Genomic DNA, 51,996 nt, shown 5'->3' with positions numbered 1-51,996 from the left:
AAAGTTTGACAACTCGCCAAGAAAATATAAATTTTTATAGTTCTTACAAGGAAAGTCACAGAGACACAAAACCTTCTGGTATTTATCCACATCTGGCTCCGAACAATATTCAATGGTCAAATCCTGACATAATCTAAGCCCTGCCCCCTGAGAACAGGAAGTGTCATGTTTTACTGTGAAAGGTCCATATTTGCATGTCGAAGTGAGACCTCACGCCATGGCCTTACGTTTGCCTCTGATTCCCACATTTTTCAGTCGATCACCACCAAACTCAAGATGATTGATATTGGTCCAGCCCCCTACAGATATCTAGTGAAATAATTGGTGGGCGTGGCCTAATTGCTCCACAGAGTCCTCTAGAAGCAGTAAAACAACCATCCCCAAGGCATGCTTTGTCCAAGGTTTATGAAATTCGGTGCACATATGTAACTTCTCGGAATCTACAAAAAAGTCTGTTGGATCGATTGTCCAAACCCCACAGGAAGACGGTCATTTTGAATCAAAGAAGCCATTTTCTCTTGTTTCCACACGTCAAATCCGAGCGAACTCCTCCTACATTTTTCAACTTAGAGACCTCAAAATCAAAGAGTATAGTCTTAAGGCATTGGAAATTAAAAGTTATCAAAAGCTTTTTGCTACATGAAAGTATGTGGGTGTGGCCAAGCCCCGAAATATGACTTCTTGCCATGAAAAACGAAACTGTTATATATCCTTCAAGGAAAGTCACAGAGACACAAAACGTTCTTGGTTTGATCCATATGAAGCCCTGAACAATATTCAATGGTCAAATGCTGATATCATCAAAGCCCCGCCCCCTGAGAACAGGAAGTGTAATGTTTCACTTTATGTGGTCCATATTTGATCCCGTTCATGTAATCAACATGAAACTGTCCCCAGTGACATAACGTGATGGTCTAAGTTGGTCTCCAGTACTGACAGGTTTGGCTAGAGGGTGTGGCCGTTTTGGCGTGGCGAAATCTTATGTCACGCCATGGCCATCCGTTTGGCTCTAAATTACACATGCATGGTCCCATTTACTCCAAACTGAATATGGTTGATCTTTGTCAACCCCCAAACAGCTGTGTTAGATTACATTGGAATTTAGTTCAACGGCGCCCCCAGGACACTTCAAGTTCTCTATCTCCCTCATACATCATCGGATCCACTTGAAATGTAGTATACATGATCATGGGTCAATGCCGAACATGTTGACATAGTCAATTGATGACATCACTTTAGCCCCACCCACTAAGAAACAAGTGAGTGTAGCTTCAATCAGGAAGGTCCGATTTGATCCGAACTGAATATGGTTGATCTTTGTCAGCCCCTAAACAGCTCTATTGGATTACATTGAAATTTGGATCAACAGCACCCCCTTGCACAATTCAAGTGCTCTATGTCCCTCATACATCTTTGGATCCACCTTAAATTTAGTATGCATCATTGTGGATAAATGCCGAACATGTTCTCACAGTCAATTGATGACATCACTTTAGCCCCGCCCACTAACAAAGCGCAACTTTCGTCAGGAAGTTCAGATTTAATGCTTCTCGCCAGAGCACAACTCGGCTTGACCGAAGATTGTATGAAGGCCTGCTCACACTGCGCCCTAGTGGTGATGCGTGGAACTGAGCGGCAGGATCATCGGTGGCGTGGAGTAGGTGGTGAGGTTCCTGTAGTTGCTACATAGGCCGAGAGGCGCTGAGCTGCGTGGGCCGCCCATTGCTGCTTGCAGCTTTAATTTTAGTTGAAATTCAATTCACAAAACTTCATTAATCCTAAAGGAAAATTAAATGTTGTTGTAGCTCATATTTAGCGGTTTCTTTAAAGAGTTTTTGTAGATACTGATGGCGGTGGGCATGAAGGATCTCTTGTATTAGTCTTTATTACACAGTATTGGGCATGTTACTTTAAAAATTTAATTAGTTATAGTTACTAGTAACTTCTCCCAAAAAGTAATTGGGTTAGTAACTGAGTTACTCCACTATAAAACTAACTACTGTAGTTAACAGGGAAAGTAACTATTATGTTACTTTTTTAAGTTTAAATATGTCTATGAATTTAGATTTTTTTCTAAAGTTATAGAAGCCAGTGGCATAAAGTGGAATTACATAGACAAGTAGCCTTCTTACACCCAACGTTTAATATTTACTTCACATGTACGTTCTTGCCTTTTACCTCAAGGAGAAAAAAGTAGCGATCTCAACATCATGAACCCCCCCTGGTACAACATTGAAAACGCAAGCTTTCCCTCCAGACCCACCATTGTTGAAGCTTATATCTGCTAGTTTGCCTGAGCAGGGCTGGCATGTGCATTTGTGGTTTGTGTTTAAACTGAACACTGCCTCTGATAGCCTTACAATGAAAGCTTACTCTACCTTAGCCAATTATCATCACTTGTGCCATTGTCTTGCTCCTTGCTCCTCCATTCACCAAAGAAAAAAAAGCTTAGCTCCTGTGGTTATATGCCACGACAGATGACAAGAGCTTCAATGAGTAGCTTTAGTTTATAACGCGCCTCATTTAATTGTCGTAACGGTAACAGCATTGAAACGCTGAAAATAGTAATTTGTTTGATTACTCGTCACTGAAAAAAGGAACACAGTTAGTAATGGAATTTATTTTAACCCCATTATTCCCATCACTGGTATTACAACAGATCTAAAGTAGCGTCTGACTGTGGACACTCTGTTGTTGTATGACAGTGAAGAGGATGCTCAGGGTTGTTCGTTAAGTTCTTCTTTTTTGCTAAATCATCTCCAGTGATTCCAGAGGAGCCCCCAGAACAGAGCCAGCCACTGGCTTGATGGTGCTACAGCAACAGATGGTGACTTTTCTTGTAGACGGCTTCACAGTGGCTTTTCCAGTCCAATCTGTTATCCAGGTAAACAACGAGGTATTTATACTGCTCCAACACCTTTACTTCTTATCCCATGATGGATATACTGTTTGATCTATTCCTGTTTCTCCTGAAACCTACAACAATCTCTGTTGTTTTGTTTAAATTAAAATAAAAATGATTGCTTCCAGACCATGCCACAAAGTGGTCCACCAGCTTTTTGTACCTAGTTTCTTGTTTATCTCTGATACACGATGATTGAATCTGAGTAATGTTGCAGATGAGAGGACTCTGTCTTGTACTAGAAGTCTGAGGTGTACAGAGTGAAAAGAATGTCGAGAATGCAGTCCCCTGTGGTGCTCCTATGCTGCTGACTACCTGGTTACATACATGACCCTTCAGTCTAACAAACTGTGGTCTGTTTGTCAGGTAGTCTTTGATCCAGGCAATAGCTGAGGTCTCCACCTGAGTCTTCTGGAGTTTCTAACAAAGCAAACCAGGCTAAAATTTTGGTAAATACACTGGAGAAATCAAAGAACATGATCATCACAGTGCTGCTGGCTTTGTCCAGATGACAGTGGGTTTGTTAAAACAGGCGTATAATGGCATCTTTAACTCCAACTACACTGCAATAAGCTAATTGCAGTGGATCCCTGAATGTTTGTTTGCTTACTTAAGTGGGCCAACAGGAGTCTCTCTCAGACCTTTATGATGTGGGATGTCAGTGCAACAGGTCTATAGTCACTGAGAACTGATGGGTGAGTTTTCTTTGGTACCACAACCATAATACCTTCAACAACACTGGAACCTTTTCCCGTTGCCTCCCTGAAAACAGCACACAGTACAGTTTCTTAGGGAAGGTTTCATACCCTTTAAACTTTTTCACATTTTGTCACACTGCAAATCCAGACTTAAATGTATTTCATTAGGGTTTTATGTGATAGACTGATGTTGGAGACTCTATGTCTCCAACCTCGAGTTAGAGACATAGAGTCCATAGGGTTTGCTGAATATGGAGTATATTTGTATATCTGTTAACTGCTGAATCCAAACACATGTGGGTGTATTTGTGAGTGTGCTTGTGTATATAAGGTTTCTCCATTAGACAATATTCAATACTGGGTGTGAGGAATCACAGATCTGCCTCCTAGTACCCAAGACAGACATCTAGGATATCTGAGCCACAGACAACTAAAGTTCCCCCATAGCATGGGAACTCCAGGAGGAACACCGCACTACCGCAGCCCACAGAGATGAGTAGAGGAGAGCCCCAGGGTAACCACCCAGCAGCCACAGTGCAGAATCCCCGGGGGAGTTGCAGCGAAGAGCCCACAGGCCCTGATGGCAAAAGGCTATGCCAGAGCAGATCCAGCCATGGACCCAGAGATCCAAGAGCACACTACCCCTCAGCAGAGGCCCGACAGAGCAAGGGGGCCTAGGCCCTTCCACGCAGTCCACCGAGACTCCACCGGCGGGCAGAGACACCAACCAATGGCAGGAAGTGTGACAGGGAGGAAATAAGCCCCACATCTGATGGGGTGCCTAAGATGATCCAGGAGAGGGAGCAGCCAAGACCCAACCTGACACAAAAACAGACACTCACAGTCACAATGTAAAGACACACATAAATGGACAGCATACACTCACTCACACTCCCCATACACACTGTATACTCCTAGGTCCACACTGTATACTCCAGAGGGCAACCAGCCCCCCAGACCCAGGAGGTGATAACTTTCATTCCAGAATGGAGAAAGGCAGACCACCCTAGCCACCGGTCCAGACTAAGCCCCGCCCAAACTCGACCCCAGCCCAAAACCTGGGCCCCTGCCCCGCCCCCTACCACCCCCATCTCCATCCAGAGAGGGGGCCGCGAACAAAGTAGCAAAGAAAAAGAAAAGTCCACCCGGTCCAAATGAGCCCGTCAACCAGAGCCACCCCAGAACAAAACAGTCCCAACTCTCCAATAAATTCCGATCTCAACATCATGAACCCCCCTGGTACCTGGATCTGGGAGTATAGAGAGTGTACACAGTGTATGCCGTCCATTTTTGTGTGTCTTTACATTGTGACTATGAGTTTCTTTTTTTTTTGTCAGGTTGGGTCTTGGGCTGCTCCCTCTCCTGGATCATCTCAGCATTGGTAGAAGGCCACCACAGCGCGCCAAAGACCGAGACCGAGATTTAACCAATGAGTGGTTTCAGACAGGGGAGAGTCCAGCTGTTCATAGCCCCTCATTACTCTGATTGATTTTTTGATGGCTCAACTACTAGAAACTACTAGACAACAGGTTTCTTTCTCCACAGCAGAAATTAAACAGTGAATACTGTTTAATACAGTTTGTTATATTAATGAAATATGGAAAATAATAATCATAGAAATCCTCAAACCTCCAAATAATTTTAATTCTACAATATATTCATAAGATGTTATGTTACCCTATTTTAATTCATTGTGTTTCTGACACCAGTCTTGGCTTGTTGACTCTTAAATGTGAGATATGAGTACCTTTTCAGGCTGCACGGTAAACTGTCAGAAATAAAGCACTGTCTCTGACATCTGTTTTTCAGACTAGTTTACTTAGACAGAGACAAAACATTACACAGTGTTACACATTAATCAAAGCAACATTTGCTCCTCTCATTGGCCTTCTAATTAACGGAGAATTCGTAGATCCAGTCTGTAGTTGGACTTTAAAAAAGTCTAAAAACGCTTAAAAAATACTAATAGAAGCACATCTAAACAAACAAGCTAAACTAAACACTCAAACACATTCAAATTACACTGATAATCAAAAATCAGAAAGATGGGCGCGGCGTTGGAGGTGTAGGGGTTAAGCGTGCAACCATGTACAGGTCCTTCTCAAAATATTAGCATATTGTGATAAAGTTCATTATTTTCCATAATGTCATGATGAAAATTTAACATTCATATATTTTAGATTCATTGCACACTAACTGAAATATTTCAGGTCTTTTATTGTCTTAATATGGATGATTTTGGCATACAGCTCATAAAAACCCAAAATTCCTATCTCACAAAATTAGCATATTATTAAAAGGGTCTCTAAACGAGCTATGAACCTAATCATCTGAATCAACGAGTTAACTCTAAACACCTGCAAAAGATTCCTGAGGCCTTTAAAACTCCCAGCCTGGTTCATCACTCAAAACCCCAATCATGGGTAAGACTGCCGACCTGACTGCTGTCCAGAAGGCCACTATTGACACCCTCAAGCAAGAGGGTAAGACACAGAAAGAAATTTCTGAACGAATAGGCTGTTCCCAGAGTGCTGTATCAAGGCACCTCAGTGGGAAGTCTGTGGGAAGGAAAAAGTGTGGCAGAAAACGCTGCACAACGAGAAGAGGTGACCGGACCCTGAGGAAGATTGTGGAGAAGGGCCGATTCCAGACCTTGGGGGACCTGCAGAAGCAGTGGACTGAGTCTGGAGTAGAAACATCCAGAGCCACCGTGCACAGGCGTGTGCAGGAAATGGGCTACAGGTGCCGCATTCCCCAGACCTGGGCTACAGAGAAGCAGCACTGGACTGTTGCTCAGTGGTCCAAAGTACTTTTTTCGGATGAAAGCAAATTCTGCATGTCATTTGGAAATCAAGGTGCCAGAGTCTGGAGGAAGACTGGGGAGAAGGAAATGCCAAAATGCCAGAAGTCCAGTGTCAAGTACCCACAGTCAGTGATGGTCTGGGGTGCCGTGTCAGCTGCTGGTGTTGGTCCACTGTGTTTTATCAAGGGCAGGGTCAATGCAGCTAGCTATCAGGAGATTTTGGAGCACTTCATGCTTCCATCTGCTGAAAAGCTTTATGGAGATGAAGATTTCATTTTTCAGCACGACCTGGCACCTGCTCACGGTGCCAAAACCACTGGTAAATGGTTTACTGACCATGGTATCACTGTGCTCAATTGGCCTGCCAACTCTCCTGACCTGAACCCCATAGAGAATCTGTGGGATATTGTGAAGAGAACGTTGAGAGACTCAAGACCCAACATTCTGGATGAGCTAAAGGCCGCTATCGAAGCATCCTGGGCCTCCATAAGACCTCAGCAGTGCCACAGGCTGATTGCCTCCATGCCACGCCGCATTGAAGCAGTCATTTCTGCAAAAGGATTCCCGACCAAGTATTGAGTGCATAACTGTACATGATTATTTGAAGGTTGATGTTTTTTGTATTAAAAACACTTTTCTTTTATTGGTCGGATGAAATATGCTAATTTTGTGAGATAGGAATTTTGGGTTTTCATGAGCTGTATGCCAAAATCATCCGTATTAAGACAATAAAAGACCTGAAATATTTCAGTTAGTGTGCAATGAATCTAAAATATATGAATGTTAAATTTTCATCATGACATTATGGAAAATAATGAACTTTATCGCAATATGCTAATATTTTGTGAAGGACCTGTATATAGAGGCTATAGTCCTAAATGCAGCCGTCCTGGGTTTGAGTCCTGGACCTGGTGACCTTTGCCGAATGTTTGCCCTCTTTCCTGTCTGCTTACTGTTGGAAAATGAAAAATAAAGGCCTCTAGTGCTGAAAAATATATTTTTAAAAAATCGGAAAGATTAAAATTAAATTGCAGAACTGGAGGTAGCAGAGAGAGAGATGATAAGAGAAAGCATGGGTTGGACAAGTGCATGAATTGGTTGGCAGATAATTGTAGATATTTGTATTTATAATAGATAATTGTAGTACCAGAGATGAGGAAAAGTGAAAGACCACCAAGACGGTTCATGCATTGTATAGAGGAATGTACAGAGAGAATAGTGTGACAGGGAAGGATATTAGGAATAGGTTGAGAGCAGAGGTTGCACTAGACTCTTTTATTGTCGGTCATTTTGATTGACAGCGTCAAAGAAACCTTGTCATAATCAATTTTTACACATCACTTTATTTTTTTAAATGGTAATAATTAAACATTCAATTGCATTTTTTCCATTTTTTTTAATTGATATTTAGTCTGAACAAGCTGAACAAACACACCACATCAACCAGATGAATACATGTAACTATATATAAACAATGAAATTAAACATCCACTTAAAGGGGACATATGCTTTTAAATTCTTCCTTTTCACATTTAAGCCACTCAGTTGAGGTCTATCTAAAGAAGAACTGCATTGCTTTTGTTTGAACTCCTTGTTAGTGTAGCTCCATAGATGACTCTTTTATCACTCTTCTGAGGTGCGTCTGAGAGCAACTCGTTTTGGTGCGGTCTCTTTAAATGCTATTAAGGCACTTCACACCCAGCCCCCCCTCCAGGTCCAGCGTTCCACTTTAACCCCTTTTGTAGTTTGATAACAGAGATACAGTTTTATAGTGCTGCAGAAACAAGACAAAAACAGCAAAAACAATGCAAAACTGTTAATGTAATAATACTATTCAAAACACAGCGTATGGTTATGTCCTCAAGGAGTTAAAATCAGTACACAGCTCTAAGCAGAAGGCACGATGCTACTGCTATCAAAGCAATGGCCAGGACGTCATATCAGCACACAATAAATTTCTGTCTAAAATAAGGTTTGTTGTCATTTCAGCGTAATTTGAAGCATACCGCTTGCTGTGTCTGTTGTTTCCATAGACTGAAGAAACTGCCCGCTAAATCAGATGAAGTCTTTCAGCAAATCATTTTTGATACTGGCTGAGGTTGCGGAATATCTCATCCTTGAAACTGGGGAAATAGATATTTCCCCACTGATGTGCGGTCATTCCCCTTAAAAATAAAATGTAACCAGGCATTTTAAGAGGTTGTGATGCAGGGGGACGGTGTAATGAATTGTGTGGGTTAATAACACCCAACAACCGAACATTTAGACTTATCGACTCAGCATACTTGAGCTGGGACTACAAAATTGCAGCAAGAAATAAAAAAGGCAGATATGCAAATTAGTCAGCCGGAAGTCCATGACCTTGTTTAGTTGTTCTGCAGCAAATACTGTGACGTAACAGTTCAAAAAAACGTAATAGAGGATAGAGAAAACTGAATGGACTGAAAAATGACCCAAACAGAATATAAAGATATCTCCGCAACACTTGGAGAGACTAAATTCAATTTCACACTCCAGTGTCTGACCCACCTGGAGGAACTCTCTATCGTTGTCCAATTGTCCCTATAATTCATAATGTGTTTAAGGGCTAAAAAAGTGAATTTTGCATGGTATGTCTCCTTTAAAATATAAACAGATCACCTGCAGTGGTCTGAACGCAGTCTCACAACTTCCTCCTGGTCGGTATGGACCTGAATTACGCACCCGCACTTTGTTTTTCATCTTGCACTGCATCAGTTGCTCTTTTTGCAGTCTCTTTTATCAACACCTTCATCACTGTTAGACTTTTTGAAGAAACTTCGGACACTCAGCTGCCATGACATTTGTCCTAGTGAAATCAATGAGGTAATGCATCAAGTGAGAACAGCTTATTATTATGCCAGCTCATCACCAAGTGGTCAAGGGTTTGAATTGCAATCTGTCAAAATGACAGCTGGCCTTCAGATTTTCTGTCATTGTTAAAAAAAATGGCCTAAATTGGAAAATATTCAGCTAACGCGACCTCTGGTTGAGACTGAAGCAGATGGATTGTAAAGTAGGATGAAGTAAATGAGAAAATAAAAAAGTGTCCAAAAATGATTGGGATAAAAATGATTGTAAGGAAGGATGAGGAGGATGGAAGCAGAGAAAATATAATTAGGGTTGGGGTAATCATCAGTAGGTAATGTAAGGGAGCTTAAAGAACCTTAAAAAAACACTGTGTTTCTGCTTATTAATTAAACAAAACTAAAATAAATCCACTAATTACTTTATTCCTGTCAGTGCTGCGGTTTTGGATTGACGATGGAGATCAAACGATGTGAAGTAGTTTGTTTTGGTAGTTTACCACATGTAGTTCGTTTAAGCTCAAAATTATTTCGACCCATTCAGAAAAGGAAGGAAGATGGTGCAGACATTAGGCCCAGGAGCCTCAATACACAAAAAGTATGTACATACAAAAAACTTCCCTCCTTTTTCGCAAAAATCTCCAGATTTCTTAATAATCAACTGACCGTTGAAATGTACTGAACTCCATGACTTCCGTATGAACATTTCCAGAGTTGCTGGCTCTTTGGTGACACCTAGAGGGTCTACTGTGAAACAGTTGATCGTTTAATAACAATGGTTTGATTATTATTAATAATATTATTATCAACAGTAGTAGTAGCAGTAATAGTAGTAGGATTGGGTGGTATTTCATATCTGAACAGTCTGTTTTTAGAGAGTATTTTCTGGCCCAAGATGAAGATTTTTCACATCAGCTACTAGGTGCTCAGAGCTTCGGACCCTCTTGGAGAGCACAAGGAGCTGTTTGATCGCTTATCTATTCAGGTGTTAGCCCCATTCCATTTCCTAACTACAGAGACCTTTCAGAGGGATCTGGGAGATCAACCGGAACCAAGCCAGCAGAACAATGAACATTGCAAGAACGTAGGTGAAGATTTCAGCAATTAAATAAATTAGAATGGCCAGAATTACAGAGAAATGCCCCCGTTTCCCCTGGGAAAAGGAGACTTCGACAGCGAGCTGCTGTCACAACAACTGATAGGAGTGAGACAGCTGGAAATAATGGAGTTCCCCTCCAAAACAGATTTGCTCCACTACAGAATGAAAACCTGCAACCTTCATTCTAAACTGTCTTCTAATAAGCTGCCAGAGAAAAAGCACCCCACCAGACCAAGAACCCTAATAGTGGGCAACACAGCTGTGGATGGGATTAAAAACTTCTGCAACAAGAAAAACACAGAAATCATGATTGGTACCAGTAACGTGGTCTCCAATATCTCAGAGAATATTCTTGCAATCACAGAAAAGCGCCCGTCTCTAGAAAACCTTATTATACACTGTGGAGCCATGGATGATGTGGCTAAGAAAAAATCAGAAGGACTGAAGGAGGATTTCACTCATCTTCTGAATATTGTTGGAGGTCTCAATATCAAGGTGTTTCTCAGCGGACCCTTTGCACCGATTTTCTGTGGAGATGAGGTTTTTTCGAGACTTCTGATGATTCATAAGTGGTTGAAAAAAACACGTGCCACCACACCTGTGAACTTCATCGACAACTTCAAAATTTTTTGGGAAAAAAGACAACTCTTCAAGCAAGATGGTTTCTGTTTGAACAAGCCAGGGGCCAGACGACCTTCAGCAGAGAATATGGAGTATCAACACCAAAGATAACGCTGCCTCCAACAGCTCCAGCAGAGACAACCGGCCAGTTGGCTGAGAAAGAGAGGTCATCACAAAAGGTCTCCCCGTCGAAATCCACAGGAGAGGTGGACCGCCCCCCCATTATACCCCCGTCCCCCTCACCCCAGACCCCGACCCAGACCACACAGAACTCTCCCATTTCCCCACTGAGCCCCCTTTTTGCTTTACTGGTAAGATAATTGAAAAAGCTGTGTTTCAGCAGTTAAACAACTTCCTAACAACAACCAACCGCTTCGATGTCTTCCAGTCAGGCTTCCTGCTCACCACAGTACAGAGACTGCTCTTGTCAAGGTGTTCAATGACATCCGTATAAATGCAGACTGTGGAAGAACCACAGTGCTGGTATTATTGGACCTTAGTGCAGCATTCAACACTGTTGATCACTCCATTTTATTAGAGCGCCTGGAAAACTGGGTCAGCCTTTCTGGTAAAGCACTCAACTGGTTTAAATCCTACTTGAAGGACAGGGATTTTTTTGTGTCAGTAGGTAACTTTACATCAGAGAGCACAAATATCACATGTGGCGTTCCCCAAGGGTCCATCTTAATAAACAACAATGCAAGTTATCATAACTATGCAGACGACACACAGCTATACGTTACGATGTCACCAGGTGACTATGAACCCATTCAAGCGCTGGGTAAATGCTTAGAAGAAATCAATGCATGGATGTGCCAAACATTTCTTCAGCTGAATCAAAACAAAACTGAAGTAATAATCTTTGGACCAAAGGAAGAGCGTTTAAAAGTTAGCACACAGCTTCAGTTAATACAGCTAGAAACTACCAGTCAGGCTCGAAACCTGGGTGTAGTGATGGACTCAGACCTGAACCTTCAGAGGCACATAAAGGTAGTAACTAGGTCGGCCTTCTATCACCTAAAGAACATCTCCAGGATTAAAGGACTAATGTCTCAGCAGGACCTTGAAAAACTAAGTCATGCATTCATCTTTAGTAGAATTGATTACTGCAACGGTGTCTTCACAGGTCTGCCTAAAAAGTCGATCAGACAGCTGCAGTTGATCTAGAACGCTGCTGCCTCACTAGAACTAAGAAAGTGGAGCACATCACCCCGGTTCTAAAGTCTCTACACTGGCTCTCTGTAGCTCAGAGAATAGACTTTAAAATACTTCTGTTAGTCTACAAATCACTGAATGGCTTAGCACCAAAATACATTACAGATTTGTTGTCAGTGTATCAACCACCCAGACCTCTCAGGTCTTCTGGCTCAAATCTACTCTGCACACCCAGAACCAGAACCAAACATGGAGAAGCAGCTTTTAGTTCTTATGCTCCGCTAATCTGGAATAAACTCCCAGAAAACTGTAAAAGCACCAAAACCCTAAATTGCTTTAAATTAAGATTAAAAACTTATTTGTTTAGAGTGGCCTTTGACTGTGCCATCTAGGCATGATTAGTTACGTTTTCAGTCCAATTCTCCTTTCATTTTCTTATCCATCATTTTATTCTCTTTACTTATTTATTTTTAATTACCTCTGTTGTTTGATTTTATCATTTGATTTGTTTTTCTGTGTCTGTATCTGTGTTTATTTGCTTTGTGATTGTATTGTAATTGTATGTACAGCGCTTTGAGTGTCTCGTTGCTGAAAAGCGCTATATCAATAAACTTACCTTACCTTACCTTACCATAACAGAGAATTAAAAAATGTGTATCTGATGAAACTGACAAGGAGGTCAAAGGCACATGACAAGAGTTTACAATTCTTAGCAAAAAGACAAACAACAAGCAGAAAGAACACAATAACAATTACATGTATGTGTACTACTGCCTCTGTATTGCTTAAAGGTATTGTGAGAGCTTATCAAAAAAAAAAAGTAAAAAGATGATTGGAAATAGTGCCATATAAAAAAACTTCTGAGTTTGCATAATGTTATCAAGAGTTTCCATTGTTTTATCAAGACTTCTGTCTAAAACAATTTCCATTATTTAGACAGGAAACTGCACCTTATCTTTTTGTGAGCATTTTTTAAAAGTTAAATATCAAAACATAACCTCAGGGACCTTCAGTTCACTTGTCTCCAGAGGACCGTACTTACTGTAAATGCAATTTGTTAACTGTCGTTCACAGTTACAGGGCTACTTAGCCAACAACGTCCCCTATATATCTTCCAGCGCTTAGGATGCGATGGATAATCAATGACATATATAAACCCAGCAGTACAGCAGTGTTATTGGTCCCTGACTATTTTATGTTTCAAGGCAACATACACTGCTCAAAATAATAAAGGGGACACTCAAATAACACATCCTAGATCTAAATGAATGAAATATTCTCCTTGAATACTTTGTTCTGTACAAAGTTGAATGTGTTGACAACAAAATCACACAAAAATAATCAATGGAAATCAAATTTATTAACCAATGGAGGCCTGGATTTGGAGTCACACACAAAATTAAAGTGGAAAAACACACTACAGGCTGATCCAACTTTGATGTAATGTCCTTAAAACAAGTCAAAATGAGGCTCAGTATTGTGTGTGGCCTCCACGTGCCTGTATGACCTCCCTACAACGTCTGGGCATCCTGATGAGACGGAGGATGGTCTGTGCTGCAACGTGACGGTGGATGGAGCGAGACATGATGTCCCAGATTCAGGTCCGGGGAACGGGTGGGCCAGTCCATAGCTTCAATGTCTTCATCTTGCAGGAACTACTAACACACTCCAGCCACATGAGGTCTAGCAATGTCCTGCATTAGGAGGAACCCAGAGCCAACCGCACCAGCATATGGTCTCACAAGGGGTCTGAGGATCTCATCTCGGTACCTAATGGCAGTCAGGCTATCTCTGGGGAGCACATAGAGGGCTGTGTATGAAATACCACCCCACACCATTACTGACCCACTGCCAAACCAGTCATGCTGAAGGATGTTGCAGGCAGCAGATCGCTGTCCACGGTGTCTCCAGTCTCTGTCTGTTATGATTCTGGTCCGTCTGCCTGCTCTGCCCTGCTCTGTCATCATGCAATCATCTCATCTGCATCGCCTGTTTGCTGCTGCGCTGGGGCGCAATTACCGTCATGCCACATACCTGTTTCACTGCTGTTATATACAGCCCTCAGACAGGGAGACAGTGCTAGATTTTCAAAAACATTTGTGAGTAGTTATCCAGCGTTCCTTCCAGACTGATCTCGTTCCATGACCTTGCCTTGCTTTACGGATTATTCCTTCTTGCCTGCTCCTTGTCTGACGGATTGGATTTTGGATTTTGACTCTGTTTTCTGTCTCTGGTTTCATGCCTCTGCCTGCCCCTTGTCTGACGTCTTTAGCCCTGGATCTCGACCCTGTTTCTGCCCATGGATTTACTCCCCAGCCAAGCCCCTGGTTTAATCAATCTGAGCCTGTTCGGCTTTCAAGCCTGCCTGGATTCATTGTCAAGAGGACAACCACAGCTCTCTGTGTTCCAGCCACAGCTTCAGCTGATTCCCCTGAAGTTCTGGATCACATCTTCTTCTGGGTTCTGCTCCTCTTTTCCAGACTGAGAAGGTTAGTGGCTTTACTTAACTCTGTTCTAGTCCTGAGTTTTATTCAGCCACTAACTCGCCTCTCTGTCCTCAGTGATTCGTGGAACTGACTGCTGGTCTCCTGTTCTCTGATTCCTGTTTTGCTGAATTAACCTTTTAACTTTCTTACATTGTGTTTGGCTGGATTTTGGGTCCTCAAGTCACTGGTCGTAATACTGTCACGTCTGTCACATGTGCTCAGTGTGAACCTGCTTTCATCTGTGAAGAGCACAGAGAGCCAGTGGCGAATTTGTGAATCCTGGTGTTCTCTGGCAAATGCCAAGCGTCCTGCACGGTGTTGGGCTGTGAGCACAACCATCATTTGTGGACGTCGGGCCCTCATACCATCCTCATGGAGTCGGTTTCTAATCGTTTGTTCAGACACATGCACATTTGTGGCCTGCTGGAGGTCATTTTGCAGGGCTCTGGCAGTGCTCCTCCTGTTCCTCCTTGCACAAAGGTGGAGGTAGCGGTCCTGCTGCTGGATTGTTGCCCTCCTACAGCCTCCTCCACGTCTCCTGGTGTACTGGCCTGTCTCCTGGTAGCGCCTCCAGGCTCTGGACACTACGCTGACAGACACAGCAAACCTTCTTGCCACAGCTCGCACTGATGTGCCATCCTGGATGAGCTGCACTACCTGAGCCACTTGTGTGGGTTGTAGAGTCCGTCTCATGCTACCACGAGTGTGAAAGCATCACCAACATTCAAAAGTGACCAAAACATCAGCCAGAAAGCATAGGTACTGAGAAGTGGTCTGTGGTCCCCACCTGCAGAACCACTCCTTTATTGAGTGTGTCTTGCTAATCACCAAAGATTTCCCCATGTTGTTTATTCCATTTGTACAACAGCATGTGAAATTGATTGTCAATCAGTGTTGCTTCCTAAGTGGACAGTTTGATTTCACAGAAGTTTGATTTACTCGGAGTTATATTGTGTTGTTGAAGTGTTCCCTTATTTTTTTGAGCAGTGTAGAATATTTCACAATTTCTCTAGACCCAAGGTTCTCAAACTGGATAAAAAAAAGTCCAAGTTGAGCTCTACAGTCTGAAAATGTATGCCAAGATGCTGGTACTTGGAACTATTTGTTGAGTGTTTTGTCTTGGTCATTTTTCTCCTTTTGCACATATTAAATAATGTTTCTTAATTCTGTTACCTTACCTTTTATTCAGCTCATTTATCATTTCTGTTCTTTAATTTACCTTCAAGGTCCAACATGGGCCAGAAAATAGCTTTATCATAGGACAATGATGGGGACCTCCAGATGGGTCAGACTCTGTTTTCTTTCTCAAAACCAGTTTTGGCTTCTGCTCCAGGCTCTGTCTGGTCTCTTGACTTTGAGTCTGTTGGCTGGAGAAAGGTAATCAGCCTTGGCTGCACCTACTCTGTCCACCCAGGAACATTACTCTGAGGCTGGAAAGCTGCTGGAGGAGCATGCTTTCCTCTCTATAAAATTAAAAACTTTAAGCAATTCAAAAAACTATCTTGCTTGAAGATTAAAGAATGTTACAGTGAATGAACAAAGAAGTATAATTTTAACCAGGTTGATCATGGCTTGGTTAATCTGATTGGGTACAACGTCCTTGTTCTGTGTGTCTGACTCTCCCCATCATCTTATTTTAACTCTGACCACATAGAAGCCAGCACTGGTTTTGCTCCTTCTTAACTTATGTAGTCATTAGGAAAACATATTAATTTCTTTCTAAACCCTTGTTTACCTTTCAGAGGAACTGACTTCCTAACAAAGCTAAGACAAGGACATCACTATCTGAAGCCAATTTTTAACTCTGGACAGAGACAGACAGTAACCAGACACAAACCTGATCATTACTTTAAGCATTACTTCAACACATATTCACATACTTCCAATAAACACTTTATAAACAAAAACATTACATTTGGAGGATTTCCGAGGCACAGTCTGTGAAATAGAAGCTTATTAGTTCAATGTAATGTGACCTGGAGGCATTTTGCCAGAGTATTGAAGTTTTTAAATCTCTGCACGCATAAGTATCGCTAAGGTCCACTTTTTTGTATTTCTTAATGCTATATAGGTCTTTTCCTTCATCTTCCGAACGTAGGCAATGTTTTCATGTTTATCGCATCATACCAAAGGACATGCTTCCAGTATGAATGTGTTCTCCTCAAGTTACCTTTGGCTTGGAAGTGTCTGCTCTGCAACAGTAGAGTTTTTCTTGGTTGCAGCTTTGTGGTTCATTGCTGTGGAGAGCTCTAATAATTGTCTTTTTTGAGACAACTATTCCTTATCAGGCTAATTTATTCACTGGTGTCTTGGTAGATGTTGTTGGGTCTTTTCACACAATTTTCACAAGTTTTCTTTTTAGGGTCTTTGAAATCTATCACTTTCTACCTCTGCTAGGCTTGTTCTGTGGCATCAGTTTCTTGATGATACCTCTGAATCAAGTTGGCATTTGGAAACACTGTGACCGTTGTGTTCTTTTTATTAGTCTTTCTTAGTGAGCATGAATAATTCTTTTTCTGAAATCTAAATTGATTCCATTTGTTTCTGACATGGGGCTGCATGGTGGTGCAGTTGGTAGCACTGTTGCCTTGCAGCAAGAAGGTCCTGGGTTCGATTCCCGGCCTGGGGTCTTTCTGCATGGAGTTTGCATGTTCTCCCCGTGCATGCGTGGGTTCTCACCGGGTACTCCGGCTTCCTCCCACAGTCCAAAGACATGCCTGTTAGGTTAATTGGTCACTCTAAATTGCCCTTAGGTGTATGAATGAGTGTGTGCATGGTTGTTTGTGTGTTGCCCTGCGATGGACTGGCGACCTGTCCAGGGTGTACCCTGCCTCTTGCCCATAGACTGCTGGAGATAGGCACCAGCTCCCCCGTGACCCACTATGGAATATGCAGTAGAAAATGACTGACTGACTGTTTCTGACATGATGCTTTCTGAAGTGACAGCTCCAACCCTTACTGAAGTTGTGATATGTTAATTGGGAGAAAATTGTTCATTTTAAGTTGATTTTATAAACTTTGAGCTTTATAAAGTTAAAACACATCTTGGACAACAGTTGCTTTTGATACTACTCAATAAAAAGGTCAGGTTTATTTTGACCTTGGGAATGTTTTTTAATACTTCCATTTATACACCAAGTAAAATAGTGAAAGCATCCAAAATTGACCTCAGATGCATGAAAAGGCTGTGTTAAAAATGATTTGCTCTTAAACAGTACTTTTACATCCATGATATTTTCATAAGGGGCATGAATACATTTTTCTTCACATTTCACAGCTTGAACTTAGAGTGAACCTGCTGAGATGTCCACTCCTTAAAAAATTGTCATTGAATGTTTTTTACTTTTGAATTTTTTTTTCACCGTAGAACAATAAACCCAAGATGGAAATGATGTTACAACTCACACAAGTTGCTTTTCTAAGGTTATTGCTGGTGTGTTTCCCTCTTTTTGTCAATTTTTCACATCATTATGCCATTGACCATCAACCTGCCAAAACAGCTGCATTACAGAAGTAATCACACCTACTAAGGATCATTAACTGATTTAATTTAAAGGATCAGATTATTCTGCTAATGGTATTGCCTTGATATCTAAAACTTTCAAAACAATCTTTCAGATTCTTCTATGTGTAACATCTTATAAACTCTTGTTGATGTATAATTTAAATCAGGTAATGTTGCAGTAATGTATTATGCTGACCTTATGAAGATGTAAATCCTTAGCATTTCATGTTTGTTGAGGTTGCAACTACTCAGCTGAAAAAGCAAACTATGAAAATCAAACTTCTGTTGAAGGTTTAACCAAGGTTATGGTTAAAGTCAAGATTGCACTCAACCCACCCCATCCACAACCTTTCCATCTTCAGTGGTCCCCAGGGCTTTCTTTCCTCTCTTAACTGCAGATGGGGGTTTGTCCCACGTAGTCTATCAGACTAAACATCAGTGTGATTGCAAAAGAGTTCCAACAGAGAGGAAATGCAATTAAAAGTCACAATAAAGCGTGAACATTTGGGGCCTCTGAAAGAAGAGGCAACATTTCTGTAACCCCAGATTAGGAAGGAGGTCGTAATCATAACCACCCGTTCAATTTCCTGCCTAAGGAAGAGGAGGGAGGTGGCCTCGAAGACAGCTGCACAGTGCCCCAGACTCTTTATCAGTGCCTTGGGGTTAACATCCCCAAATCCCTTCTAAGAACCATTTACTCTTACAGAAACATAGATAGTGCCTATTCTGATTACATTCTTCACCATTCTTGCCACTTTACTGCATAACGACATTAAAGCCTAATACCAAATAAATCTCTTTAGACTATTTGGTGCCAGTACCTATGACCTCGAAACAAGCACATTCAGTAGTTATTTTTTCTTATTGTTACTTGATTCACATTTATGAATATTTCATATATTTTTCAGTGGCAAAAGTTTGACACATACTAAGTTTGCCTTTCTGACCTTGTTGAATTTATTCTTATTACCTAAGAATAAAATTGTTTAAAACAATAATTAGTGATAAATTGTGCAATTCATCCACAGGGAATACAGATATAGCACGAGTTGTCTGGAATACTGAGATAAGCTGACAGGAAGTATGTTTACTCAGATGAGCATCATATTGACAGTTTGCCAGAGAAATTATTTGAATGCATCTTTTTTCTATGACACTTTAATAAAATTACTCCCAAAAGCATCTGACCAGTTGACCCTTATTATCCTCAAAGCTATTCCTTCAGTGAACCGCACATCCCAAATGTGGAAAAACAGTTTCTTCTAAACAAAGGATATCCTTTGGACTGGCCAGAGCTGTCCTGAACTGGAGCGTCATATTCAGAAACGGGCAATGGTACAAATGGGCTGTGGTGCAACCAACAGGATGTTTGTCTGTTCATATACATTTTGTTATCATGCTCCCTTTTAGCTCCATGTCCAAATGTTATGGGCTTATGAACTGACCCCATATGTGACTCATGTAATTATGTCCTCATAATATAAGAAAAATGCCAACCTGCTCCTCAAGTGTGTGCTATAAAAAGTCGAGCATTCACAAAACCTGATGATCATATATGTCTAATGATTAGAATATGGCACAAACACTAAGACACCAACAGCAGCGGTCCTCTGTTTAGTGCTTTCATTTAGGCAACAGGAACCAGCTCCTTACACAGAGACTAGCTGTCAAGTTGTTTTTAGAGGCAGCACGTAGAGAAAAGTATTACTATAAGTTCTCCTTTGTCTGCTGACAGGTTGGCAGGTAAACATAAACATGATAGAAGGATTAAACCTTGCTGCCAGTAAATCGTCACTTCAGGGGCCAGAGAGTCACTTGTAGACAATTAGCTACACAATAGGTGACGCACACAGAGACAAACAGTGATTTCCAGGTCCGAGTTGGCTAATAGTTTAAATAGCTTTGTTTATAAAAAACGAGGAGAGGCAGGTTACAAAAGGCATGCTTTTGTTCTAACAAATATTTTATTTTCATATATTACTAAAAAAGAGACTACATGTTGTGTTTGCATAATGATAAAGCATCATGATATGATGATGGTAATGACATGCTGTTTGAATACAATGTGTGACACTATCTTCACATTTTAGGAGCAAAAGAGCTAAGCACTTTTCAAATTAATTTCAGAAATACATTTTAACTGATGAAATGTTTATTATAGTCTATTTCTTCATATACATTACAATGTCTTGTAAAAGTATTAATATGTCTTGAGCTTTTCAACACTGTACAACAGTCACTTATGTGTACTTATATCAGTCACTTATGTGACTGATATACAAAAAGGAAGAAAATAACAGTGTAATGGAAGGGAAATCTTACATGGTTTTCAAAATTAAATCTTTCACCAATAGAAATCTGAAAAGTGTGGCGTACATTTGCATTCTGCCTCTTTTACTCTAATAACTAAATAAAGTGAAACCAATTGCTATTAAAAGCCACTTATTCCGTAAATGGTCATTTGGTCTTAGTTGTTTTGTAAACCCTGGAGGTTTATAGAACATCAGTGAACAAACAGCATCATGAAGACCAAGCACCACAGCAGACAGGTCAGAGAGAAAGGTTGTGGAGAAGTTTAAAGCAGAAGAGGTTATAAAACTTCCAACCTTTGAACAATACTCCACAATACACATAATGTTCAATCCATCATGTGAACATGGCCATCCACCTAATCAGACACACTAAGCAAGGAGAGCCTCAATCAGAGAAGCAGCCAAGATGCCTAGGGTAACTCTGAAGGAGTTCAGAGATCCATAGCTCAGGTGGAAGAATCTCTTAGACATACACTCCACAAATATTTCCTTTATGGAGTAGTGGCAAGAAGAAAGCAGCTATTATAAGATGTCTGTTTGCATCTTTCCACATATGCATTACATGCATATGTGGAAAGACTGTTTTATTCTGACTATACCTGAATAATTGTAATGGCAGCTGGCAATTTTAATGTCTAGATGTGCAAAATTGGCAGTGATATACCTAAAAAAGACATGCAGCTGTAATTGCTTTAAAACATGAGACTGCTTGGTATTGATCCAGAGAAGTTTTTCAGATTTTTATTTGAAAAAAATTAAAAACCACACTTCATTTTCCTTCCACAAAATAAACTCTACCATGTGTGGCTCTTTCACAAAACATCTCAATAAAATAGAAAAGTACATAGAGGTTTGTGCTTATTACATGATAAAATGTGGAAAAAAATCAAATGATATAAACAATTTTATAGTCACTGTAAATGAGCTCAGTACATAAAAACTTCCATAATCTCTTTTATGAATTTATTACATTACCCTTGTAATCTAAATCTTAACTTTTTCTCCATATATATTTTGGTTGGATTAACCCAACATTCTGGATAGATCTTGCTTCTCCCTGAAAGAAAAATGCAAAGGTAAATTGTAAGTTATCAGTTATTCCTGATGGTATGCCAGGAGGAAGAGCATCAAACTTTCATGCTAACATGCTATGTCCATGTTCACAAAGTTAGATACATTTTATCATCTCATATTTATTTAAAAAATACACACTGTATATTTTTTAAAATACTGTCCAAATGCCCTTAAGTTAATAATTACCCAGCAGCAAAACTCAACTTATTTTACCCCTTTATCACAGAAAGCTGATACTCACTGGGGGACAGGTGGGTTGATCAGGCGTTGGAGCTCTTGAATGTGTTGGGCGACGGCTGTTAGTGAAACAGAGAAGGGACAGTTGTCCGTGATTACATGGAACATAAATAGCCCAGGTTGTTCTAGAGTTAAAGAGTAACTCTAGAGTAACTCTAAAGAGTAAATAGAAATCATCTAATGTCTGTATATTTCAACTAGTCCTCAGAAATGTAGGAGAAATCATTGGTATAATTAGTTTGGACTCTGTTGGCTGCTACTGATACAAGGAAGGATTATGAAAACAGGGGAGTTCATCCTTAATTAGATTTAGACTTTGTCCCAGGGCATAAGTTCAAAATGACTGCAAATCTGGGCTGTATTGCGAGTGTACACTGAGGTCTGACAAAATCTTGAATACACCCTGGTCAAAAAGCTTTGGTTTAAACTTGGAATGTGACTTCTAAGACCAGCCGCATGGATGTAGACCATCAAAAGCATTGAATGTATGAAAATCCTAAATGTTTACATAAAACATCTTCCTGAATATGAACTATAAAATACATATCTCTACTCAAAACTTAAAAATTTTTTGGTTCAGTCTTACCTGGGCTACCCGCCAGTCCGTTTGTCTTTCCACCAAACGCAGACCCAGTTCCACTATTCCCACTTCCAGGAAATGTTTTCCCTGGCACACTTTCTGTCTTACTTTGCCCTGAAGTACTGCTACCAAGACCAAACCAATTGAAACCTGATGATGGGGTTTTACTTGTTGAGCCACTAGACCCACTTGATGCACTCGTTCCACTTGACACAGATGATGACCCAAACCCAAAACCTGTTGAACTTGCCCCACTCAAAGCTGGCTTATTTAAACCTGTCCCACTTGAACCTTGATTTAAACTGGACCCAACTGACCCGAAGGATGACCCAAAGGTTGTTGAGCTTCTTCCACTCTCTGCTGGTTTGTTTGATCCTGTCCCACTTGAGCCGAGACTTGACCCAAACGATCCTAAGCTTGAGAAAGCTCCCCCAGTTGATGCAGGTTTATTCACTCCTGTCCCAGCACTGCTCAGGCCTGGGTAAATGTTGCTTAGGGTTGACTTTGACTCAGATGACCGAAAGGTTGAACTTGAAGTGCCAGCTCCAGTTGATCCTGGTTTATTAAAACCTTGCCCTGTGTTGGTTAGAGTTTGGCTTGACCCAAACTGTTGCAAAGTTGAACTTGATGAGCCTACTCCAGTAGATGGAGCCCTATTGAATCCTGATCCAGAGCTAAAGCTTGAACCTGACCCAGCTGTTCCTGTCCTACCTTGACCTAAACCGGAAGTACTGGAAGAGGAATGGCTGGAACCACCACCACCAAACGAGCCAAACCCAAACTGGCTCTGTGTGTTTGACCGTGAGCCCAGGACCCCTCCTGAATATCCACCTAGTCCACTCTGAAATAAAGACAGCAATGTTAAAATGGAAATACTAACACAAAACATCACATCAAGTATGTCATGTGGGTCCAGATCTCTGTTTCATCAAAAGTAGGGTCTTTAGCTGTTCTTAGACAACATTTAACATCTCAGAAAGTAATTTGTCAAGCTTCAACTTTCTGTCCTACTGCCATGAATCTCTCTCTGCTCCCTCAAGTATTTAACCCCTTCTACTCTCAACTTGATGTTGGGTCATTTCCAGCTGCTCTGTTCATATACCTCCTATGTCTATGATCATTCCCTGGTCTGTAAAACTTAAAGTAACAGAATAACATTAAGGGGGAATTTTATGGTTACGTAAAATTTTCAGTTTTGTAATTGTTTCTGTGAATTTCTGCAGTGGGTTTTGAATGTAGCCAAGAAATAATCCCTTGTAGAGATTGTTCTTTGAAAATGAATCTAAAACACCCCAAATTCCCTTGGTGTTGCATCGGCTGATTCTTACCCTCGCCATGCATGACATGTTGAGATGATTTATTTGTTCTTTAAGGTGATCCACCTCTGCATTTTTGTACTTCACACTGTTCTTCAGGACCTCTATCTCTCCAGTCATCTTCAGCTTGTCCATTAGGAGTTTCTCCTTCTCCTGATCATGTTTCAGCTGGAGCTCTTCTCTGCTTCGTTTGTGCTGCTCTATCATGCTCGTGCGATTTTGGCTGCACCAGCGATAGTCCTGAGATAACCGCCAGTTCTCTGCCTTTAAGTGGTTGTTCTCTATCTGCATGTTTGACACCTGGTCTCCCACAATGTCCAGATAGCGCTGGAGTTTGTTCTCCACTTCCCGGGACAGGCTGGTGCAGTTGGTTTGGATCTGCTCCAAGTGTTCCTTTTGTTTTGCACAAGTGAGCTGGAATGCGAGGTGCTTAGGGAAGAGAGAATCTATCTTCTCCAGTAAAGCCTTAGAGACGGACGAGATAGGACCCAACAACTGAGAAAACTGGTCCTTTGATTTCTGCCTGAAGAGCTCTAGCTCCTTTTCCAAAGTGGATTTGTCTCTCCTGAGACGGATAGCTTCCAAGATAAGGTTGTCCCTCTCTTTGGCAATCTGCTCTTTTTCCATTGTCATTATCTGCTTTGTTTGAGTCAAGTTGGATTTCATTAATTCAAGTCCAGCTTTCATTTGCTGAACCAGCAGCCCACAGTTGCAGTCCCCAGTAGGCTGTGTAACTTTAAAATATAAAAACACAAAATGTTAATAAATAAAGGCAGCTACTGTTGCAAACACATACAAATATAAGAGATATTAGTGTGACATTTTTGGGGTTTGCACTGAATAAATAATATACTTACATGTAGTACGGGGTGTGATATTACCAGGTTTAAACTTGCAGCTCACCAACTCAAAGTTGCACTGTTGCTGTTTAAAACAGTAAAAGAAAAGCCATTAGCCTCCCACAAGGATTGTCACTGAAATAGCTATAAGCTTTTAGCATGGTTGCCAAAGCGGCACAGTTAATTTTACATTTCTGTAATCAGCCTCAAACTATTTATTATAGTCTTTAAAAAGATCATTAGAGCACATCACTGATTTTTTAAAATTTACCAGTGACAGCAGGGATCCCAGCATAATAAAACTGTTCAACACCACCCTCATGGTTAAACATATTTATTTTTTGTTGCAATACATTTGAACAAATTCAGGGATAATTAAATTATATAAATCGATGATGCATAAAATCAAAGTTAATGAACAGCACAGCTTTTGAAAGAAAGAGAGCACAGTTGTGAACAGCTGTTAATAAAAGCCATTTATACCATAAACTGTATAAAATGTATGACTTACAAAAGGGGAATAGGAGTCAATACAAAGTAAATCTTTAAGTAATAAATACATAGATAGTAAAATAAATAAATAAATGTCAACTATTTATGTGTACTTGTGTGAATATGTTTGTCAATAAATGCTGAGAAAATAACTGTGCATATCTCTATCTGCCAAAGATTGTTCATGACTGCTAATGTTGAGAAAATAATACACTCATTCTGATCTACCTCATTGGTTTGAGGTCCGTAGCTTAAGGCGAGCCAAGAGATTTACCTTTGAATGAATTCTGAAATCTGTACTAAACAGAAAACGATGTACCAAGGCTTGAATGTTCTGGCCTCAGTTCAACCTTCAGTCTGACAGTTAAACATTTTTAGCAAGAACTGTTGCTAACAATGAAAAATCATGAAAAGATACAAAAACAAAAAAAAATCTTCTGGGCACATGATTAACCCAATTAACTGATTTATTATTATTATTATTACTAAAAAAAGTACAAATAAATACCCAGTAAATAAAACAAATGATGCAGTGGTTCAAACACAGTGACCTCTTAAGAAAAACAATAACATTGCTCCATTCACTGCATTTTTTATGATATTCTTTAAATTCTAATGGATGTTTCGATTTTAAGACGTTTTTGCAGATTATTTGAATGTGGAGGACAAATCCTGCCACAATTAAGAATAAATTCAGAAACATGTATATAGCTTAATAAATGAATTACTTGCCCGATAAATAGTTGAAAAAATGAATTATCATGCCATCAAATACAACAACATAACCATAAGCATGTATTTTTTCCCTAATGGATTTCTCTGAGCTCCTTTATTCCCATCTTTTCTTATTACATTTCTTGTTCACTGTATTGTCTTTTCTGTCTCAAAATGCATTTGGGAATTTAAAAACAAAGTGTGGGAGGCGGAGACAGAGGGGACGATCTTTCTAGCAGCTTCTCTCCTATTGGCTGAGGTCAACCCTCTAGAAGGTAGGTGCTGAGTCTCATTATAGCTGCCTGCCTGATTCTGAAAAGGAGCTGCCAACAGCTGCTAACTTCTGTCATGTTGCTAAAGAAGTTCTGCGCCTAGCGGATTTGGTGGTAGATAGCGCTGCTAGTTGGGATAGTTTGCTGTATCCCATTCACTCTAACTGAGTGAATACTTCAGCCTGCCAGAGTACTAAGTATTGACATATATTAATGGTACTAAATATTAAGACATTCACGTTCACGGACCTGCTTTCAAAATGAAAGCATGACTCAGTGACAAACTGTTTACCCAGTCTAATCAGAGGAAGCATATGCTTTATTGCCAAAAGTATTCGCACACCTGTCAAGGCAGGTGAGTGAATACGTATCAACTTAGGTGACATTCCATTCTTAATCCATAGGGTTCAATATGACGTTGGTCCACCCTTTGCAGCTGCAACTCTTCTGGTAAAGCTGTCTACAACCCTGGGAGCATGCAATTGTCCAGTTTGTGAAAATCTAGCCCTCAGCACCCTCCACCAAACTTTAGACTTCGCACAGTATAGTCAGACAAGTATCATTCTGCTGGCAACCGCCTAACCCAGACTCGCCCATCAGATTGACAGATGAAGAAGCGCAATTTGTCACTCCAGAGAACGCGCCTCCACTGCTCTAGAGTCCAGTGGCTTTGTGCTTTACATCACTACAGGTCCTTCTCAAAATATTAGCATATTGTGATAAAGTTAATTATTTTCCATAATGTAATGATGAAAATTTAACATTCATATATTTTAGATTCATTGCACACTAACTGAAATATTTCAGGTCTTTTATTGTCTTAATACGGATGATTTTGGCATACAGCTCATGAAAACCCAAAATTCCTATCTCACAAAATTAGCATATTTCATCTGACCAATAAAAGAAAAGTGTTTTTAATACAAAAAACATCAACCTTCAAATAATCATGTACAGTTATGCACTCAATACTTGGTCGAGAATCTTTTTGCAGAAATGACTGCTTCAATGCGGCGTGGCATGGAGGCAATCAGCCTGTGGCACTGCTGAGGTCTTATGGAGGCCCAGGATGCTTCGATAGCGGCCTTTAGCTCATCCAGAGTGTTGGGTCTTGAGTCTCTCAACGTTCTCTTCACAATATCCCACAGATTCTCTATGAGGTTCAGGTCAGGAGAGTTGGCAGGCCAATTGAGCACAGTGATACCATGGTCAGTAAACCATTTACCAGTGGTTTTGGCACTGTGAGCAGGTGCCAGGTCATGCTGAAAAATGAAATCTTCATCTCCATAAAGCTTTTCAGCAGATGGAAACATGAAGTGCTCCAAAATCTCCTGATAGCTAGCTGCATTGACCCTGCCCTTGATAAAACACAGTGGACCAACACCAGCAGCTGACACGGCACCCCAGACCATCACTGACTGTGGGTACTTGACACTGGACTTCTGGCATTTTGGCATTTCCTTCCCCCAATCTTCCCCCAGACTCTGGCACCTCGATTTCCGAATGACATGCAGAATTTGCTTTCATCCGAAAAAAGTACTTTGGACCACTGAGCAACAGTCCAGTGCTGCTTCTCTGTAGCCCAGGTCAGGCGCTTCTGCCGCTGTTTCTGGTTCAAAAGCGGCTTGACCTGGGGAATGCGGCACCTGTAGCCCATTTCCTGCACACGCCTGTGCACGGTGGCTCTGGATGTTTCTACTCCAGACTCAGTCCACTGCTTCCGGAGGTCCCCCAAGGTCTGGAATCGGCCCTTCTCCACAATCTTCCTCAGGGTCCGGTCACCTCTTCTCGTTGTGCAGCGTTTTCTGCCACACTTTTTCCTTCACACAGACTTCCCACTGAGGTGCCTTGATGCAGTACTCTGGGAACAGCCTATTCGTTCAGAAATTTCTTTCTGTGTCTTACCCTCTTGCTTGAGGGTGTCAATAGTGGCCTTCTGGACAGCAGTCAGGTTGGCAGTCTTACCCATGATTGGGGTTTTGAGTGATGAACCAGGCTGGGAGTTTTAAAGGCCTCAGGAATCTTTTGCAGGTGTTTAGAGTTAACTCGTTGATTCAGATGATTAGGTTCATAGCTCGTTTAGAGACCCTTTTAATGATATGCTAATTTTGTGAGATAGGAATTTTGGGTTTTCATGAGCTGTATGCCACAATCATCCGTATTAAGACAATAAAAGACCTGAAATATTTCAGTTAGTGTGCAATGAATCTAAAATATATGAATGTTAAATTTTCATCATTACATTATGGGAAATAATGAACTTTATCACAATATGCTAATATTTTGAGAAGGACCTGTATATTCGATGCTTTGCATTGTACTTGGTGATGTATGTACGGCTTGGATACAGCTGCTCAGCCATGGAGACCCATTCCATGAAACTCTCTGTGCACTGTTCTTGAGCTAATCTGAAGGCCACATGAAGTTTGGAAGTCTGTAGGGATTGACTCAGCAGAAACTCTGCGAACTCTGTGCACCATGCCCGTCAGCATCTGCTGTCCCTGCTCCGTCAGTTTAAATGGCCTACCACTTTGTAGCTGAGTTGCTGTCATTCCCATTGCTTCTACTTTCTTATAATAGCACTGACAGTTCTGGGTGGAATATTTAGGATAGAGGAAACTTAATGACTGGAGTTGCTACACAGGTGGCCTCCTATCACAGTACCAGGCAAACATTTACTGAGCTCCTTAAAGCCGCCCATTCTGTAACAAACGTTTGCAGAAAAAGTCTACACGTCTAGGTACTTCATTTCATACACCTGTGACCATGGAGGTGATTGGAACCCCTGATTTTAATTATTTTGATGGGTGAGCGAACACTATGACAACATAGAGTATTTTAAAAACCTTAACATTGAATTTGTGTCTTTAAACCTTTATAATTATATTTTCTAAAGACATTTAGATATACATTTTCAAAAATAAGGCCTGGTAAATATGGCTAATATTAATCACCATATTAATAATCAGTCATTCACGAATGATTTCTGTCCTGATTAAGAGTTACATTTCTATAAATGTCACTCAATGTTTTATTTATATTTCACATGGAATTTTAAAATTGAAGCCTCATTTTTTTTAAAGATTGAAATTGAAATATCAATTTATGTCTGATATTCTGATCAGTTATTTCATAAATCTTTTCTTGTTATTTAGTTGCATTTAATGGTACATTAATTCATTTGCTAAATTATTTATTTGGCTAGTAATTCATTTATTAAACTATTTATTTATTTCTGAATTTATTCTTAATTATGGCAGGATTGGTCCTCCATACCTTAAAGAGGTGTTTATCTCAAATCTGATATTTAATGTTCAAATAGAAATAAATGTTTACCGTAACAAATACATTTATAATATGAATAATAAATAACAGTAATTGTAAACTGTGCAAAACTTTAGTTAATAGATCTCCTTAAAACTGTATATAACCACAAATGTCTAGTTTCTGCAATATGTTGGAGTTTTTTGTAGAAACACTGTGTGAATCTTTGTGTAAGCTTCCTTTTCTTAACCATTTTTTTATTGTTGGGGGAAAAAAAAAGCATATTTAACACTAAACCTTTCTGTTAGCAATGTGTTTTTCTTACCAGCTGAATGTCATAGAACTGGAACATTGTGATTGACCTGTTGGCTAAGCCCCTCAGGTTAACGAGGTCCCAGTCATTCCGAGCCTTTTCAGTGAGGGTGGTATTTAGGAGGTTGGTCAGGTTTTTCCTCTGGTGCCGGAGGGCAACGTTCTCAATGGAGAGTCGACTGAAGCTCTCCTCCAGGTCTTGGACACCAGCTGAAGATGCAGAGGCCTGGGTCTTCCCGTAGATCAGAAAGAGCACAAGGCTGACTATGATAAGAGACTGAATAAGAGATGAGAAGAAGAAGATGATGCGCACGTAGTAGCCACAACTCTTGCCCTTCGAGCGGTACTGCATCTTCTTCTGAGCCTCTGGATTGAACTTCTTGACCTGGGAATATCTGCTGCTATACATTGGTGATGACGGTCAACAGGATTGTCACAATGAGCTGTCAGTCAAGTTCTGTTAGTCTTTCTCTAAAAAGTAAAAAATAAACTGCAAAAACCTGCAGTTTAAAAAAGCTGAATAATTTCACAGCAGCCAGCAGATTCCACAATGCATTTCTTTTAAATGTTTTACACCATCCTATAATAAAGCCAGACACGCTGCACATGTAGGTCAGACCTTTCCTCACTGTGGCATGAAAACATGACAATCAATTGTGGATTAGGTTTAAAAATGCACAGAAGTTTATAAACTCCTCTGCATACCCATTTCCCTTCAGGGGAAGTGAACTCAGCTTCAGCCACCTCCCATCGTTGGCTGCCTTACACACACAGAACAAATCTTCACAAAAACACATGTGCTTCCCTATTAAAGTAATGTTGTTATAAATGAACATGACTCTTTCCTGTTTTTTTTTTTTTCAGTTATCTTTTGATTGCTTTTGGTGGTGCTAAAACAACTCAGAATCACACACGTTGTGACCAGTTAAAGGGACACCAGAATCCTGAAAGAATAAAAACAAAAACTGTGATGTTGTGGTTTTGCATGAAATCAGATCTTACAGTACATACCTAGACCATCTTGACCAGATTCTATAAAATCTAAATTTTTTTAACGCTGATATAAAATGTGATCTTTTCTATTATGCAAATGTCATGTACAATAGCAACCTATCCTTCAGTGGTTGATGGATCAACCTTTAGACATTGTCTTCTAATAGCTTTTTACTTGCAACCATAAGCAGACGAAAATGTTTTTCATAATTTTTCATTTTAAATTCTTATCGCACTTTTCCAGGCAACCGGGGATTTTCCAAAGCCATCAACTCATCCTGAAGTTTACTATTGGCCAGCTGAGCCATAACAGGAACATATTTTACAGTGGTCCCCTCTATTTGTTTCCAGCCTGATGTGTAGGATGGTGAATATAAACAACTAATTGCTGCGGTGGTTTTGGGGGTTGTTGTATTCTTTTCCAGTACACAGTTTAACACCGTGACCATATTGGTCATCTGCTGTTTGGTATATAGATGCTCATAATGCTTTTGGAAACACTGTTTAATTCCTTCAGGACTACTTTCTATTTGGTTTGTTAAAGGGCTTTGGTTTTCTATGAATATTTCTGTTTGCTTGTTGTTTTCTTAGTTTGTATGATAAGGACCTTAATTTATTCAGCTTTATTTATTTCTTCTATTTTTTTCCCCAGGTTTCATTTGGTTTGTAATCTTCCCAACACTTTTTTTCAATTCTTTGAGTCTATTTTGTTTAGTTCTGTTCTCATGAGAAGAAATAATTATTATTTTTCCTCTTAGCACAGCTTTCAATGCATCCCAGAGTATTGGCAATGTCACCTTATCATTAGGATTTATGTAGGATCTAACTTCAAATTTCCATTTATGTTTAATTATACAGTTATTAAGAATATTTGAACTGATCTTATAGTAAATCTCTTCTTGTTCTCCAAGTGTACTGTCAGGAGCAGAGGGTAATGGTCTGATAAAGTGGTTAAACCCATTTAAACATGTTATTTCCTAAAAATAAAAAAGTAATCGATCTAGGAATAGGCACTGTTCGTTCGTTCGTTCGTCGTCTTCCGCTTATCCAGGACCGGGTCGCGGGGGCAGCAGACTCAGCAGAGACGCCCAGACGTCCCTCTCTCCAGACACCTGCTCCAGCTCCTCCAGGGGGAGCCCAAGGCGTTCCCAGGCCAGCCGAGAGACATAGTCCCTCCAGCGTGTCCTGGGCCGTCCCCTGGGCCTCCTCCCGGTGGGACGTGCCTGGAACACCTCCCGAGGAAGGCGTCCAGGAGGCATCCGGTATAGATGCCCGAGCCACCTCAACTGGCTCCTCTCAATGTGGAGGAGCAGCGGCTCTACTCCGAGCTCCTCCCGGATGGCCGAGCTCCTCACCCTATCTCTAAGGGAGTGCCCGGCCACCCTACGGAGGATGCTCATTTCAGCCGCTTGTATCCGTGATCTCGTTCTTTCGGTCATGACCCAAAGTTCATGGCCATAGGTGAGGGTAGGAATGTAGACCGACCGGTAAATTGAGAGCTTTGCTTTTCGGCTCAGCTCTCTCTTCACCACAATGGACTGGCACAGCGCCCCCATTACTGTGGCAGCTGCACCGATCCGTCTGTCGATCTCCCACTCCATTCTTCCCTCACTCGTGAACAAGACCCCGAGATACTTAAACTCCTCCACTTGAGGCAGGAACTCCCCTCCAACCTGAAGAGGACAAGCCACCCTTTTCCGGTCGAGTACCATGGCCTCGGACTTGGAGGAGCTGATCCTCATCCCAGCCGCTTCACACTCGGCTGCGAACCGCCACAGCGCATGCTGTAGGTTTTGGCTAGAGGGGGCCAGCAGGACCACGTCATCCGCAAAAAGAAGAGACGAAATCCACTGGTCCCCAAACCAGACCCCCTCCGGCCCTTGGCTGCGTCTAGAAATCCTGTCCATAAAAGTTATGAACAGGACCGGCGACAAAGAACAGCCCTGCCGGAGTCCAACATGCACTGGGAACAGGTCCGACTTAGTGCCGGCAATGCGGACCAAACTCCTGCTCCGCTCGTACAGGGACCGGATGGCCCCTAATAAAGCGCCCCCGATTCCATACTCCTGGAGCACCCCCCACAGGGCATCACGAGGGACACAGTCGAATGCCTTCTCCAGGTCCACAAAACACATGTGAACCGGTTGGGCAAACTCCCATGAACCCTCGAGCACCCTGTAGAGGGTATAGAGCTGGTCCAGTGTTCCACGGCTGGGACGAAAACCACACTGTTCCTCCTGAAGCCGAGGTTCGACTATCGGTCGGACTCTCCTCTCCAATACCCTGGCGTAGGCCTTACCAGGGAGGCTGAGGAGTGTGATCCCCCTGTAGTTGGAACACACCCTCCGGTCCCCCTTCTTATAAAGGGGGACCACCACCCCAGTCTGCCAGTCCAGAGGCACTGTCCCCGACCGCCACGCAATGTTGAAGAGGCGTGTCAACCATGACAGCCCTACAACATCCAGACACTTGAGGTACTCAGGGCGGATCTCATCCACCCCCGAAGCCTTGCCACCGTGGAGCTTTTTAACCACCTCGGTGACTTCAGCCTGGGTGATGAAAGAGTCCAACCCCGAGTCCCCAGCCTCTGTTTCCACCACGGAATGCGTGATGGCAGGATTGAGGAGATCCTCGAAGTACTCCTTCCACCGCCCGATAATGTCCTCAGTCGAGGTCAGCAGTCTCCCGCCCCCACTATAAACAGTGTTGGCAAAGCACTGCTTCCCCCTCCTGAGGCGCCGGACGGTTTGCCAGAATCGCTTCGAGGCCAACTGGTAGTCCTTCTCCATGGCCTCACCGAACTCTTCCCAGGCCCGAGTTTTTGCCTCTGCCACAACCCGGGCCGCAGCACGCTTGGCCTCACGGTACCCGTCAGCCGCCTCAGGAGTCCCACAAGCCAACCACAGCCGATAGGACTCCTTCTTCAGCTTAACAGCATCCCTTACTGCCGGTGTCCACCACCGGGTTCTGGGATTGCCGCCACGACAGGCACCGCAGACCTTACGGCCGCAGCTATGGGCAGCAGCATCGACAATAGATGCAGAGAACATGGTCCACTCGGACTCTATGTCTCCAACATCCCCCGGGATCTGGTCGAAGCTCTCCCGGAGGTGGGAGTTGAATACATCCCTGGCCGAGGGCTCCGCCAGGCGTTCCCAGCAGACCCTCACTATGCGCTTGGGCCTGCCGAGTCTGTCCGGCTTTCTCCTCCTCCAGCGGATCCAACTCACCACCAGGTGATGATCAGTGGACAGCTCAGCCCCTCTCTTCACCCGAGTGTCCAAAACATGCGGCCGAAGGTCTGATGATACGACAACAAAGTCGATCATCGACCTCCTGCCTAGGGTGTCCTGGTGCCAAGTGCACTGATGGACACCCTTATGTTTGAACATGGTGTTCGTTATGGACAATCCGTGACTAGCACAGAAGTCCAATAACAAAACACCACTCGGATTCAGATCGGGGAGGCCATTCCTCCCGATCACGCCTCTCCAGGTGTCACTGTCGTTCCCCACGTGGGCATTGAAGTCCCCCAGCAGAATAATGGAGTCCCCGGGAGGGGCACTTTCCAGCGCCCCCGACAGGGACGCCAAGAAGGCAGGGTACTCTGCACTACCACTCGGCCCGTAGGCTGAAATGATAGTCAGAGACCTCTCCCCAACCCGAAGGCGCAGGGATACAACCCTCTCATCCACTGGGGTAAACCCCAACACGAGACGGCTGAGCTGGGGGGCAACAAGCAAACCCACACCAGCCCGCCGCCTCTCCCCGTGGGCCACTCCAGAGTAGAAGAGAGTCCAACCCCTCTCAAGGAGATGGGTTCCAGAGCCCACGCTGTGCGTGGAGGCGAGCCCGACTATTTCTAGTCGATATCTCTCGACCTTCCGCACAAGCTCAGGCTCCTTCCCCCCCAGCGAGGTGACATTCCACGTCCCTAGAGCCAGCCTAAGCATCCGGGGATCGGGCCGTTGAGGTCTCCACCTTCGTCCGCCACCCAATCCTCTTTGCACCGGTCCCTCACGGTTCCCCCTGCAGGTGGTGGGCCCACTGGGGGATGACCTCACGTCTCTCGTTCGGGCTTGGCCCGGCCGGGTCCCGCGAGGAGCAACCCGGCCACCAGGTGCTCTCCGACGAGTCCCGACCCCAGGCCTGGCTCCAGGGTGGGACCCCGGCTCCGCCGTACCGGGCGACGTCACGTGCCTCGATATTGTGTTCTTCATGAGGGGTTCTTGAACCATTCTTTGTCTGACCCATCACCTAGAACCTGTTTGCCATGGGAGACCCTACCAGGGGCATTTAGGCCCCAGACAACATAGCCTCTAGGATCATTTGAGCACTCAAACCCCTCCACCACGTTAAGGTGACGGTTCAAGGAGGGGGAATAGGCACTGTGTGCCGGTAAATAATAGGTATAAGCACAAGCATTCTACTTCAACTCCCTCCACATAACTATTCCCATTTCATTAATAGGTGCTCTAAATCTTTTGCTGGTGTTGCTTGAATCATGTTTGCCATTAGAAGAGTCTGTTCTTGGGTTCAGTCGAATATAAAAATTGCCACTACATATTACAAGTCCTTGACATTGTTATCGAAAATTGATTTGAAAAAGGCCCAGTCTTTACTAGGAAGAACACACAAATTTAACAAACTCATCTCGATACTGTCCGTTCTGCCTTTATCCAAAACAAATCTATTTTTGCTGACTCTTAATGGCTTGGAAATCAAAATTAGGTCCTTCCTCCTGCATTTGGAATGCATGGCCCTTGTCATCTGTATGATGAAAAAGGAACCCTAACTTGACTGCTTCATAGCTTGTGGGATTGCATTGTTCTTTGATAAACTCATCTCTGAACAATGCATACCACCCCCAAGGTGGAGGGAAGGGAGAGTTGGGAATAAAAAGAGTGAGGAGGGAGGAGTAAGATGCATAGCACAGTTAAATATCCCTGCACATTAATTTGTAAAAGATGTTATTGAAGTTTCGCCTGAAGGCTCTCAGTTTCTTCTTGTAGCTGTCATCCTGGCTGGCAGCGGTTGTTCTTTTTGTATGCCTTTTCTGCCTTTCTCCATGTCGGCCGCTGAATCTGCTGCACCAGTGTTTGTGGGGTTTGAAGATCCTCATCTCGTAGCCACTGGATGCCAGGTCTTCCGTTACTTCCTCTAAAGTTTTATAGACTTTGGTCCCATCTTTGTATGACACTTTTAACCTGGGTAGAAAGAGTGTCTGGAACGGGACTTTGTTTTCCTTCAGCACTTTGCAGACCTATGCAAATTCTCTCCTCCTCTGAAGGACCAGGAGAGAGTTGTCATGGTCCATCTTGATTAGATCTTCCTTTCATTTCAATCCCTTGCTCCATCATCCCTAACAGACATTTGCTATTTTTGTCTTAAAGCTCAGAAACGTCATTATGATTAAGTGGGGCAGCTCGTCTTCTGGTGGTCTGGACCCCAATGAGCTCATTCAATATGAAGGTTGGCAAGGTCCTTGGCAACTTGAAGGCTGAGGAGGCCCTCCATGAATGTAGCCACTGTAGCATATTTTTTCTCGTCCCCCTCTGGAACACCATAAAATCCTTATGTTTTTGCGCCTAGGGCGACTCTCCGGGTCCATTAACTTTTAGCTATATGTGCTTTAACTTTGAGATGTCTGTCAGAACCTCTTGTGTGTTCTGTGCGGTTCCCTCTAGTTTCACAATGTGCTCTTCAGCTTCACTCAGTCTAGTATTTACCCTGGAGAGTTCTTCGTTGATTGTTTCTAATTGTTTTTGGTATTGTTTTCGAAACCTTCTGAGCTTGTGCAAAATCAACTCCCAATCAGCCATTGCTATGGCTATCTCTCACTGGTAGCTCCTCCAGCCCTCTTAGCTTTAGCCTTTGGCGCTTATAGCTGTTCCCTCTTCCTGGTGGTGTATTTAGTCAGATATCCCAGTGGACCTCTTACCCCCTTTCGTTGTGACTCTTGAAATGCGTAAATTGCTCAGTTTGTTTGGGGGGTTTACGTGAAATTACTCGGTTTCCAACAGGAGATCTGTACCTTACAGTGATTTTGGATTTGGAAGAAAATAAGCTAATCAATAATTTTTGTCTGCTGTCACTAGAGTTTATCTTTGCAGGTGTATTCTGCTCTCTTACTGAGAACCTGCAGCCTTACATTGAAAAGTATGGGAAGAAACTTGCGCCATCAGAAACTGAATTTGAATTGCTCAGACTGAATCTGTATTTGCCTAATTTGAAATTAAATGCATTGGTTTGAAAATGAATTTCACTAAACTGAAACTGAATTTACTGGTTTGAAACCAGATTCATTTGCTTTTAAAAAGTATTTTGTTGTATAGAAAAAAATCAACTTGATTACTTTCACTTTCAGGTGTGAAATTCAATTTCAGTTCCAAAATTCATTTTGCAGTTTCTTCCCATAGAAAAGCAGCTTAAACTCTGATTGATATTTTGATCAGGAGTCAGTGAGTTTTTCTTAACCAGCCCATTGGATTCTAGCTGGCCTAATAACGGTTATCATCAGATGGATTAAGACAGTTATCGAGATGGACCTGTTGGCTGTCTTAAACAATAGAGACCCCAAAAGTGCCGTGAGGGAGATACAAACTCGATATTATTTTAGTTCTATAGTTCTCTATTAAATACGTGTTGTTGCCTTTTTCAGGTTAGCAGCTGGAAATATGATTTTCTCTCAGACTTAGGTACAAAAATCAGGAGGCTCTGGTGCTGGAAAAAGTAATTGGACCAAATTGGCAGTGTGGAACTGGAAAAGCTTTAAGAGTCTCTGCTGTTTAATTAAAGTTGCATCAAACGCTAAAACACAGGAGGCCATCTTCAGCTAATGATCACAATGACACTTTTGGAACCTTATGGATGAATTGCTGACAGATTTATCCAAATATCTTTTGCTGTTTTTGTTGCAGTATTTTTACAAGGATGTCTGATGTCTGTCTTGTTGAATTAAGCTTCTATTTCCAGAGTTTGCCTTCATATGATTTTATTTTTTATTTTATTTTGGGACACATGAAAAGTGGGTGAACACGTAGGGAGGAAGGCAGACGAAGATGGACAGCAGAGGGACCAATGAGAGACTCGATTACGCAAGGACCAATAAAACGGGGAGACAGATTTTTAGACATAGCTTTAAGAGGAATGTCTCGGGAGGACAACCAAACCTTCTGACCCGATTGGTAAGCCGGGGCAGGGCGCCTCCTACGGTCCGCGACCCCCTTATTCTGATTAACACTACGATGAAGTGCTGCAATAGTAGACACCCACACTCTTTTACACCGGCGCATGTGGTGTCGGACGGAGGTGACGGCAATGTCATGTTCGTCCGCTGCAAATAAGGGAGGCCGATAGCCAATGGAGGCTTCAAATGGGGAGACACCGGTAGCAGACGCAACCTGGGAGTTAATGGCATATGCAATCCATGGCAAATGTTTACTCCAGTCTAACGGGTTAGAAGAGGTCACACACCTAAGAGAGGACTCACGCTGCTGATTAAGCCTCTCTACTGGTCCGTTAGGCTGGGGTGGTGACCTGAAGTCAGGGACACCTTAGCTCCGAGGGAAGAGCAAAACTGCTTCCAAACCTGTGACACAAACTGGGGCCCATGGTCCGAGAGGATGTCTGTTAAAATGCATGAGCGCGGGCGGCGCGTTATGGCCGACCTTCTGTGTTTAAAATCACCCTCTAAATAAAGTTTGTCTTAACTTTAAAAACACACAGACAAAGAACACAAAACTGAACATGTGTGCTGCAGATATTCTGCTAGCACCAAGATAGCTGAGTTCAACACAAACAAAACCAAACTTCATAAAATGAAAAACGTTTAGATCATTTCAATCTAAATTCTTCACTATTATTCTGCCCAAACCTAACCTCTTATGAACGTGTTGAGGAGTTGTCCGGGCGACGATGAAGTGTGAAGAAACGTCCACAGTCAACAAACGGTTTCCGTAGCTGTGGATGAAAGACGGCTCGTTGTGTCCGCCAACTACACTGCACGTTACCGTAACCACGGTGATGCGGCTCCTGTTGTCCTTCTCTCAGACAGGGAAAACCGCTTCACTCAGCTTGCAGAGACAGTGTCTCTACTGGGAACTTCTCTGGGACGGTTTGCTTCTGCAGGCCTCAGAGAAAAAGTAAGCAATGCTTATACCTTAATTTACCCCTTTTTATGAATGAATACCGGATTCTTTCAACAGTAATTCATCAGTACATCAGTACTTAACTTGTGCATATGATCGCAGGATCGTTTGACACCTTGGATCCAGTTGAAGAGTTTATGTCTGTTTGCCAGCAAAGAGACATTAGCGCGCTGTCTCCTCCTATCCCGATGATAACCGGCGTGGAAGAGATCGGACCATTGGAAAGGTGGGGGGTTTATACGGGCAGTGGCATCATGGGAAGTCTGCTGTCACCCCCAATTCCTACGTTGTGCCGGAAGTGGGTTAATGCAATTTATTTTGAAAGTTCCAGGAAAGTCTGTACTGGCCTTTCATGTTGTAACCATGGCTGTGGGTCCCAACAACAAGAAGGAAATAACTTTATTTTGTTTTCTAGCATGAATTTCTCTGCATCACTATAACTACTAATGATAGGAAGGATAGCAACCTTTTTTGTGATATCCTGTCTCAATTTTAAATATCCAGAGAAAATTGTTTTAGGAATATCAAATGTCTTTTGTCGTTGCTGAAAAGAGAGTTGAGTATAGTCTTCATACAAGTCAAAAAATACATAAACAACACTGTGTAATATTGTAGTTGTTTTTGTCAAAGTGTTTCATTTTAGTATTACACAGGTTAAATATGGAGTCTTGTTTAAATCAGTTTTTTTTTTTTTTTCAGTGCACAAGCTGCTAGATATATTTCCTACTCAGTCCTGTTCTCATGTTTCTGTTATGTGTTCATCAAAAACTGTCCAGGTGCTGGACAAGTTCCAACTTTTCTGTCGCTCAAATTGTGTTTATCAATTGACTTTTAGTTAGAATTTTGTCATTCAATTTAGAATCGATGGCTATAAATCCAGTGGGTAGTATAGTGGATATAAATGGGGATAAATCCAAAAGTAGCTGGAGACGGAGATGCTGAAGTGCAACCTTAAACAGGCTGGATTTGAAAAACTGCAAAGAAGAGTGTCATAATTCCTGCAGTGTTGTTCATCATGTTTTATATTCTTGCCATAGTAAATCCTTTGCATTTAGTTTCTTAGTTTACTCCTTTATTCATTTTATATTGTTATTCTGTGTTAGATTCTTCCCTGTGTCTGTTATGATCCTGCTTACTTTTCTCTCTCCCTCAGCTCCTTGTCTTCAGCTGTTTCTCATTCCTACCTGATTGCTCTCACCTGTCCCTTGTCCCTATGTCCCTTCTTTTGCCTTATCAATTCAATTCAATTCAAAAATACTTTATTAATCCCAAAGGGAAATTAAATATATATATAATAGTCCATGGTTTTTGCTTCCGGTGTCTCTGTTCTTCTGCCCGGTTTTCTGTCCGTGTTTCAAGCCCTGTTTACGAGTTTTGCAAGTTTTTCTTATCTTCTTCATTAAAGATCTTTATTTTTGGCCACTACCACGCTCTGCATTTGGATCATCCTTGAAACACATCATGACAGTGTGCTGAAATTTGACCACAGTGATATTTTAGAAGCAATTATTTTTTCACACAAGGCCCAGTTGGTTTAAACCGGTTTTTGTCTTAAATAAATAATTTATCATTGGAAAATGCCTCTTCTATGTACTCAGTTTATATTTGTCTGATATTTAAATTTGTGTGATGATCTGAAACATTTCACTGTGACAAAAAAGCAGAAGAAATCTATAATGGGGCAAATACTTTTTTACTGAATGTGAAGTAATTGCTAATAAAGTTGGCTCTAAAAACATGAGGTGTAATTTAGTTTTTCAAACATGTCTTTTAAATTTCCATTTAGTTTTACCTTGTATTTAGTCAGTTGGTAACAATCACACACCTTGAATATTTATATGTTTTGTTTTTGAAGGCTGCACCATACTGGATGTGTACAGTCTCTCCATAAACCTGTCCAAAACATATTTATGGGATCATGAACGGTGTTTTCCGGAGCACAGCATGAGAGAAGGACAAAGGCTGGTGTTGTTCTTCAGGAATTCTCCTTCAGAGCTTCTTTGATGATGTGGGTCTCTTTCCGACATAATGACGTCAATCCACTTTCCTCTGTGAAAAACATGCACAGACACCATCCAGAATACAACACAATTGTTTCACTGTAGCAGTCGCCACTTTTCCTGCCATGTGTTGTTGACACGGCAGACCTCATCTGGAGAGGAAAAAGCATATCATTGAGGAACTCCTGATGGTCCAAGCTGCCTCAGTTTCAGGACAAGATCATAGATAAAAGGAGCAAAGAAATTTATTTGGGCAATGAGAGACACATAGCTTATCTTGCTAAAAGTGCTTTGTTCCTTGACTTATTTTTAGGGCAAATCAGAAAGTGTCCATCCTCATGTCTGTCAGCTTGTGTTTCATTAAACTGTTTGTGCACTTTTTTTTTCCTATGTATAGTGCAATAATATTTTTTTATGTACCAACAATGTACCTTGCACTACTAATAATAACAGCTTACCTTCTCAGCCATCCTTGTGTTTGTAACGTACACGTTGAACAGGATCAAAGTTTGAAACTTTCATTTATTCATTTATTTCAATTGGACCAGAACAGTCTTTGCCATGCAAGCAGACTCTCAAATCAACAGTTATTCAAAAAAACAATAACCTCTAGAATACCTATAGAAAAATATACATATCTTGAAGGAATGCCAAACACTTAATTAGATTGATTGTCAAAAACATCTGTTTAGAACTCAAATTTGACAGCTGTCTAGTAAAGATTTAAATTTGCAGTGGGTTTGGTTCCAAAACTTGTCTTCCTACAAGACTAAAACGTTTTGAGCAAATGATATTTTACACAACAGGATTTTAACATCAACACTTCGAGCAGAACTTCCAGCAGTTCTAAAAAATCTGTTGGTGTCATTGTAGTTTCTAGCATAGTTTGTTCATATTCACCAAAAGGAGAGGAGCTGTCCATTTAAGTATTTAAACTTTATGTAATGAAATTTATTAAGTTTATTAAGTTTTAAAAACTCTAAGGGTCTGATCTTCAAACATCCCAATTAGGGGGCGCTAAATTGCTTTTACAATAAAATAATTGCACGTCCAATAAGTGGGCTAGTTGGGTGCGAGCATCAAAGATTGTGCCTGCAATGGATAATAGGTGCAAAAGGGGTGCAGACCGCGCTATTTAAACGAGGAAATTGCATATGCTACTGTACAGGTCCTTCTCATAATATTAGCATATTGTGATAAAGTTCATTATTTTCCATAATGTAATGATGAAAATGTAACATTCATATATTTTAGATTCATTGCACACTAACTGAAATATTTCAGGTCTTTTATTGTCTTAATACGGATGATTTTGGCATACAGCTCATGAAAACCCAAAATTCCTATCTGTATGGCTGCTACTGCCCCCAGTGGAACAAGGGGAAAAGCAAACAAAAGCTGTGTTGCTTGAAACATGCAGGGGTTGTTGTGCTACATCATTATAAATTATCCTGTTGCTGATTATTTTTCCTTCTGTCCGCTCTGCTCCTGCTTTTCTGGACTGTTAGAGTTTAACCTTTCTCGTCGCTATTCACAGCTGCAGGTTTGTCATTGCAGCCTCTGCCCTGACAAGATTATTTCCCCTCTCTGTTCATTTGTGCAGGGCACCTCTGAGTGAATAATTGGGCATGCAGAAGGCTGATTTTGAAGTTCTGTGAGCAGATCAAGGGCGTGATTTTTGGGGAGTTACGAACCCCCCCCAAAATATCTGATCAAGTCAATATGACCCCCCCAATATAATAACATCACTCCGATTTACAAATAAACAATGCATAAATAACTTGATGATTTTCTTTTATTTTTATTTGCCAGCAAAATAGCATCGTCATCTGGTAATGTAACCCTCCTCCTCCTCTCAAAAACTTGCTATCACCTAACCTGTTTCTCCACCAAGCATTCACTGTTTGCTGTACTTTTGATTCAGACGCTGGTGAGAGTGGTTGTACTCTCAAAAACAGCGGACAGACAACGATTTTTCACTGTTGGTCGACAACAACACCTTGTAAAAAATGATAAAAATCAAAATGAGGTAAATATATATGTATTATTAAATTAGTTTTCTCTATGCCGCTCGCACACGCCTGTACATGCAGACACACTGGTGGTCCATGTAGACTAGCTCCTATAAATACAGTGGTACCCAGGTGCTTTGTTAGACCTGTCACCTGGACCTCTGGGGCTGCAGCTCCAGATGTCCTCAGAACAGCCCCGAGTCTCATGAAAGAAGACATTTAGGAGTTTATATCTGTTCAAAAGATGCATTAAGCCCCAAAATGACAGACTTCACATTTTTTATTAAAAACAATCAGATTTGTTTCTACTGTGTTCCATATAATCACTGCCCGCTCCACCGAACCTGACAATGAGTCTAAAGGAAAAAAAGGCAAAAAGTGGTCATTTGCGCACACGCTGCACCGCGACTGCGCAACTACGCACGCAGGCTCAGGCGGACTGGCAATTTGTCCGTTCTGGATTGTTCGGTCCAGAAGCGTCGGCATGCCTCATTAATCACCCGAAAAGTTACACTGAGCTTATCAAACAAGGCTACAATAGAGGAGACGGCTCATTTCAGAGCAGCCGCAGAGCCAACCAGAGAGTTGGAGCCTGGTGGGTGTGTTCACCCAGGAACAGGTGGAAGCAAAGCGGCTTAACCCAGACGGAAGTCAGCGTTAAACCTGAGAGCTGGTTCAGAATGGGCTAATTGTAAACTAGCGCTTATCACTGATTCACCCAGTAAGACATGAGGTGGAGGTTCAATAATGAGTATCATAAGGGTCATGATGAGGGACCTTTACCTGAGCTACAGGTGAAGTTAAATGGCCAGGCCGTGATGGAAAACAGTAGGAACCCTCTCTGTGAGCTTCTAGCTGGATCTGCATCATGATGTGAAAAATATCTGATCTTTAGTCAAAAGGTTCATGAAAGGAGGAACATTATTTAATGAAATGTTGGGATGTGTTTTTAGGGTCTTACCATTCAATTAAAATATAAGAAAATCAATTTTATAGCAGTTTTCTTTTTAGAAATGTAAGAAATTATGACAATAGAGCCTCAGATGTGGGAGAGATACAGAGATTAAAGTTTAAAAAAGTCATTTACATGGATGAGAAAAGTAGCACATTTATTTGAGCCACAGTTAACATAGTTTCTCCAAGTTTAAGAACAAATGTAGTTCGACGAACTGAGCAGAACGTTTTTTCTAAATATCACAAAATGTGGCATTATCTGCTTCAGCCAAATGTTTTTTTATCAGTTATAAACTGTTAATCTTCATCCTTCACTTAAACTAACAAAAAATAAAACCAAGTCAAATTATTGTGAAGCTTTTGAAACACCACAATGCAACATTTATGAATACGAATGTGCTCTAAAAATGTTAAATATTTGGTTCTGTGTTAGAAAAAAGATGAAGTAAAAGTAAGCTTTTTATTAAGTGTTGAATTGATGTGGAACAGAAAACTGCAGAATAAATACCAAGAAAACAGCAAAGTTAAGAAAATCACAGTAAAAACATTAGAATCAATTTCTAAAACAAGAATGCAAAAATAGCCTGACCTCTTTTACAAAAGTAAATAATTCAATAAATAAACAACTAGGCAGAGAACTTAACCCCCCCTATGCTAGACCCAAAGTTATGCCCTTGGAGCAGATGTTTTATGTTTGTGGTCCGGACGGACCCAGTGAGGCAAAGACTATATCCTGTTTAGCCTTTAATCAGAATGATGGAGTACAGGGCACTGTGCAGGAGGGCAGAGCTGTGTCTAAAGTAGCATGCGCCCTCCGCCATCGGTGTGCACACGGGGCAGCGGGTCAGTGCTGTGTCTGGACTGACAACAACATAGGAGTGTGCACAGCTCGTTAACTGTGTGTTGCTCGACGTAACTCGCAACAGTTGCCGCTTAGAAATTGGTTAATAAAAAAGACAAATATGTCTGTCAAAGAATTTCTTAGAGGTTTGCCTTGCTTGAACTTTTAATTTTTTTCAGAGACTCACCATGTTCTTTTTTATTGGAGTAAATGTTTGAAGAGTTCAGAATTTATTGTAAACAACCACAATATTTAAGCCTGTATACTGTATAAGTCCTCCCCTTGCACATGTTCACATTGAAACAACGTAATCAGACTGATCCAGCTCTGAGTGCCATGCAATGACACAATGTTACTGTCAATAATGCAATGTGTGTCGGGGTCTGGGAGTATCTGTTTGTTTTCTGTTTCTTGCCTGCTATTTACTCTGCTTAGTACATATGTGGCGTGGGAGCTCATGGTTGCACAGGTGACAGGTGTGGCTCCTCCTGATGATTGCTGCTGGGAGCATTTAAGCAGGAGGCTGCCAGCACTTTGACGCCTGAGTGTTAGCCAACAGTGGTAAAAGACTCTCACCAGACTCTAGTTATTGACTTTAGTTTAATGACTTAATGACGTTCGTGTTTTCTTAGAGCTTCGACTAACCTTCGTGTGTCCTCCTTCATAGGTTGCTTTCAAGCCCTGGCTCTGTTTCCCAGTTCGTTTCCTGACTTCTGGATCTAAGATTCAAGCCTAAAGTTACCTTCTCTAGACAAACTCCAAACTGGCAGCTTCCTGGCTCTGCGATTAGCCGGCCAAAATCATAAGTGAACCTTGTTCACGCTCCAACGAGCTCCATTGCAAGCCCCACCATCCAGTGCACCACGCACCTTCTTCACACCACGGACTAAGCTCAACTGGACATCCCGGAAACCTCCTTCAAGCATCCATAGACTAACCTACCTTGGATATTACCCTCTTCAGTTTCCTCTGATCTCGTGATCTCAGACTCCACATCTCTCTTTCCCCCTGGCAGTTCAATCATCTCCTCCAGTGAGCGTTCCATATTACTTTTACTATAATAATCAACCCATCACTCAGTACTTACCTGTTCTCCCCCTCTCTGTCCAGCTAGTGATCTAGCGGTCCTGGTTCTCTCGCCACTACCCATTCCTCTGAAAATAAATATCTTAAAAATCTGTAAAACTCTCCTGAGTGTATTTCTGCATGTGGGTCAGATCCCTTTCTAGAATAATGACAATATGTTTTGTTTACTGACAAGATTAAGGCATACACTGTCTTTATTTCTTCCTATTAATTATATTATCAACATCAAAGCACAGTGGGTTCTTTGTGTGGCTTCAAATCAGACCTTAAATAATTCTACATAGAATACTCTATTCTCATCTATATATATATATATATATATATATATATATATATATATATATATTTTGTTTTTTTTGTTTGACAACCCAAATCTGTTGACACATGTATAGAAGATTCTATCTCCCCGTCATCTGTCTTTTTATCTATGCCTCCTTCTGGCCTCAGTGACAGCAGACATATTTGCTTCCCAGTTAGAACCTGTATTTCAAACTTGCTAAATCTAGACGTAAAACCAGCACTGCAATCCATTTCAGGTTTGATAAATCTAATTGTGGCTGGTAAGAGATTACATTTGCATATCCACCTCTTATAAATGTACGCTTTGGGTCATATCTTTTGCATATTCATGAAGGCAAACACGCTAAAGAGTTTGAGCCCACTGTTTCGCTGATTGTACACATGCAATCCAATTAGCAACTGGGTTGTGGATCAGCTTTGCGGACCTTTTGAAGATCGGGCCCTTAATGTAATGATTCCTTTATTGCTCTGTATGAATAGTTTTTTTATCACTCAAATGTAATGAGACCAGAGATTTGTTTTTAATGTTGCTGACCAGAGATGACAGTTGAGAAAATAATTAATTTAAAGCAACTCACATTCAGATGTTGAACAGTTTTAAATTGTATTACAAGTTTTACCAGCCACATAAATGACCAAAGACCAAGATCAGGACCTAAATCTAGAAGATCTGTAATGTCCTAGCTATTACGCGGTGCTTGAACATTCTCTCTGTACTTGCATGGGTTCTCTGGAGATACTCCAGCTTCCTCCCATTGTCCGAAGACAGGAATGTTACCCTAATTGGGCTATAAACATTTATTTTAGGTGAAAGTTTGTGTCTTTTGTGTCTCGGTGTCACACTGTGATGGACTGGGGGGCTGTACAGGGGGTTACAGTACCCCAATCCCCCCTAAGTGATCAGCCACCACTAGGTATAAAACCATAAAGAGTGTAGACAGTGGATAGATGGTATTCGTTGTCTTCCGCTTATCCGGGACCGGGTCACGGGGGCAGCAGACTCAACAGAGACGCCCAGACATCCCTCTCTCCAGACACCTCCTCCAGCTCCTTGGGTGGAGCCCAAGGCGTTCCCAGGCCAGCCGAGAGACATAGTCCCTCCAGCATGTCCTGGGCCGTCCCCTGGGCCTCCTCCCGGTGGGACGTTCCTGGAACACCTCCCGAGGAAGGCGTCCAGGAGCCATCCGGTATAGATGCCCGAGTCACCTCAACTGGCTCCTCTTGATGTGGAGGAGCAGCGGCTCTACTCCGAGCCCCTCCTGGATGGCCGAGCTCCTCACCCTATCTCTAAGGGAGTGCCCGGCCACCCTACGGAGGAAGCTCATTTCAGCCGCTTGTATCCGGGATCTCGTTCTTTCGGTCATGACCCAAAGTTCATGGCCATAGGTGAGGGTAGGAACGTAGACCAACCGGTAAATTGAGAGCTTTGCTTTTTGGCTCAGCTCTCTCTTCACCACAACGGACCGGCACAGTGCCCCCATTACTGCGGCAGCCGCACCGATCCGTCTGTCGATCTCCCACTCCATTTTTCCCCCACTCGTGAACAAGACCCCGAGATACTTAAACTCCTCCACTTGAGACAGGAACTCCCCTCCAACCTGAAGAGGACAGGCCACCCTTTTCTGGTCGAGTACCATGGCCTCGGACTTGGAGGAGCTGATCCTCATCCCAGCCGCTTCACACTCGGCTGCGAACCGCCACAGCGCATACTGTAGGTCTTGGCTAGAGGGGGCCAGCAGGACCACGTCATCTGCAAAAGGAATAGACGAAATCCACTGGTCCCCAAACCAGACCCCCTCCGGCTCTTGGCTGCGTCTAGAAATCCTGTCCATAAAAGTTATGAACAGGACCGGTGACAAAGGGCAGCCCTGCCGGAGTCCAACATGCACCGGGAACAGGCCCAACTTAGTGCCGGCAATGCGAACCAAACTCCTGCGGAGTGTGATCCCCCTGTAGTTGGAACACACCCTCCGGTCCTCCTTCTTATGAAGGGGGACCACCACCCCACTCTGCCAGTCCAGAGGCACTGCCCCCGACCGCCACGCAATGTTGAAGAGGCGTGTCAACCATGACAGCCCTACAACATCCAGAGATTTGAGGTACTCAGGGTGGATCTCATCCAACCCTGAAGCCTTGCCACCGCGGAGCTTTATAACCACCTCGGTGACTTCAGCCTGGGTGATGAAAGAGTCCAACCCCGAGTCCCCAGCCTCTGTTTCCACCACGGAATGCGTGATGGCAGGATTGAGGAGATCCTCAAAGTACTCCTTCCACCGCCCGATAAGGTCCTCAGTGAAGGTCAGCAGCCTCCCACCCCTCCCTCCTGAGGCGCCGGACGGTTTGCCAGAATCGCTTCGAGGCCAACTGGTAGTCCTTCTCCATGGCCTCACCGAGCTCCTCCCAGGCGCGAGTTTTTGCCTCTGCCACAGCCCGGGCCGCAGCACGCTTGGCCTCACGGTATCCGTCAGCCGCCTCAGGAGTCCCACAAGCCAACCACAGCCGATAGGACTCCTTCTTCAGCTCGACAGCATCCCTTATTGCTGGTGTCCACCACCGGGTTCTGGGATTGCCGCCACGACAGGCACCGTGGACCTTACGGCTGCAGCTACGGGCAGCAGCATAGACAATAGATGCGGAGAACATGGTCCACTCGGACTCTATGTCTCCAACATCCCCCGGGATCTGGTCGAAGCTCTCCCGAAGGTGGGAGTTGAATACATCCCTGGCCGATGGCTCCGCCAGGCGTTCCCAGCAGACCCTCACTATGCGCTTGGGCCTGCCAAGTCTGTCCGGCTTTCTCCTCCTCATCCAACTCACCACCAGGTGGTGATCAGTGGACAGCTCAGCCCCTCTCTTCACCCGAGTGTCCAAAACATGCGGCCGAAGGTCTGATGATACGACAACAAAGTCGATCATCGACCTCCTGCCTAGGGTGTCCTGGTGCCAAGTGCACTGAAAAGCACCCTTATGTTTGAACATGGTGTTCATTATGGACAATCCGTGACTAGCACAGAAGTCCAATAACAAAACACCGCTTGGATTCAGATCGGGGACGCCTCTCCAGGTGTCACTGTCGTTTCCCACGTGGGCGTTGAAGTCCCCCAGCAGAATAATGGAGTCCCCAGGAGGGGCACTATCCAGCACCCCCGACAGGGACACCGAGAAGGCCGGGTACTCCACACTACCGCTCGGCCCGTAGGGCGAGACGACAGTCAGAGACCTATCCCCAACCCGAAGGCGCAGGGATACGACCCTCTCATCCACTGGGGTAAACCCCAACACGAGACGGCTGAGCTGGGGGGCAACAAGCAAACCCACACCAGCCCGCCGCCTCTCCCCATAGGCCACTCCAGAGTAGAAGAGAGTCCAACCCCTCTCAAGGAGATGGGTTCCAGAGCCCACGCTGTGCGTGGAGGCGAGCCCGACTATTTCTAGTCGATATCTCTCGACCTTCCGCACAAGCTCAGGCTCCTTCCCCCCCAGCGAGGTGACATTCCACGTCCCTAGAGCCAGCCTAAGCATCCATGGATCGGGCCGCTGTGGTCTCCTTCGTCCGCCACCCAATCGGTGCAAAGAGGATTGGATAGATGGTCTATATGGCAAATAGAGGGCACCATTACACTGAGACACCCTGGACGAGGTACCTAATGGAGCCTGGATAAAAAGTTAAGGAATTTTGGACAAGGAAGGATAAAACTTAAATTACAATGAATTCATATAATGTTGTGATGTAAAGATATGAATCCAAAACACGTTAAACAGTGACATACAGCAAAACCAATGCAGAATTGCCTTGTAGTGCAATATAAGGCTTCTACGTGGAAGGCCTTGTTCCTCTGGCAGAAAAACATTATCTGCCAAACCAGGATGGACACAGGACTAAGACAGAGGGAGGCCAATCCTGTTTCTCAAAAACAGCCATGTGTCCTTGACAGATTTGTAAGATTTTAACAAACTCTGACCAAGATCCATTTACTAGAAACAAGAGCTCTAAATTAGAGCAGTTCTTCCATTTAAATTATTTCCAGATTGCCTGGATAGTAGTTTTCTATTTTTATTCTTCACCCCCTGAACTGCGATCCAGCTGTTTATGGGAATAGAGGCACTTTTTATTATCAATCACAGAATATAAAAACAAGCCTTATCTGTACCACTCCTACACACTAAGGTGTGGAGCATCTGTTCCCACTCAAGTCCTACTTTTTACAGAGCGTACAGTTTACATTTTGGATAGAGTGGAGGTAATTAGGAACCAGAGCTCTATTGTGTTGTCATTCTGGAGGATATGAAACGAGTGTTTACAGGGAGGGTTTCCTGTCAAGACTGTTTAAGACTGTTTACTGAGCCTGAACTATATGTCCCTGGAATCACTGTAATACTAGGTTTGTTTTGTCATGGAGCCAGAGAATCCTATTAATAAGAGCTCAATTGTTCTTGTGTTTGTATAAAACATGATTCCCAGGAACAAGATCAATTTTACCTTTGTGTCCGCTGTGTTTGGAAGAGCTGACACGTTGTACAATTTGAAATATTGAGCATCCTTAAACTGTGAATACTTGTTTTCAGTGGCGGTTTTAAACAAAATTTACTCGGTTGTGGCAAGTGTTTTTTCATGGGGGTACAGAACAAAAGAATGAAACAAAAATACAAGGCATTATCTCATCTTTTAATATATTAAGTGAATCACAGGGCCATTTGCTGCTTTGGAGATGCAGATGCAGACCCCTGATCTCGCAGATGAAAACTGTGATCCGATCTCAATACGGTTAAAGCTAGAAGTGCAACAGCTTATTTTTTTATTTCATGTTAAAGTAAAACAGTAAAGTTGTTATTGATGCTAAAGGTCATATGATATATTATTGAGACATTGACATTTTTTGTCGAGGCACAACCACCACTGTTGTTTTCTTTTGTTTAAAGAAATTGTTTGAAATTAGAGAATCACTATTGCTTTTTCTTAAATGGACTACTTTCATGATATAATGTCGTGAACCATTTAAATTTTTCATAAATGTAACTGTACTTTATAAAGTGACCAGTAAGTGTCATTGTATGTCAGCAATATTTGCAACTAAAAAAGGCCTGCAGCCATTATCATTCAGAATCCAAATGGCATTACATGTCTAGAAACACCTGAAAAGAATATTACATCAGAAAGAAGTTGAATGAGGTTGAAGAGAAGTTGCAGAAGGTTTCAGGACAACCAAGTGCGTCCAGTAGGTCCCAGGCAGTCACCTTCTAAGGAGCACAGTACAGAATCATCTTGCCACCAATGCAAAGCTTGCTTAGCACTGGCAGCTGGTGGGTGTGAGTGCAACTGCATGCAATGGAGCAGCCTGATCAATCCATGCACAAAAACACTGGGATCAAAATTTCCTGAGTAATTTCATCTATCCAATCCAATCTATACAATCCAGGCTCACTTGGGTGATGATCCTTTTTTATTTTCCAACATGTTGGAGCACAGTGTCACAAGCCTAAAGTTACAAAAAGAGGCCCAAAAATCAGACACTGACATTATAAACCTGAAATCAGGAAACTTCCCAGATCTTGATCCCACTGAAGCAACAGTAATTCTGTGGTCATTTCTTAAACAGTTGATGGAAAAACAGACTCCTGCACACTGAAATCAGTTCTGAGGTCCTCTCCACTGTTGCTACATGCATGCTCAGTATGAGGGATTGCTGCAAAGTCAATACAAGCGACTGCCAACTATCGCTACATGCTTACCCAGGAGGAGTGAATGCTAGTCACTGACCTGGTGCAATCTGCTGGGTTTTCTTAGATAGAAAACATTTTAGCCAATTTGAATAACAATTTTGAATATTAACAGAATTTGACTGCATTGTTTGATAACTAGGATCAACTGAAATGTATGTACTTGACTTGGCACCTGTATGAGTGGACTGAATTGGCTTTCTGTGAGACAATATGTTTGTAAATGGGTGCTTTAAATATAACTAAACAGAACTGAATTGAAAACTATTTTTTAAGAGGAACACCTTGGTGTTTTAACTCCTTAGTGACCAAAGATAAATACTGGTGAACTGAATCTTTCATTTATTTATCCTTTGGCTGGAGAGTGAACACATGGAGCAAGTGAGTGATTCTACAATTTTTTCCAAGAAATCTTCAACTTTCAATATCTGGCAGT

The 51,996-nt window shown here is 42.3% G+C and overlaps 1 protein-coding gene across 1 annotated transcript; it reads right to left on the bottom strand.

Annotated features, from left to right (window-relative positions):
• Positions 1-21,119: 21,119 nt before the first annotated feature.
• On the bottom strand, positions 21,120-30,169 carry plvapa (plasmalemma vesicle associated protein a). The gene is made up of 6 exons (XM_047369135.1): positions 29,520-30,169; positions 24,471-24,537; positions 23,626-24,347; positions 22,304-23,138; positions 21,722-21,776; positions 21,120-21,463 (listed from the first exon to the last, which is right to left on the bottom strand). The coding sequence occupies exons 1-6, from the start codon at positions 29,913-29,915 to the stop codon at positions 21,430-21,432; spliced, it is 2,109 nt and encodes a 702-aa protein (XP_047225091.1). The 5' UTR covers positions 29,916-30,169; the 3' UTR covers positions 21,120-21,429.
• Between the last annotated feature and the right edge of the window lie 21,827 nt (positions 30,170-51,996).

The sequence above is a fragment of the Girardinichthys multiradiatus genome, chromosome 6 (assembly GCF_021462225.1).
Source record: "Girardinichthys multiradiatus isolate DD_20200921_A chromosome 6, DD_fGirMul_XY1, whole genome shotgun sequence".
NCBI classification, from domain to species: domain Eukaryota; kingdom Metazoa; phylum Chordata; class Actinopteri; order Cyprinodontiformes; family Goodeidae; genus Girardinichthys; species Girardinichthys multiradiatus.
The sequence above is the reverse complement of the archived record's forward strand: the minus strand, read 5'-3'. Positions and strand labels throughout refer to the sequence as shown.

Coding starts and splice junctions, on each gene's coding strand:
- plvapa (XM_047369135.1), bottom strand. CDS start 29,915: ATGTATAGCAGCAGATATTCCCAGGTCAAGAAGTTCAATCCAGAGGCT. Junction 21,777..22,303: donor CGGACTGGCGGGTAGCCCAG/GTAAGACTGAAC, acceptor TTTCACTAACAG/CCGTCGCCCAACACATTCAA. Junction 21,464..21,721: donor ATCAACCCACCTGTCCCCCA/GTGAGTATCAGC, acceptor TTTTTCTTTCAG/GGAGAAGCAAGATCTATCCA.